Consider the following 72,089-nt stretch of genomic DNA (forward strand, 5'->3'; position numbering starts at 1 on the left):
ATATCCAGTGGAATAAAGACAGTCTCTTCAGCAAGTGGTGCTGGAAAACTGGACAGCGACATGCAGAAGAATGAACCTGGACCACTTTCTTACACCATACACAAAAATAAACTCAAAATGGATGAAAGACCTCAATGTAAGACAGGAAGCCATCAAAATCCTTGAGGAGAAAGCGGGCAAAAACCTCTTTGACCTTGGCCGCAGTAACTTCTTCCTCAACACGTCTCCGGAGGCAAGGGAAACAAAAGCAAAAATGAACTACTGGGACCTCATCAAAATAAAAACCTTCTGCACAGCCAAGGAAACAATCAGCAAAACTAAAAGGCAACTGACAGAATGGGAGAAGATATTTGCAAATGACATATCAGATAAAGGGTTAGTATCCAAAATCTATAAAGAACTCAACCCAAAATCTATAAACAACCTCAACACCGAAAAAACAAATAATCCAGTGAAGAAATGGGCAAAAGACATGAATAGCACTTCTCCAAAGAAGACATCCAGATGGCCAACTGACACATGAAAAAATGCTCAACATCACTCATCAGTGAAATACAAATCAAAATCACGATGAGATACCACCTCATACCTGTCAGAATGGCTAACATTAACATCTCAGGCAACAACAGATGTTGGTGAGGATGCTGAGAAAGAGGATCTCTTTTGCACTGCTGGTGGGAATGCAAAGTGGCATAGCCACTCTGGAAAACAGTATGGAGGTTTCTCAAAAAATTATAGAACTATCCTATGACCCAGCAATTGCACTACTATTTATCCAAGGGATACAGGGGTGCTGTTTCAAAGGGGCATATGCACCCCAAAGTTCACAGCAGCACTATCAACAATAGCCAAAGTATGCAAAGAGCCCAAATGTCCATCGATGGATGAATGGATAAAGAAGAGTTGGTATCTATCTATCTATCTATCTATCTATCTATCTATATACACACACACACACACACACACACATACACACATATATACATATATACACACATATATACACATATATACACATATATACATATATATACACACATATATACATATATATATACACATACAATGGAGTATTATTTGGCTCAAAATGAATGAAATCTTGCCATTTGCAACTGCATGGATGGAACTGGAGGGTATTATGCTAAGTGAAATTAGAGAAAGACAAAAATCATATGACTTCACTCATATGAGGACTTTAAGAAACTAAACAGATGAACATAAGGGAGGGGAAAAAATAATATAAAAACAGGAGGGGGAAAAAACAGAAAAGACTCTAAATATGGAGAACAAACAGGGTTACTGGAGGGGTTGCGGGAGGGGGGATGGGCTAAATGGGTAAGGGGCACTAAGGAATCTACTCTGAAATCACTGCTGCACTATATGCTAATTTGGATGTAAATTTTATTTTTTTTTCAACGTTTATTTATTTTTGGGACAGAGAGAGACAGAGCATGAATGGGGGAGGGGCAGAGAGAGAGGGAGACACAGAATCGGAAACAGGCTCCAGCCTCTGAGCCATCAGCCCAGAGCCTGACGCGGGGCTCGAACTCACGGACTGCGAGATCGTGACCTGGCTGAAGTCAGACGCTTAACCGACTGCGCCACCCAGGCGCCCCTTGGATGTAAATTTTAAAAAATAAAATTAGGGGCGCCTGGGTGGCGCAGTCGGTTAAGCGTCCGACTTCGGCTCAGGTCACGATCTCGCGGTCCGTGAGTTGGAGCCCCGCGTCGGGCTCTGTGCCGACAGCTCAGAGCCTGGAGCCTGTTTCGGATTCTGTGTCTCCCTCTATCTCTCTGACCCTCCCCTGTTCATGCTCTGTCTCTCTCTGTCTCAAAAATAAATAAACGTTAAAAAAAAAAAATTTTTTTTTAAATAAAATTAAAAAATATAAAAATACGGTTTTTTGTTGCAAAGTAACTACTATAATTGAGAAATAGTGTGTGAAAAGATTTCCCCCCACTCTAGTAGACATAATTTCAAGGCCCCCTCTATATTGCCTCATTCATGGTATAATACCCAACATTTTTTTCTCAGGCCTTTTTGCTTATATGGAAATGACAGGTACTTTGAAACATACTGGATGTTAGAGTTTGCTTACAGATTGTTGAGAAACTACATGAATATGAACTATCTCAATAAAAATGCAGATTATGTATAGAACACCGTATCTTAGGTGTTTTCTGTTTCAAGTAGAAGTACTTTCTCTTAGATTTTTCTTTTTACTTCGTAACATTTGTCATTGTCTTTCAGGTGGAAATGAGGTATAGTCAGCATTGTTGCAAATGCACCTACATTCCTGTATATATTATGCATTTGTGCATAATTAACCTCATTATAAACTAAAAGCCACATAAATAATGCAAACTGTCCCTGTGATAACTGTGCATATCATAATGTATCTAAGTGCTGGATGTAAATGTGGATAAAAGCATCAGTGAAACTGAAAATATTTTAATGTTTTCTGCTCTGCAACAACAATTTTCAAAGCTTTAATCACTTAGAAATTAAATACCAGAAAGGTAGGTATTTAATAATACCAGGTTTCCTCGGAGCCTTCTCTGGTAAGATAAGCTAGTATTTTATAGACCAATTTGGATGCCTTTAACATAACATAATTTCTAAAAGATCCAGTTTTATAAATCTAGAATAATGGTTAAATACAAGGCTTTACCAACAGTTTTGTTCAAATAAAAATAAAAGTGCAAACAGTCAAAATCTAAATTAACTGTAATTATTTTCTCCTAAGTGTTGTAACCCTTGTGGGAAACAGCATTTCTGGCAGTGTTCCCACAGGACTTGATATAAAGCAAACCTAAAGCACAAGCAAAATTGCTTTTATTTACATTGTCCTTGAGTTAAGCACCTATTCTTTATTAATAATTTGTGTTAAGGGAATTAAATTAAGTGTAATTTTATTCCACTGTATTTTAGCTTGATAAGTAATTTTTATAAGTTGACTACAGTGGCTTAAAAACATGGAATTTAAGTAAAATCTACACTGAAAATAATACCTGTAAACCACACCAAAAATAACAGAAAATGGGTTAGGTAGTATATTTGGTATACAAGGTAAAGTTTTAACAATATATTCATCATACAGTGTATAATGTTATTACCAAAAATCATTTTAACAATAAAATAATTTTATGTCACTTATAATTGCATTCAGAAATTAAAAATGTTTTTAATTGTGTAATTTTAAACATGTGTTTTGACTATATTAAAATGTAATAAATACAGTTTTATTCTAAAAAAATTGATCTTTGCAATTCTTAGACCATATAATCAGATACATAAACCTATGTCCAATCATACATGATCAAAGAATCCTCTTATTCACTTTAATTTTGCAGTTTCACATAAAGCAATATATATACATAGAGTTAGGAAAAGAGGCAAACATAAAGATACATTGAACAGAGTCACAAAAATCCCATTATACATTGCAAAAACTACAATACTATCCATGTGGTTGTTTCTTCAAGATCAATCCTAACAGCTTTCAAATGTCTAAGTTGTCCAAAAAAATTTAAACACAAAAACTCCACGCGGTTACACAGAATGACAGGATTGATGTAACTTTTTTCATCTTTATAATCTCTGTGTTAATACTGTTTATTTCAAATATACAGCTTACAGTCAGAATTTTGTAAGCAACATAGAGGTCAAAGACAAAAATCAAGTGATTATGAAGTTAATCTTGAAAATAACACAGGGAAGATGGGTCCATCTACATCAGGAACTGTGTAGGAGTTTTGATTTCCATATAGAATGCAGTATCTATTAAAGGATAAGTAATACAAATAAGTAATACAAATATTAAGATTTCTTATATTTTTAAAAGTATCTTTAGAACTTTTAAGTACATTTTTAAAAATATATGTTCTTAAAATCCAATAATATTCACAAAAATTACCAGATAATAATAAAAGTCACTCCAGGGACCTCTACTGGTGAAGCTTGACATTTATCCAGTTAGCAAAGAAGAAATGTTTACAGGGTCCAGATTCAAGATCACAAAGCTGAATCTGAAGCTGAGACACAATAAACTGAAAACTGGCACGGCAGATATTTCAAATTTCTCATTTTTTAGCATCCCAAAGATTCTGTACCTTTGGGTACTGCACCATGATACAACTCAGATGAATAATTTTAAAGTGAAGTCTGTGAAATGGGGGTTATATGAAGCCCTGACAAAGATAAGCATGAAGGAGGCCCACCGAATCTTCAACCCCATTGATCTCCAGAAGTATAATCCAAGTAGACATACGAGCAGGCTAGATTCTTTGTATCAGTAGTAGTAGCCCAGTCATAGTTAGAGGGAGTCATTCTGGTAGGCCATGTGTAAACCTTCATCTCTGCACCCATCACCAATCTGTCGAAAGAGCCATCAGACCAGCTCTAGAGTCATCAGTTATTTGGTGCCTCTCCTATGGTGGATATTTATTTTACCAATGCAAAACATATGGAAATGCAGTTTATTGGGTTTAATTGGCCATCTTTTTGTATGTTTTTTTTCTCTTCAGGTTTGTTGTTGTTTGCATGTACTGCACACATTGTCTACTGTGGTGTTTTTTTCTACTGACTCTTCTTTGGTGAAGACAAGCTGCAAAGGGTAAACTTATTATCTAAAAAATATAGAATTCTGGGGTCATGGATGACAGGGCCCAGAGTGGCAAAAAAACAAAGATTGATTATAACGATCAAAAATAAGATCATATAAACTAGCAACAATTAATTAGAAATACTAAGTCAGAGATGAACTTCGGAGCTATGACTGATCAATCATGAGGACATGCAGGTTTTGAGAGTCAGAATGGAATGAAATAAAAACTGGGGCAAGGGGACACCTGGGTCGCTCAGTTAATTTACTGTCTGACTCTGTTTTGGCTCAGGTCACAATCCCAGGGTTGTGTGATCAAGCACCACATCAGGGAGCTCCACGCACTGAGTGTGGAGCCTGCTTAAGATTCTCTCTCTCTCTCTCTCTCTCTCTCTCTCTCTCTCTCCCCCACTTGTACACTCAATCTCTCTCTCGCTTTCTTAAAAAAAAAAAAAAAAAATGAGGGCGGCTCGGTCTACTGAGTGTCCGACTTTGGCTCAGGTCATGATCTCATGGCTGAGTTCGAGCCCCACATCAGGCTCGCTGCTGTCAGTGCAGAGCCCACTTCAGATCCTCTGTCTGTCTTGCTCTGCCCTTCCCCCACTTGTGCTCTCTGTCTCTCAACAATAAATAAAACATTAAAAAAATTATTTAAAAAAATTTTTTAATTGAGGCAAAGACATTGAAATCAATCCCAGATGCTGCAATAAAATATAGGATAGGTGATCAATGCCAGGAGAACAATTAGAAACAAAAAAGCCTTCGAAGTACAACAGGTAACCATCAGAGCTCTAATGTAGGCAGTCAGCATGTAACACCTCTATTTTAATCAGTTTACTGTAAATTCCTAGAGCCTTTAGGTCTAGGGGGCTCTATCAGTCAAGGTTCAGTCAGGAAAACAGAAAATTCACTAATTCCATCTACAGCTGATCTTGTTCGCTCTTCTATTCATCCATTCAGTTCAGTTTCACTTCATATAATATTAAATTTCATATAATAAATGAATTTCTGATTTCTAGAATTTTGGAATGGTTATTTTATGTATCTTTCTCAACTCATTCCATTCTTATATTAACTTACCCTTTCATGTCTAAACACTTTTTTTCCTCTGTCTACAATCTTTAGGTGCAAATCATCCTATTTTGTATAGTTGTTATCTCATGTGGTTTTCATGAATTAATCTTCAATAGGTACTGATCTCTGCAAACACTGCACATGTCCTGGATTGTGAAAGCATCCATTCAGAATGTTTTTTTCTGACCTCCTTTGCTGCAGCTTAACGTGATCACCAATTTCATTATAATTTAACTTTTTTGGCCTGAAGTCACTGCACTCTACAGATAGTGTAAATTTTGATGCCTATTGTTAAGGCACTTACCTTTTAAAAAAATTTTTTTTAATTTTTTTTTTAATGTTTATTTATTTTTGAGACAGAGAGAGACACAGCATGAGCAGGGAAGGGGCAGAGAGAGAGACACAGAATGTGAACCAGGCTCCAGGCTCTGAGCTGTTAGCACAGAGCCTGACACGGGGCTCGAACTCACGAACTGTGAGATCTTGACCTGAGCCGAAGTCAGACGCTTAACCGACTGAGCCACCCAGGTGCCCCAAAGTTTTTTTTATTCTCCCCCAAAACCACTTTTTTATACTTCCTACAAGCATCTATTCATGGAATTTCCTTTTATTAAACCTAACAATCGGTGGATATCCTTTCGTGGTTTCAGACTTGGCTGTGTATGTTGTTCTATGTTGTCTTTTCTTCAGGATGTATATGCATGCAACTGAAGCAGAAGTGGAAAAGCGTGGAGTCCATTAAAATCAACTCAGTCCACTACACTGAATAGAACTCTTAATGTACATGTTTGGGGGAAGGGTATTCCTTTTAATCAATGATTTTTTAAAATTTTCTTGCACTATAGTCAAGAGTTGTTTTACATAGATACGTTAGAATTTGTTGAGGTTTTATCTGTGACCATGTCTAAGTTCAATTGTACAAAATTTTTCATCTGCAATTGAAAAGAATGTACATACTTCCTTTGAGCTACCGAATTCAACTGATGAATCTTGTTACTTGTTTTGCCAAAATACTCAACTTCCCGAGCGCCTGGGTGGTTCAGTAGGTTGAACATCTGACTCTATGTATCAGCTCAGGTCTTGATCTAGCAGTCAAAAGATCATGCTCCACGTTGGGCTCTGCACTAACAACATGGAGCCTGCTTGGGATTCTTTCTCTCCCTCACTCCCTGCCCCTGCCCCACCCCCCTCTCTCTCAAAATAAAAAAATGAACTTTTTTAAAAAAAATCAACTTTCAACTTTTGTTACAAAAACAATTTTCATACTAATTTATTGTTTGCTTGATTTACTGGTTTCCGAGGTATACTGAAATCTTACAATTTTTCTTATTTGTTAATTCTTAGTGAATTACTTCTATCCACAGAAATGTTTTTCTTTATTACATTTCATACTGTGCATCTTTTATTCTACTTTGATATTAACAGCATTACATTAATTTTCACTTAGTACTGGCTAAATACAGACACATATATAAAACAATTCAAGGTCATTCTGTATTAGTTATTTTCATTTTAAACAAAAATAAAAGGTGGATTAAACAATCTTTCTTAATAGATGAATTTACTTGATTCATACTTAAATTAATGTAAAAGTAATACATTAAATGAAAATGAAAGCAACTACATTAAAATACTAGTTTGCACTTATCTGTAACAATTTAACATTTAATTACCATGTTTTTTCTCACTGCATTCTCTTTTTCCTGCCTTTTTATTAGAATGATCAAAATGTTTCTATTCTCTTGAACTGCCAATAAAAGTTATACTGTACACATATTTTTCTCAACTCTAAGAAGGGCCTAGAAACAGTAACATCCCAACAACAATGAGCACACCTACAACCCAGATCTTAATTTCTGTATATTACTCCTCAAAAAGAGGAACCACGGCTTCCTGGACAAATGACTGATTTTAGTTCAAGGCAAGAAAAACTACAAGATGAGCATGAATCATCTTGAAGTACATTAAATGATGGGAACACATCAAAAGGGTAGTGAGCAACTGGAGAGGGCTCCAATGAATCAAATCTGGAATAATTTGAGCGTAAAAAATTAATAATGATAGTTTTGGATTAAACTCCATAGGATAAATCAAATATCCATAAACCTATACTGACAGACACAGAAATAAATAAATAAAGGAAAGGGGAAGCTCTTCCTTATGTTCTAATTCCAATTAATAATTAATGGATACTAAAAATAGAGGGCAAAAGTATGATGACAAACAGGGTATTTACACAGTTTCAAGGTATCTCCTCACAAAATACTTAACTTCAAAAGGAAAAATTGTAACTTTATAGTGCAGAAACCTGCAAACATCATCTTAATCAAGTGATCAGAGTTAATTTTACCATTAATGAGATACATTAACATCATATGAGTCATGAAAATCATAATGAAAAGAGCATATCACTTCTGTCATATTCTTGCCAAAAATGCACAACTGGAATTTAATCATAAAGAAACATCCAACAAACCTAAGCTGGAAGTCATTCTATACAATAACTGGCCAATAATTCATCAATAGTGTTAAAATTAAGAAAGATAAAAACAAAACAAAACAACAACAACAAACACCCCAAAGGATTATCTCAGATTAAAAGAGACTAAGGAGGTATGATAACTAAATGCAACATATGATCCAGGACTAGATACTGGTACAGGAAAAAATGTATATACATATCAGCTTCTAGACACTTACACTTGTGGTCCATACACTTCTACCCTCCTTAATCCCCCCCCTCCCCGCACTGACCACAAAAAATTTAAGAGTCCTTTTCTAAAGGAAATGAAATAAAGATGAAATAAAGTAACCAGAATCAATGTACCACATCCAAGTAAAGCCTTTTTCATTTTGACATTTATAGTACTTAGTAATGTCTAGTAATATACACATACTTAGCATAAAAGTCAACATCAGTCAAAAATAAAAATCTCAAATTAAAAAAAAAAAAAAACTAGCCAGTTAACAAGTCCTTCACTGGTGCAGAGATCCCTGTGAGTCAAAATGCATGCGCGCGCACGCGCGCGCGCACACACACACACACACACACACTCCCTCAGGACACAGTGAAAAAGGATAACTTTAAAAAGTGAAAGGTTAACTGTTTTAGCAAATATAGATATCCAAAATATTCATCCATATAAGTAATATACTGTAAAACAGAACAGAAAAAAGGGAGGACTCATATATTTCACACCTCTTATGCCCCACCTCGTATCTCTTCAGCCCATTTTTCTCCTCCAGTTTTTGCTGTAGCAAGGAGCTTCTGCACAGTTGTAACCTAACAGCATAGATCTCTCAGCTTCTGCACTATGACTTCTTTGGCACCACTGCATACTGCTGAAGAACCTCACCTAGCACTCACATGTATATAATTGCAGTATGTTCAGTAGGAGTGCTCGCCTATACTTCAGGTAGTCAGGTCCCGGCTGGATTAAGTCCCAATTGTTCACAGTGATGATCAGCTTGGTAATGTACTTTCCTCCTTTCTCTGGACTTTCCTGGTTTACCTTTTCCTGTTCCCTACTCCTGTAACCCTTGGGTTTCTTAAAATAAACTACTACATTCTGATCCTCATTTCAGGCTCTGTTTTCGAGGAGAACACAGACTGAGACAGTCTGTAACAGAACTGGAAATAAGAGCAGAGCCACAAAATAAGACTTGGGAATTGGACAATTAACTTGTAACTGGCAATAACAATCTCATTGCTGAGGACATGAGCAATAACTATAACATGAGTGATAACTTCTAGAATTCAATGAAATCAACAACTTATGATTCACACAGGGGAGTAAAGAATTGGGAGATGGTAAAGTACTGATTTATGGACAGTATGGACACAATGGTAATTAAATAATATATAGAGTGAAATGGCTTTTGTTTACAGTTTTCTATGCCTTGTAAAAAAAATGACAGCGTCAGTTTAAATAAACATCAAATCAAAACATGCTGTCAAAGTCAGAAGTTCTCATTGGCAGTGTTTAGACTCTTTTCTTCTGAAGCAGCAGAAAAGCAGGTTTAGAACTGCAAAGGTAGCAGAGCTACAAAAGAGACTCAACTCACAACTTCAACAGGCCTCCTGTGCGAGAGTCAGGGCCTAGATAGAAAAAGAATGAAACCCTGGGAGTCTTGGGGTGAGGGGAAAAAGCCTGAAAATCCTGAATCTCCCAGATTCTTCTGGGTTCTGCTTCTGGGGGTAGGTTGGTAGAGAAATTTCTATCAGGGGACACAGTAAGGTTTCCACTCACCTAAAGCTATGACTTGCTCATTTTGGACTCCTCGTATCAGTGGGACAATGGGCAAAGAAAATAGTTATTATTAGTGGGAACAACTAACTTTGACAATTACCCTGATCAGGATCACAGTTACATGGTAGGAAAAACAGATTTTTCCAAGACCCAGGAGATGTAGAGGAGTGCCTAAAATTCAGAGTGGTAGAAATCATTGCCTAATGATAACTCTTACAAGTTTACCTGCAGCAACCATGATCGAAGAATGCTAAGGTAACTTGGGGATGAAGGCTCATGTCATCCCATCAGACTAATAGTTCAGAACAGCCAAACTGCAGGCCCAGAGAGAAGGAAACAAGAAATTTGTAAAAGGGGAGGAGGATGATAGATACTTTATTATTCCTTCAGGGCCAGCTGCAGTAGCTAGGACCAAAGCCTGTTCTCACTAATTCCCTTTGGTAAAGGGGAATGAACTTGGCCACCATATTGAAAACACTGTAACTAACTGTACTCAATAGAGGGCACCAAGGGATATGAGCATTGCAAAATGTGGACTATAGTTATCACTCATTTTGCCCTACCTCACCTCTCCACTGCTTTCTACTCCCCAACCATCCTTCAGCCACTGCCATAGTCAAACCAACTTCCTTAAAGAGATAACCAGACACTAGCCAGCGGTCCTGAACAATCTTGCTTTCTGCCCCGGAGTTTCTCTGATGCGACTGTGGGACGTCTATGAGCAGCTATGTTGACCACATGCATCCAAATACGGCAGAGAGTTACTGGCACCTTACACCAACCTTGACAAATGGGGGACAAGAGCCAATAATACATTCTCTCCTTCCTCTACTATTTTTTAGGTGGCCTAATTAATCTAAGAAGCATTCTACATACCACCTGAAATGGTCCCAGGAGGATAGAAACCAACCCTCCACAGTACTGACCAGGCTGGTAACATACCCTGGTACTGGTTTTCCCTCCTTCTTTATGTCACTTTCCTTGTCCTACACTCCTATTTCATGGAATCAGTTCTAGAAACAAAACCCTAACATGCAAGTCCTTTTCTTAACTGCAGCTTTCTGGGGTAACTAAGCTAAGAGACACATTCTTATAAGAGAAAAAAACACAGTGGCTGAAATTGAAATAGGTGAAAACAAAAGGTATGTTGGAACATAATATAAGGAAATCTCTTAGAATATATAAACAAAAAACAAAGATGACAGAAAATGTGAGAAATGAGATAAAGTGAGTTATTAATAAAGTAGAGGTCCAACTAAGATCAAATGAAGAAAAAAAGAACTGAGAAAATAAAAAGCAGCAAATTATTAGCAAACCAATGCAATGAAGTTTCCCAGAACACAGACATGCATGTAATCTTCAAAAAGAAACAGCCAATGGAGAGCCAAGCTGGATGCATAAAATATTCATTACTACGACATTTTAAACGAGGATAAATGGAAGATCCTAAAAGATTTGAGAGGAGGAAAATTTTGATGACCAGCAAAGGAATAGGAATTACACTGCCATCAGCATATCATCAGCAACAAGAAATGCAAGAGGACAACATAACAATGTCTTTATATTCCAGAAGGAAATGGATTTTTAATATAGAATTTTACATCTCTCCAAATTAACTATCAAGTATTCAGAAAATAATATAATTTGAAATATCTTAGGAGTTACACTCATATCTTTCCGATGTCCGTCAGGATATACTAGGTTATGCTGCAATAATCACTCAAAACTCTTCCAGGCTTAAAACAATAAAGGTGTATTTCTCTCTCATGTTATATGTCCACTGCAGTTACATTGAGAGTTCTGTGTCAAATAACCCTCATTCTAGAAACCAGACTGACAGAACTGCCACTATCTGGAACACTTCTAGTGACTCTCAGACAGGAAAAGAGGCTTTTCACTGAAAAGTTAAACTTGAAAGCAAGTTAACTTTTAGGCAGCAGAACTATACAAACCTACAGTGTGCCTAGAAGTTGGGTGGTATGTGCAGGGGAGAAAAATACATGCTATACAGCACTAATGACTATTATACTTTCTCAGGCAGTTATGTGAATTTACTTCAATAAAACAAAACTCTAAACCAAGGAACAAAAAAGAAACTGGAGGGGCGCCTGGGTGGCGCAGTCGGTTAAGCGTCCGACTTCAGCCAGGTCACGATCTCACGGTCCGTGAGTTCGAGCCCTGCGTCAGGCTCTGGGCTGATGGCTCAGAGCCTGGAGCCTGTTTCCGATTCTGTGTCTCCCTCTCTCTCTGCCCCTCCCCCATTCATGCTCTGTCTCTCTCTGTCCCAAAAATGAATAAACGTTGAAAAAAAAAAAAAAATTAAAAAAAAAAAAAAAAAAAAAAGAAACAGTGGACTCACAGGGGAACTGCTGTGCCAAGTGTAGGCACCATCAAGTTGGAAAAGGATGACACATGGCTCGCAGAAGACTTAGTTAAAAATGAGTGAGTGAAAAAGACGACTGAGAAACTGGAAAAAAGTGAGGACATGATGATGAAAATTATGGGGTGGGGGTGCTGAGGAGGAGGAGGAAGAAAAGAGGTGAAGAAAGAGGAAAAAGGAAGAAGGGAGAAAGATGGGGGTGGGGAAAGAAAATAAATCCAATTAAAATTTACCCTAGGAATATTAACCATTCAGTAGCATGGGTGTCACAACATGGAACATGTAAAGAAGTTAAACGGTATTATTTGGCTTTGGAGTAATAGTTGCAATAAAGAAAGCAAAGAAAACTGTATTTATTGACTGTTAAGAATCAAACTATAAAGACAGAAACTTTATGCTTACAAAGCAATACAAATGTCACTAACCTTGAAAATGTAAAAGCAGCAGTGTATTTCAGAGTAGTTAGGTAAAGGCAGGAGGTTAATGGAGGTAGAGAGGTAGGTGGAAGGATAGAAGAACCAATGTCCTGATCTTAAAAATGAAGAGACAAGTGACGCTGTCTCTTAAAAAAAAAAACAAAAAACAAAACAAAACAGTGGTTGCAGTTTCTCAGTGGAAAAATGAGACTAAAAAACTGGAAGGATTTGAAAGGAAGTAAAAAGTTTTACAAGGATTAGGTAAATTTATTCAACACACATACATTATCTAAACTTTGGAAGTCTTCTTGTTTTTCTTTTTAAGTTTGTTTATTTTGAAAGAGTGCCCCAGTGAGCAAGCAAGGGAGGGGCAGAGAGAGCGAATCCCAAGCAGGCTCCGCACTGTCAGCGCATCCAGAGCTGGACTTAGGGCCTGAACCCATGAACCGAGAGGTCATGACTTGAGCTGAAACCAAGAGCCAGACATTTAACCGACTTAGCCACCCAGGCACCCCTAAACTTTATAAATCTTCAAAGAGCTACATACCATTATCTAGAGATGTGATAACCATCAGTAGAAACCAAAACTGAAATGGTTAAATAAGGCAGATTGTCAGAAGATACTTCTTTTTCTTTTTTTTAATGTTTTTTTTTTTTTTTTTTTTTTTTTATGTTTTTGAGAAAGAGAGTGAGCGGGAGAAGGGCGAGGAGAGAGGGAGACACAAAATCCGAAGCAGGTTCCAGGCTCTAAGCTGTCAGCACAGAGCCCCATGCGGGGTTCAAACCCACGAACCATGAGATCACAACCTGAGCTGAAGTCAGGCTTAGCCAACTGAGCCACCCAGATGCCCCACTTCTTTTTCAATAAGCCCATATATACCATTTGATCTATCTAATCACAATTATAAATTCCCAGGATTTTGCTAAGTTGTGTTTATTTTTTTCCTTTCCCCAGTGAAATATTATCCTTGAAGTACTGGACAAGAATGTTTAGTTGTTAATCTGAACTATTCACTATGGTACTGGAAGTCCTAGCCAATAAGAAAATAATGTAAAAAAATAAATAAAATTTGGAACACAGGAGGAGAATTTGTCATCATTTGTGAGCAATGTGGTATTGAAGAAAATCAAACACAACAAATAAAAAATTATCACAGATTATTTTAAATTCTCTAGGATAACCAAATATAAGATCAGTATTAAAAATCTAAATATTTCCTGAGAAAAAAAATCAATCATAAGGTATTGTAGAATTTGCCACAATAAACAGAAACACAAAATAAAGGATGATTTCTCAATGATAAATCATGTTGGAACAATTATGCAGTGAGATCTCAATACCATATTCTCACAAAAACAAATTTCAAATTGAATATTACATCTTTAAATGCAAAAAACAAAAAAAAACAAAACTTTAAAATTTAAAAATATGTAAAAAAAACTTGAGATGAAAGCAGTAGAAAATCAAGAACTCATAAATAAACTACTTACATATTTAACTATATGAAAGATTTTAAACATTTATATGAAGGAAGATACCATAAACAAACAGAAAGCCTATCATTGGTAGAGAATACATACCACAAACCATTAATATTCATGTGTATTATTCATATGCATAAAGCAAAATAAAAAAGTAAACTCATAAATATATGAGCAGAGACTGCAAAAAGACAATTGCCACAAAAAGAAATATAAACGGTTAAATGAATTATGAAAAGATGCTCAAACTTATAAATAATTACAGAAATACAAATTAATACAAAAATGAAAATAGCGTTTTTCTCTTATTAGAATGGCAGGAATTTAATGGCTCTATATTTTCCAGTACTGATAAGAAAATATAGTAAATGGGCAAGTCTCAGAGACTGTGTAAACTGTACAACTATTTGGAGAATGACTTGACAATACCTACGAAAATGTAAAATGACCAAATTGTATCATTCAGTATTTTATGAAAAATAGTATAAGTGTTAAAATATATGTGCAAGAATATCCATTACAGCACAGATGCAATAGCAACATTTAGAAGTTCTCTGCCCAAGGATAAGTAAATAGATAAAGACATTTTGGTTCATCTATACACTAGAAAATATGAAGCTACTAAAAAGAAAAAGGGATGGCTGGGTGGCTCAGTCAGTTGAGCGTCTGACTTCTGATTTCAGCTCGGTCATGATCCCAGGGTAGTAGGATCAAGTCCTGAGTCGGACGCCATGCTGAGCATGGCCCCTGCTTAGGATTCTGTCTCTCTCTTTTCCCCTCTCCCCCACTCACTCCTCTCTCATTTTCTAAAATAAAATTTAAAAAAAAAATTTTTTTTTAAAGAAAAAAGGCAGTCAATATGCACTAACTCAGAAGTATGTTCATGATATACTGTTGAGTGCAAAGAAGCTATCTACAGAAGTATTTATTATTCTCTGACACAATAATCTTAAAACATAAGTATACAGATGATTACAGAAATATAGGGGAAAAAAGCCTGGAATAATAAATAACAAACTGATAACACACTACCCATGGAAATGAGATTCGACTGGAAAGTGAGACTCCCATTTTATGTATTTTAATTTAGTATTTGTTCAAGGGTCATGCACTACTCTTGTAATTTCAAGAGATAATTACAGTACTTTTTCTACAGTTATTACTTTACATAAAAAAACCATTCCCAGCAAATAATTCCTGGCAATCTAGCTCTAACATAGCTTTTGAATACACTTTCAACTATAGTCCTCTCTCATGTTCCAACACTCCACCTTACATGTAGCATTTCTAAATCTCACCCATTTTCCCCAAACAATCCTGCTTCATCATTTGAATTTGTACTCATATTCTTCTTGCTTATATACTTTATCTCCATATAAGATTTAATCTCGGGGCGCCTGGGTGGCTCAGTCAGTTGAATGTCCGACTTTGGCTCAGGTCATGATATCACCATTGGTAAGTTCGAGCCCCCGGTCAGACTCTGTGCTGACAGCCCAGAACCTGGAGGCTGCTTTGGATTCTGTGTCTCCCTCTCTCTCTGCTCCTCCCCCGCTCATGCTGTCTCTCTCTCTCAAAAATGAATAAACATTAAAAAAAAAATTAAAAAAAAAAAAAGATTTAATCTCCTTGAGGGCAGAGATTGTCCTTTTATCTCCCAAAGTGTCCCACTGAAAATGTTTAATATGTTGTTAAATTGAATTAATGTAAATTTACAGATATGCTATACTGAACATACTTTGAAAATCTGCACTAGTTCATATTTGTTCACCATTTTTTAAGGGAAGCTCTAAGAAAACTAGATAGAAGTGTTTTTATAGGAGATAGTTCAAGACAGTTACACAGAAAAGATCCTGAATTTGCCTCCTCCCACAGACAAACCAAGTCTACGGCTACGTATGTAATAATTTCCTCCGAGAAAGACCTGAAAACTACCTGAGTAACTCCTTCACATTGGGCAAATGAGAAAGAAGCGACATTAAGGCAGAGTGCAGAGCCTAAGACCCAAGCTCGCCATAAGCCCCACCCCCAGTGCAGTGAACCACAACTGGGAGGGAATGCACAACCCTGAAGCTTCTTCCTGAGAAGCAAAGGGTTAGTCCCCCAAATTAGACACACCAACTTTTAAGACCCCCAAAACATATGCCTTGAAAGCTAATGGGACTCCCATCCACAAGCCTCAAAGGACTGTAACGAACTAGAAACGGCTCTTAAAGGACTTATGTGCAGACTCACTCACCACAGGGCCTAGCGCAGAAACAGCCACAAAGCACAGAAGCAGCCATCTGAGAAAAGGTACCAGACCTTATGTGGAAGAAATTCATTTGCTGACCTTAAAAGCACTGGCCAGAAGGGCAGGGGCTTTTGGGGATCTCTCAGGGGATGGAGTCTGCTGGGATCCACTTTTGACATTTTCCTCCCTCTCTTCTTGTCATCTTCACACTCTCCCTCTACCACTCCCCAGAGTGCCAGTATCTCCCAGAGGGAAGTTTTTACATTCATCTGGTGCCCCGGTTTTTACATCTGTTTTTACATCTGATTTTACAGCTGCAATTCAGGTGAAACCCCTGGCTCACTTGGCCCTGGGAGGCCTGTGGGGCTTGCATTCCTGGGTACCATGGGACTAAAATAACTGGGAAGGTGGTTGTTAGCAGATTCCAGTCCCCATAGTACTGCACAGATAGCAGACAGAAAGACATCTGTGGAGTTTCTGAGAAAGAAGCCTATGTACATAGGAGCTTTTGCCTGAGGACTAGGCTTCTGGTCTGGCACACTTCTAGAGGCCTATGGAGATGTTCTCAGGGTACTGTTAAAACTAATAAATTCAGTGAAGAGTATACAAAATCAATATAAAAAAAATCTGTTGCATTTATATACACTAATAATGAACTACCAGAAAGAGAAATTAAGAAAACAATCGCATTTATAATGCATCAAACAGAATAAAATACCTAGCAATAAATTTAACCAAGGAAATGAAAGAGCAGTGTACTGAACACTATAGACACTGCTGAAAGAAACTGAAGATCCAAATAAATGGGAAAGATATTCTGTACTCACAGATGGGAACTGTTAAAATGTCCACACTACCCAAAGCAATGCATAGACTCAATGCAATTCTTATCAAAATTACAATGACATTTATCACAGAAATAGAAAAATAATCATAAAATTTATATGGAAACACAAAAGACCCTGAACAGTCAAAGCAATCTTGAGAAACAATAACAAACCTGGAGGCATCAACTCCCTGATTTCAAACTACATTACAAAGCTATAATAATTAAAATTGTAAGGTACTGGCATTAAAAAAAACAAAAACAAACAAACACAGAATAATGGAACACAATCCAGAATTCAGAAATAAACCCATGCATATACGGTCAATATATTTACAACAGAGAAGCCAAGAATACACAATGAGGAAAGAACAGTCTCTTCAATAAATGATGCTGGGGAAACTGGACAGCCACATATAAAAGAATGAAACTAAAATCACTATTTTACATCATAACACAAGTTAAGTCAAAATGGATTAAAGACCTGAACTTAAGACCTGAAACGATAGAACTCCTAAAAGAAAACACAGGTGGCAAGCTCCTTGACATTGGTCTTGGTGATTTTTTGATAGGACTCTAAAAGGAAAGGCAACAAAAGCAAAAATAAACAAGTGGGACTATACCAAAGTAAAAAGCCTCTGCACAGAAAGGAAACCACCAACAAAATGCAAAGTCAACATACAGAATAGTAGAAAGTATCTCTACGTACAGAAAGTAGAAAGAACTCATGTATCTGATAAAGGGCTAATATCCAAATAAAGAATTCATACAGAGCTCCTGGATGGCCAGTTGGTTGAGGGTCTGACTCTTGACATTGACTTAGGTTATCATCTCAGTGTCCCAGGGTTGAGCCCTACATTGGGCGCCATGCTGAGCCATGGAACCAGACCGCTTGGGATTCTCTCTCCCGCTGCCCCTCTCCCCTGATCACACTTTCTCTCTCCAAAAAACCAAACAAAACAACAAAAACAAAAACAATCTAATTTAAAAATGGGCAAAAGATCTGAACAGACATTTTCCCAAAAAAGGCATACAGGTAGGCAACAGGTACATGAAAAAGTACTAACATCACTAATGATCAGAACCACAAGGTATTAGTCACGCCTGTTAGAATGACTATTATCAAAAAAGACAAGCAATAGTAAGTGTTGGTTAGGATATGGAGAAAAAGGAACCCTTGTGACTGTTGGTGGGAATGTAAATTGGTTATAGCCATTGCGGAAAACAGTGTAGAGGTTCCTCAAAAAATTATATAGCTACCATGTGACCCAGCAATTCCACTACTGGGTATCTATCCTAATAAAACGAAAATACCAGTTCAAAGATATATATATGCATCCCCATTTTCGCTGAAGCATTATTCACAATAGTCAAGATATGGAAACAACCCAAGTATCAATCAAAGATAAACAGATGAAGATATGATATATACACACAAAAAGGACTACTACTCAGCCATAAAAGGAATATTTATCTTGTCATTTGCAACAACATGGAGAAACCTTGAATGTATTATGCTAAGTGAAACAAGTCTAACAGAAAAGAACAAATACCATAGGATTTCATTTATATGTGGAATCTAAAAAAACAATCAAACAAAACCTAGACTCACAGATGCAGGAAACAGACTGGTGGCTGCCAGAGGTGAAGGGGGTGAAGGTGGGAGATGACAGGGGTGAAGGCGATTAAGAAGTACAAAAAACAATGTCCAACTCTTGACTCCGGCTCAGGTCATGATCTCATGGTTCATGGGTTCAAGCCCTAAAACTGGCTCCTTGAAGAGCCGGCTTGAGATTTGGTGCAGACCCTGCTTGAGATTCTCTCTCTCTCTCGTGCCTCTGCCCCTCTCTCTCAAAATAAATAAAAAATAAACTTAAAAACAAAAGAAGTACAAAGGTCCAGTTATAAAAGTAGTCATGGAGATACAGTGTATAGCATGGGGAATATAGTTACTAACAATGTATTAACTTTGTAAAGTGCCAGTGACTAGACTTTGGTGGTAACCATTTCGCAATACACACAAATGACAAATCACTATGTTGTACACTTGAAACTAATATATGTCAATTTACCTCAATAAATTTTTAAAAATATGATTGTGGGCTACTGAGTTAAAACAATGAGGCTCAAAGCCTGACTTTACTGCATGCTGGCAATAAAGTCTGAGGCACCTACCAGAGATGATGTGAGAATTAAATGTGACATCATAAAAGCTCTCTTTTGCTTTTCCTCCTTTACCTTATTTTTTACTATGCAACTCCAATGTGCTCTGAGCACCTTTCTGCCCCCATCCACGCTTGAGTCTCATGAATCCAGTCGTAAAACCTATCCCTGTGTGATTTCTAGACGAGCAGAAATGTACTTTAACAAAATCTATTTGTCCCTATTAATCCTGCACCCTCACCCTCTACTTTATTCAGATGATCTCTTCCCAAATAGTTTTTGTTTCTGTAAGTCTCTGATCATGTTTAAAGGATCTTTAGGGGGCGCCTGGGTGGCTCAGTCGGTTGAGCATCCGACTTCGGCTCAGGTCATGATCTTGAGGTCCGCGAGTTCAAGCCCCGCATCAGTATCTGTGCTGACAGCTCAGAGCCTGGAGCTTGCTTCTGATTCTGTGTCTCCCTCTCCCTGCCCCTCCCCCGCTCATGCTCTGTCTCTGTCAAAAATAAACTTTAAAAATAAAAAATTAAAAAATAAAAAATAAAGGATCTTTAGGTCAAGGTCCAGTGGAAAAAAAAAAAAAATTCCTCAAAGATTAAAGAAAGTTCTATTCTATGGGGGGCCTGGGTGGCACAGTCGGTAAACTGTCCGACTTCAGCTCAGGTCATGATCTCACGGTTCCTAAGTTCGACCTCCACATCAGGATCTCTGTCAGCGCACAGCCTGCTTCAGATCTTCTGTCTTCCTCTCTCTCTCACTGCCCCCCTCCCGCTCGCAAACACTCTCTCTCAAAAATAAACAAACATTAAAAAAAAAAAGTTCTATTCTATAACGCAAGATATTTCTGGCTTTGTCTTCTTGTTTGTTGGATTTATCTTAAACCAGTTTCCTGAAGCTGACAAAATAGTTCTAACAACTTCAGGCTTGTCACATAATTTAGTCCCCTAAGGTGAAAAAGTATCTATTCTACTGTCTCTTTCCTAAGAGCAAGTAAATCTCTTTTCCAGAAATCCTCAGAAAAACTCTCATAGCATTCATTGGCATATGTATGGTAAACTGCTCAGTTCTAAACCAAGTCTTGGGGAAAAGGAATGCCATGCCCAGACTGATTTAGGAGTTCCTGTGGGAAAAAACGAATACAAGGCAGAGCCAGTTATTTCTGAACCACATGGGTTATGGGGGGGGGGGGGGGGGGGAGGGATACTTCAGTGATAGTTCAAGAACTGTTAGGATAACAGAGCCATACAGGAAACAGTAACGTTCACCATAACCATTATTTAAAATTTATTAATAAAAGGAGTCAGTGGAATCCGTTCTCAAACTCTTCAACTGTGTGTCCTCATGGCAGTGGTAACAGACACCTGCTATACTAAAGGTAATGAATGTTTCTAAAGATGTCTGCTTGCAAAGTATGAGAATAGCCTACTTTTGCATGAGGTTTTCTACACAGGACATGGGTGTGATTTTGAAATAAGATATGACAAAAATGGGATTTAATCATACCCAAAATCCCCCAAAGAAAGTCTGTATAAAGTACATATTTTATATGCATTTAAAGTTTGAAAACACACACACAAAAAAAAAACCACATTAAGTATTGTGAGCTGAAAATTAATCCCAGTAACATTCTATCTCCACAGATCTCAGTTAAAAACTCTCTCAAGTTAAACAGACAAAAAATACTTCATCTAGAGAATGTTCCCATAAAAACCACTTAAGTCTTAATTTGTACCACGATTCTCATACACTTCTGAAATACCACCACAAATGAACTGGGAGGTAGGCATGTTTGCATTCTATAAGCCAGTTATGTGCCAAGTGATCCAATATTTCCAGCCAAAAACTAAGCTTACATTTCAAATCAGAGTCCCCTGGAAACTTTGAGAGGCTAACTGTAGCCTCCTGTGTTCTGGCCATATAATTTAAAAATAAAGTTCCTTTCAGTGGCATCAGTGGAAGTCAAATCTAGAACAATAATTTACTGACCTGTTACACCCTGAGTACCGTTAGTAGGATTGAACAGTCTTTCAGATGCCACACAAGAGACAGAAAAAACTGAAAGGGAAACACAAAATGTAAGATTTAGGGTCACGGAAAGAGGCAAAAATATTAGATGACCTGTATTACTATAAATTAAACTCGTAAGATTCCTATCCCCACTACAATGAACTTGAGGTCTGAAAGTTTGCCCCTCCCCTCAAAAAAATAAAATTTTCCCCCCATAGTATCATATGCCTCATTTTTAATTTGTGTATCAAATTGCGTTAGGCATTTTCTATCCAAACCAACAATTCTAAAATTCAGGACAAAATGACTTACGTGTCACCCTTACCTTGAGGTCGGGGAACTCTAGCAAAGTCAGTGAAATGCTGGCAACAATTCTCATTTCCTTCTTTGTATTCCATACATCCGACATCCCTTGGGATCATTTACAATAGTATGGCAAAGCAGAATCTATGTCCTTCAGAAGAGTGACCAATGCATTCTACAGCAGGAAAAGAGATATCCAGGAAAAGGAAGCTATGCCTATGACAAAATACTCTCAGTGAGTGAAAAGTGAAGACATTCAGATGTTAGTTCTGTATGAGATCACACATTAAGTTTTATCAGATATGTTACTCTGTCCACCATTTGGAAGCCATCCTTCCTGACAGAATTCCTCTGGAGCTGACCATTATCATCTCCTGCCTCTTTTGCCTCCCACACTGGTTGGTCAAAGAACCCCACTTCCCTGGACAAACATTAGGTCAGAGCTGGCCCCATGAAACTAGCATGGCTATTCAGAGTCCTTTTGAGGAAATGCTATAGAAACATAGTGGAAAACTGCTCTCTTTCTGACATTGAGAAGTATATGGATAATGGAAGCCTGGAGATGGTGATGGACATTTATAGAACACTTAAGACTATGACTGGGGCACTTAGGTGGCTCAGTCAGTTAAGCACCCAACTCTTGATTTCTGCTCAGGTCATGATCTCACAGTTCATGAATTCAAGCCCTGTGTCAGGATGTGTGCTGACAGGGCAGAGCCTGCATAGGATTCTCTCTCTCCCTCTCTCTCTCTGTCCCTCCTCCACTTGTACTGTCTTCCAAAATAAACTAAAAAAACTTTTTAAAAAAAAGACTAAGAATAAAGCATAGAGGGAAAGCAAAACCAAGAGAAGTGATACACCTGAATTCACACTCTTGAACTTTTGCTCTAGCCAATAAAATCCCAGACTGATTTTTAAACTTTGAATAACTGAAATTTCTTTTACTTGAACCTATGTTATATGTTACTGATTAGAGATTTTTAGAATTAACATCGTACACAGAAGAAACCATGCCTCTCCCAGTAAGAAAAATGATCATGTCTTCAACTATTTACTATTATGACTCCTTTGCAGAGGGGAAAAATTATAACGCAATCTTTCACACTATGTTCCTGTCAGTTTTTTCATCCAAACAAAAAAAAATTAGAAATCAATTCTTGTGAAGATTAAATGAGTTAACGTAAGTATACAGAATGCCTAATAATTAGTAAGAACTCAATAAATGTTAATTTTTTAGAATAAATTAACTGGATAGCAAGCTTATAAAGCATAGGTTAACATCTAAGTGACTACACACTCCAGAAATAACTTCTCCATAGTAAGAAAGCTTTAAGAAAATGTTTAATATCCTTAGGAGAACCTAGCACCCTGGTTTTAAACATGTATTAATTTATGTTCTCTTTCTTTCCAAAACAGATGAGGTGACTTCTTTGGAAAGACCAAATTAGATACAATATGGATGGACACTTGCTCCATCAACTGCTACCTTTGTACTCTTGGGCAAGTTTAATCTCTCTGGGCCTGTCTCCCCATCTATAAAAACAGTAAGTGAGATGTTACAGAAGGATGAAATAAGTAACGGAAGCACAAAGTGCCTTTTTACACTAAGCACTCGATGATTTACAATTTATTACTATTATTTCAGGAAAATTACTTTAGTATTACCTAATTTTGCATAACTGGTTATTTCTTAAAATAACATTTTTGGTGATTCCTCTAAATCTTAGAAATTTTCAGTTTAATTTTTTTTTTTTTTTTCAACATTTATCTTTGGGACAGAGAGAGACAGAGCATGAACGGGGGAGGGGCAGAGAGAGAGGGAGACACAGAATCGGAAACAGGCTCCAGGCTCTGAGCCATCAGCCCAGAGCCTGACGCAGGGCTCGAACTCACGGACCGCGAGATCGTGAACTGGCTGAAGTCAGACGCTTAACCGACTGCGCCACCCAGGCGCCCCAGAAATTTTCAGTTTAAAACTTGAAGAAAACCATTAGCTATTAACTTCTGTACCTTATTGATGAATACCAACAAATGTCAGTTATATTATCAACTGTTTTAAGTCCAATTAAAGGCAATGCTGCAACCAGAACCCAGGTTTCCTAACCTCCCCCCCCAAACCCCAGGTAAATGTTCTTTCTTCTCTACTACACTGCACATAATTAAAATAAATCCTTAGGCTTTATTTCTGAAACAGGTAAATAAAACTACTAATTATGAATGCATGGAAAAAACATTCCAAATGCCAGGGAGAACATAATACAGTGAACACAAAAGCAGTATCCTGGTAGCTTTAAACATCTTTCAAGAGTGAAATTCCTGCATTCCCCTTTTTAGGCCAATACAGATTAAGTTTCTGTAAAACTGTGATCATGATTTGGTACACAGTGCAACAGTAAATGCAACACTATGTAAAAAAAGAAAAAAAAAGTGGCCAAATATTTAAATATCCCAATGCCTGAAAAATTCAACTTAATACAAGTCAAAATTTCAAGTATAACTCAAGAAGCTGAAATACAAAAAAGGCTTTTATACACTGTTTTGTGTGGCCCTCTGTTTTATATAGCTTGTTACCACTAGGAGGGATTGATGGTTAATTTAAAGTATGTAACTGTAAGAAGTTAAATTACAAGTGTATTTTAAAAGTAAAACAGAAAAACATCTGTAAAATAATTTATTCATCAAAGATGAAAACAGAAAAACCTGAAATAAGAAAACAATCCTACGACCAGACTAGATCCAAAAATGTTATCAGATGAATACTTAATCAAATACTAACTCAATCACACACCATCAGTTCTTATATTAGAAACAGAAGTAGGCTTTTAAAATTAATTGGCCCAGATCAATCATTTCTGCTAAAATATGCAAAAAATGGGAAGGTGGCAATCAGGGTTCTTATAGTACCCAAACATAAAGCATCATTTTATGTCCAGTAATTCATAAGAACACAAACTGGCATCCAGACAAAAATGAAGTACAACAGGTAAGTGTCAATCTTTACCAATTTATTTTATACAAAACAGTAGCAATGTAGAATATGGAATATCTTCCGCTGCCACACACATAAGTTGTGAACATTCCAAGCCAATGTATACAGTTGGAGGGGAAGGCTAACGATAGCATCAACCATGCTACTGAACATAGGAATTTTTTTATTTAAAAAGATTAAAAATTAGATAGCAATGTCTTCTTAATATTGCTCTCATCATTGAAGACCGAAGAAAAATAAAAAGTGACTTTTTAAGATTAAAAAAAGAGGGAAAGGGAGAAACAAAGAGGCTGCTACAACACTGCCATACTGTCAAACCATCATACTTCAATATTTGCATACTTGATAGCAGCATTATTTTTACTGAACCGTGTGCAACTACATTTAGAAACACATCAAAGCAAAATATCATGGCAGTCATCAATCAAGATCCAAAAGAAAACAAACAAAAAATAACTCTAGGATGAACACACTATAAGTAGATGAACATTTATGGAGAATGAATCAATATCTACATTCTTGGACTGTTCCATCTGCTCCTTTAATAAAAGTGTCAACTCAAATTGTCAACTGTGCATTTTTGGAGGATTTGAGTTTTTCCAGTTCGTATTATACTGCATGCTTGGAACAAAAAGGGATATAATAAACCCTTCTACACAATGAACTTTTAAGTAGACCGCTGAAAATAAATTTACTACTTGTAAACACACACAAAAAAAAAAAATACAAGATTTTCTTTATCTTTAAACAATCAGTGCTTCCAAAAGCGCATTATCTTCTATATCGACCTCTCTCCCCTCGGTCTCTGTCCCGGTCACACAATCGCTCTCTTTCTCTCTCTCTATCACGTCCTCTATCTCGTTCTCTGTCTCTTCTGTTATCTCTAGGGCGGTCTCGCTCCCGCTCCCGATCTCTTTCACGGGGTCTACTTCTCCGACCACTGACAACAGCTTGTGTGCGACGAAGGAAATCATCCACTCTCATGTCATAATCATGCTAGAAAATAAGAAATGGATTAGGTATGTCAAAAATCAAACGGAACTTATGAGTCCCCATACTGTAATTACTGTATAGTATGGAGAAACAATCTACAGAAATGTACTAATGCATTAATTCACAGAATGTAATTTTGACACTGCTTAGAAAAAGATTGTGACACCTAACTAGTCACCCACAATAGTGATTATTCAAACCTTGTTGCAACAACTCACTTCAGGAAGTTTCTTATACAACTCTAATGACTTTTCTAGCCAATTCTTTTTACTAAGATTTAAGCCAAAATAATCACCTAGTGATGACGATCAACTATCATGGATGCAAGCCTGATGCCAACTATGCTAAATATCATCCATGTTTTTCTCCAACAGGTGAACCCTACTTTTTTTCCTCCTTTGACTCTACAACCTGAACCAAGTCTGCCCTCTTAAGGTAAAACTAGGAGTTGTTACATTCCAGATTTTCTTTCAAACTAAACCATTGTTAATGACAAGCAAGTTTCGAAATTTGATAGACTTTTAAGAGAAGAGGGACATCTGGGTGGCTCAGTTGGTTAAGCATCTGACTCCTGATTTCAGCTCAGGTCATGATCTCACTGTTGTGGGATCGAGTGCCACATCGGGCTCCATGCTGGGTATGGAGTCCTCTGCCCCTCTCTGGCTCGCTCTCTCTCAAAAAATACAAAAAAATTTTTATTTAAAAAAATTAGAATTTTAAGAAAATATGTACTTTAGTAAGATTGTGAGGTCTACTCCACATAGATCTAAATATACATGAAAGGCTGGGGAGAACAAGAGAGGGTAAGATGAGCAACTGTCTAAGTGAGGTGCAAGGTGTCATTGTGACTACTTCTAAGCTTAATCCCTGCTCTAGCTTTCTACTCTTAGTTCTCAACTCACCTTTACTTACTGAACTTGGTCTTTTTCCAAAAGTCAGCTTAAATATTCAGATTATTGTGTTCAAAAACACAATTCCACCCTCACATACCTTGAATACATGAATATTATACTAGCATAAAATATATACACTAACCAAAAAATTACATACAGATGCATAAACTTAAAAGGACACTAATACCTTTTCATAAAAGAATCTTAGAAAGAACTCCTATTTTGAAAATTATGTAATCATTTATAAAAAGTACCACAACCCATCTAGCCAACTAAGTTTTCATCATACATAAGCCGTATATTTCTTCCTGTATTACTGAAAAAAAAAAACTATTAACATCTATTAGTCAGTTAGGATTCTCAGATTGTTTCACTGAATATTAAAGATCCTAATAGGATTTGATTTTGAAAAGTTACTGTCTTTATGAGAATAAGAAAATAAATAACAGACAAAAAGTTATCTCAAAAACGGGCTAGGCCACTACTGCTCTGACTGGCCCTCTCAAATATGCATGCTCTTCATCTAAGTGGGAAGATAATGTTTATTTGGCTCAGCCAAAAGACTCATCACCTCAAATTGGTTGGGGGCGGGGGGATGACAGAGGGTTGAAGAAGGTGTCCAAACTGTACATCCTACTTTAACAACCTAACTACGTAAGACTACCAAACTTATATACAAAGGAATCATGCTAACAAGTGCCAGGAGACAATTTCAGTTTAAAAAATGAAAGTATTATTAGAGAAAGGAAAAAAAAAAGGAGTATCAACCATTTAATAAACAAACTCAACCCAACTAGTATAATGGAAAAAAAATTCCATAAATCTCAAACTAGAACTTTCATTCACTGTTTTGAAGAGATCAAAAAATGCTTTTCATATCAACCATATCAAATTATTAGAACCAGTAATTACTAAAGGAAAATTATCCATCTGCCTTTCCTAACATCTGTTTGTTATTTGTTAGCATTCTCTTAAGAGTCAGATAGAGGAGGTGAATTGACAAAATTTATCAGAGAAACAAGTAACTAAATAAGACCAGAGACGATCGGTTAACTAACTTAATACATACCATCCAATCTATGAAAATTGAGTCAGAATATACAGAAAGCTTAAAAATACCTATTTACAATAAAAATTACACAATTATTTATAACTGAAGACCCCAGTACAGAAAGAAAATCTAATTCACCATATCCCTAGGACACTATTACCTAAGAGTTATATGTAGAAGTTGCCTCCACTTGAGCAGTTTGTTTGATCAGTGAAAGAAATAAGTCTATTTAAATAATCCAAAGGAATTACCCATTCTTAATAAAAACAAGTTGTGAATTACTCCAAAACAGTATGGAGTAAGAATATCCCCACATTTAAATTATCTACAGAATTCAAGGTAGTTCCTTCACACTTTTGCCTTCTCGTTCACTTACTACTCGTTTATCTCTGTATCTTGCTTCATGTGGTACTGGGTGATGTCCTGAGTAAGGGGGATGAGCTTGAGGAGGTGGAGCATGGTGCTGATAGTAAGGATGGTGTGGAGGTTGTTCCATTCCAGGATAAGGAGCCTAAGAAAAGAAACCACTTCCATAAGCATCTACCAAATATCCGTGTAAATAAACCATTTTTAGAATTCCACTATCCAAACAAATAATTTAATAATCTGTACTACCCATTTACTTCCACAGAATTAGGGTTTGTCAGAATACCCTCTAGTTGTGCTTGTTGGAAATATGTGCATAACAAACTAATTACACATCCTTGAAGATTTAACATGTTTGGGGCTCCTGGATGGCTCAGTCGGTTAATCATCTGACTCTTCATTTCCACTCAGGTCATGATCTCCCGGTTTGTCAGTGCGAGCCCTGCCTGAGGGTTCCATGCTCACAGTGTGGAGCATGCTTGTGATTCTCTCTCCCCCTCCCCTGCTGGTGCACACACCACGCACCCACCGTGCACTCTTCTCTCCCTCTCTCTCAAAATAAATACACCATCTTAAAAAAAGAAGATTTAATATGTTTACACTTTCATGTCGTGTCATTTAAATACTAATAGAACATAGTAAACCCTTAATCAGTGCTTACAATGAGCCAGGCACTGTCCTAAGCAGAGGGAGGCACCAACAACTGGTTAAGTAACTTAGGATCACACTGATAGTAAAAAGGTGGAGCTGGACACCATAATCAGGCATCCTGGATCTAGAATCAATCATCTTAATCTTAACATCTACCCTTAAAAAAAAAAAAACAAAAACAAAATCTCCAGAACCTAAGGAACTTTTAAATGCCATTATAAAATGTGTAAGAGCAAATCAAAGGTTACTTTCCTAGTTAGTGCCAAGAGAGTATTTTGACATTTAAAAATTTTCACAGAATCTAAGGAAAGCAATCTTATTAATCCATCTATCTTGTACACAGTACCTTAAGTGCAACAAGTCAGATGAAGAAGCCACATTACAGGCAGCATTAAAAAAAAAAAAAAAGGTAAGAACTATTTAAACTTCTAAGTTTTTTATTTCTTGGGAATTAATTCTTCAGCTATCCTCAATACCTTAAAAGATACTCTTAAGAAGAATATTCAGCTTTCTTACAGGAAAAAGAATTTAATAGTTATGAACAGCATTTAATTAACCTTATTTTACAGAAAAAAAATTAATGAGTGTTGGGATCAAGCACTTTACTAAACTTCACATGTATTTTATAAATTATTTTGACAATCCCATAGAGTAAACACTGATATTCATTAAATTTCAAGCCACAAAAGGACAGGCACAATGTCGATTTCATTCACCAACAAAGCCTAACGCAGAGTGCCTTGCACAGAATGAGTACATTAATTTGATGAGCCAAAGAATGGACAAATACCCTCTGAGTTTTACCGATAAAGAAAACTAAGAAAGAAACCTATTATGAAACTTACCCAAGATCACAGAGTTAAGAAGGGAAGGTATCTGAACCCAGGCAGTTTGCAGTACTAGCTACTACAAAAATAAACTATAACACTTACTAATTAAACTTGTACTACTAACACAAATCAAATTACTCACTAGTTTTTAGTTGTAAAAATAGATTCCAACAATTTATTTAATGGGTAACTGTAACAGTCATCTTCCAAATAAGCATTCAAAATATATGAAACTGCAAATGAAGTGAAATAATTTGCAAGAAAAAAAAAAAAATACAAACCATTCCTTGCCAAGGTGGTGGTGGTCCCATGTTATGAAATTCCCTCACATAATCATTGTAGGACTAAAATGAAAAATAACAATGTCAATAATAATAAAAATCAAACCCAGAACTATAAAATAAATCAGATCCTGGTTTTATGAACATTAAATGTATAAAATGAAATGCTTACCCCATTTAAAAACACATCTCGGCGAACTCCTGAAAATCGTCTGTTGGGAATAAGATTTGTGAAACTAAATTCAGGTAATTCATAAACTAGTTCTAAGAATGTAATTTGAAACTAAGCAAGAGTGAACCCAACTTACCTGTCTACTTCCTGGTATCGTGGATCCTTTAAATACCCTGTTCAAACATCAAGCATTTTAGTAAATCAAATTTATATTTTTTATTATGGCATTATAATTAAACCTTCCTTACCACTCATTTCAATTCTTTCCATGAAATATAGTGATGCTATTAAGTGATGCTATTATTGTATTATTCCATTTTCAGATTTTCTTCTTAGATTACAAGATAATCTAGAAAGTAACTAATAACTTACTGATACCACAGAATTATAAACTGCTAGAGAGGTTTTCATATGAATCTTCTAAATCCACACCCCAATTCTCGCTAGATAGAAAATTTCTTCATTCTGCTCCATAAGAAAAGTAAGGGCAGAGGAATTATCTTGAGGACACTGTAATAGGACTTCCTTAAAAACAAACGTTTACTTTCCACCTTAGGTATTCACAAGCTCTGCTAAGTCAACCACAGACAGTTTTTAAAAATGCAAACTTAAGGGGGAGAAAAACAAGTCCCAAAAATGAAGATGTATACATTTTAAGTGAAAGAACCATGACAAAAAAAGAAATATTCTTTCTCCCCATCTTAAAAGATGGAAGGACTCAGCAAATTAAAATGTAAAAACATTTGAGTGCTCATGTTTCTGAGGAAAAACTAATTTCACTCTCAGGAATATCCATTTTGGAGAAGAATGAGGTTTATCAAGCCAAAAAATGCTGTAATGTTCACTAATACCAACTTCCAAATTGCCTAATTTTTGTAAGTGTATTATAAGTACCGTCTCTTAAACTCTGCCTTTTTAAATTCTGATAAGACTAGCTGAAAGCTGCTTTCTAGATTATAAACCAAATATTTCTCATTCCTCTCTAAAAACATGTGAAAGATTTTTATTTAAAAAAAACATAGCATAACTTCAGTTTCCAAATAAAGCTATATACCACATGAAATACTAAGTATTATAGAAAATGAAAAACATAATAAAGTGTAAGATGGCTGCTTTCCCTAATCATCTTTAATCTTAAAACACACGTGCAGTTTCCATTTGTGAAATAATTGTAAATTAGCAACATCAGGTAATTAACAGATGATGATGAGTCACACTAAAATAGATAACCTTCACGAAGTAGAATTTAAGTGACAACTATTGATAATTTCCTATGATTTAAGCAGTCATGTCCTAAAGTTTTCTCACTTTTAGAACTACAGGATTACAATAAATGTTTTTGTGTCGTTGTTGTTGTTTTTGTTGTTGTTTCATAATTTTAAGTCAAATATCTGCAGGATTATAAAATATTAACCTGGTCTCTGGTGAAACTCAGGGGCATAGTCAATCCTTGGTTTCTTTCTGCTGTTATGAATATCATAATCTTCTGGTCGACGCCTACACAAATTAGACACATTAGAAATTAAACCAAAAACTGCTGGGAGAACAAACAGCAATGCAAGAGTTTCTGACAGAAATAAGTACAAAGAATAGCCCATTATTTCCTTTAAAATAACATCCTAATTTCTGGTGAGCAAATCTTAAAATTTCTAAATTTTAATTTCTCTAATTACTATATAAATCAATCCTTGAATGTATTGCTGGAAGTAGATATGCTCTATAATCTCATGCTATCATGAAAAACTTGGAAAGAGCGGTCTGCTCAAAATATGTAAATCACATTTTAGTATTCTAAACAAAAGTAAATGAGCTGCTCTCAAACTAATGTAAACATCCAATTTAACACTTTCCCAAATAAAGTCTCCATTCACGTGAAAAAACAAAGAAAAAAAAAAAACTATCACCATTACACAATAGGTAACTTCTAAAATCTATATATTCAAACTTATTAATACCATCTTAGAAGACATCTACACAGAATTAATTATTTCTTGCTTCTTTTGCTTTGCACAAAATTATGCTTTTCACATGATCATACAGAAAATTTGATACTTATTCCAAGTGACTTTACAGGAAAGTTTTGATAATCTTAATACTTGGAAAAACTAATTTCTATAGTTAATAACATTTAAAAACTAAGGGAATTTTTTCCAGAGACAATGCCTTAAAATAAAACTGGAAAGTAATGGAGCAATTTAACAGAGTTCATAAAACGAGTTCAAAGTATATATTCTTTAGAAAGTGAAATTTTACTGTCTGCTGAGAGCTGCTCTTTATGGTCTCCCATAAATCTCAATGGCTAATGTAATACATCATTAAGTACACTTCACTTTATTTAGCATTTAATAAAGAGCTACACAAAATAAAAACAAGAATTCCAAGTTTTTTTGGCAATAAATGTATCTTTTTACCCTTACTGTCAAATAAAAAGTCTATATAATAACCTGGCATCACTAGTTTTCCAGCTATTTCTTTGAGTTATCAACTGCTTTCATTAACTTTTCCAAGACAAGTTCACTCAAACTGCAAAGTGCAATTACCCCAAGCCCCCGCCCTCCCCAACAAAATAAAAACAGTTGCATCTACAATAAATAAGACTAAGAAAATTAAAAGCTGGTTTAAAAAATAAACATACCGCTTTCTTGTAGTTTGGGGAGTGCATTTACGACCGGTATAAAACATGATAGAAACAGTTCATATAGTAGTCCAACTACTGACTTTAAGCTGTAAGCCATACATATATGGAGGCCCTGGCAGGCTTGAGAGAAGGTGTAGTGGTGTAATAAGTATAGTTTGCAGTCCATTGCAAAACTGAGGTAAAAACTTCACTTGTATATATTGTATTGCACTGGAAACCTCTTAGCTTAAACTTCAAAAGACATCTTGGTGTTCAGTCCTTTAAGGCCAAAAGTAAGGGGGCTCTGCCAGGTGTCCTCCTACCTACTTGACAGTGTCCTTTTTAAGCTCAAAGAAATGGGGACTCTTGTTGGATTATCTGTACCTACCACAGGATGTTTCCACCAAAAGGAAACTTAACCAAAGGTTTCATCCCATCAACCATACATCCAACAGTCTTTAGCAGAATATTTTAGATTTAGCTGTATGCAAATCTACACAGGGGAAGGTGTTGGGTAGAAGGGCTTAAATCAGTCCTTTGCAAAGACTTCTCCAATTCTGTAACAAGTTAAACCCCCTTTTCCTGGAAAATGCTGCTTAGTTCATAAAGTAGTGATCAATAACCATGACGATCCTCTAAAAAACATTTTAAGTCCACAGGTACTGCCAGCATCTGGAAAAGTTGTAAACAGACACAGCAACAGCCCTTCTTTTCGGTTTGTTGCCGGGTCTCCCAGGGCCACTTGATCCCCTTTGGAAAGAACCTATTGTTTTCAGAAGCTCAGCAAGATGTGTGAATTCACTGGGTACATGTTAGAGAATATTTGGCAATGGGGTTAACACATCACGGTGATAAAATTTGAAACAGTCCCAATAATGCTCCTCTTGAATATCAAAATAACTTAAAATATTTTATCCTCTAAATGAGGCGTCATCTTCTGAAAAAACATTAGTGATCCTTTATAAAAGTCCCATATCTGATAAGGCTTATCCAGAGACACACCTGAAAGAAAAGGCTTTTTACAAAATATTAACAATTTTTGCAAATAAAGACTTCCTTCTCTCTTCCTCCTTTCTAGCCTGTTCTGAGCAACAAAGGCCTACCTCATTGCAATTGCATACATTGTATTATCAGAAAACTATCTAATTTAAACTGGTTATCACTCTTTAGCAAATAATTTTTTTCTGCATAAGGAAAGATCCCCATTTTCCTCTTGAAAAATGACTGAGACCAAGGTGACCATGTGAAATCCTCAATGAAGCCACAAACTAGTCCATGCAGCTTGATTTGAGGATTTTCTCTTTCTTCTTTACCGCAGGACAAACTTTTGACGAATCACATTCCTCCATCATGTTATTCTGATACATGTGCCTATTATCAGTCCAAAGAACGTTTCTAACCTTCCCACATCCCGGACTGGTTCTCGACGGGATGGACGTCCTCTTGATCGGGGCTGAGAATGCATTCTTCTCTTGTGACGCATTTTATGAATGACCTGATACAAGTCAATACTTTCATCGGGGGGAAATAGAAGACAAAGCTGGGTTCCACATTCAAGTTCAATTTCCTAGAACAGGAAAGTAGTAATTTACAAGACGAAAACAGGAGAAATTTTCAATAGACTTCTTGTATTTTCCTGAAGTACAAGAACAAAAACCGACTTGAAGACTTCCTTCTCAAAGCTGATGATCATACAGGATTCCAATAAACTTCCTTGAAAGGTTTTAAAAAACCTTTCAAAAGTGTTTTATGTATTTATATATGGGTAAAAACTAAAAGTATATAATCTGCAAAGTTAAATACACAAATGCAGTTGCTTAAAACTCTATGACAATCATCCTCTGCAAACAAAGGAATGTTTCTTTGTGCAAAATACAAAAATATCAGGACAAAGTTATCTACCTTAACTCAGCGGAGGAAAAACATGTTAGTGTGCCAAAATACATTACAAAACTACATTACAAAAACTACATTACAAAAACTACAAAGGGAGACTAATGTATGGCTTTTTAAAATGAAGATTTATTTTCAACCACCAGCAATTTCATTTATGAGTAATGAAAGCACACCGCTTCTGGTTCAAAGTTACATGTAGAAGATTCGGGTTTAAATCACTACACTTATAATTTCATTTGCAGACTTGAAAACCTGGGTACATATACTTTTCATATAGCTTCCTTCTGATTAGAAAACTTCAGCAAAGATGTTAAATGGCATTTCTAAAATTATACAAAGTGCAGTAAATAACATAATGAAAAACAATTTAAAATCAGGACCAGAATTTCTCATCAAAAACTTTTCTTTCAATTGTATTAAGTACCATATAAAGCTACCTATCTTTCAACATTTATGGAGGTCTTACTAATTGGTCAAAACCACAGTGATTGTGAATTCCAAATAAGAATATTTTCCCTTAATCTTTCACACGAATTCTTTCAAAAATGGCTTAAAAATGTCCTTCAATAAAATTCTCTAAAAGCAATGATTAAATGTATGTGTTTTAAATAATCAAGTAAGACAACAAACCTGTCCATCACGTCCAATCTTTACTGGCTTATGTTCATTCCAAGGATTGGTGAGATGAGCTGACTTAGTGAAGGGTAATTCACGCCTAAATACAAAGTAATACCAATTATAATCTTTTGCAGAATCCTTTAGGGACCTTATATTACTTCAGCAGTTAATCCTGATTTAAACGTGACTAAAATTTAAAGAATTACTTAGGCTAGAAGCATTCATTCCCCAGAGAGGGAGCACCTTTAAGAGAAGGGTTCTTTCCACATTCTCCAGTGTTCTCAAAAATAAGCTAAATAATACAGTGTGTAAGAACATGAGCTTGGAAACCAAGACAGTTTGGGTTTAAACCCCAGCGCGTGCTCGCTCGGTCTCACGCGCTCTCTCTCTCCCTCCTCTGAGCCTGAGCTGAATTCTTCAGCTTATAAACAATGGTATCACCACCTACACTTCATACCTGTTTTTAATAGTGTGCAAATGGAACGACATATAACATGTTTAGTCAGCTCGTTTCTGTGTAAACAAACCGCATTTTCTACTAACTAATCAACAAAGAGCTGAACCTTCATCAGATAGTTAATACCAAATGAAAGTAAGTGTCCCCTATCCTTCGTTCAGAACTGCTCTTCCGGATTCCAATGTCCTCTCCTTTTCAGGAAGACAATAGTTCCCTATCACCCATGGAATGGCTCTTGACAATACAAATGTTTATACGTACAAATTCGTATGTCTGCACATATGAATTATGCCCTCCACTTAGGTGAGTACTTACATAACTTAAAGAAACTCAGGCTCTAAACTCTGAGCCACAGGGCAAAATGGTCTCACCAACTTAAAAGAGACAGCCTGTATTTTTATATTCTTTATCAACCTAGCATAATGCTAAATGCAATTAATTCTTATTAATTATCAAGGAATAATCAAGTTAACAGCACTTAACAAGGCTTTATCTATGTGTGTGCAAAGTAATGCCAAATTAAATAAATGCGTTAAAGAATTATTTATTGTATCTACAATACACATGAAACTGCTCAGCCCAAAGACATACAAAGATGAGTAAGATAAAGAGCTGCTTGCATTTGTAAATTTCTTCCACAGCTATCAAAGAAGAATAAACGAGCACATGAAAGTTTTGCTGGTCACATCTATTTTGGAAAGAAAGAAAATAATCAAAAAATGCTTCCTGGAAGAAGTAGCATATGGAATATGCCTGAAAGAAAAGTGACCCAGGAAAAGCCAAATGTAAAGAGCTAAGGAAGGGTTACATTTGAAGCAATGAGAGAGCTTGAGCAAAGGTATAATGGAGAAGAAAAAACACAAACAACCTGGTCTAGTGGATAAGCTATATAGCCATTTGTTCTACTCTTACACCAATTTTCTTAAAGATGAACATAGGATGCTGAAATTTTATAACTTCTTTAAACTTTGGGGAAGAGTAAAGTGTATCTAAAGTTAACACAGTGGCATGCTCTGTGGTGGTGATCATGTGAATATATGGGGGAAGTGGGCTATGAATGATGGAAATACCCACTAGGTATACTAAAAAGCTTGAATTCTTAGTGTAATAATATACATCTTACTTCACACACCAAAAGTGTCTCAAGAATGTATACCTATATGTATACAAAATATATACACACACTTTTTTTTTTTTTTAACTTTTCAGCTCTCAGAAGTTAAAAGAAACAAGTCTATACCAAAGCCTAGGGTATCCAGAGGGAAATCTCTAGTAACAATTCTTTGTACTTTAATACTTTCTTAGATTTTCCCTCTAAATTGCCAGTTAAAAAACAGTTACAGGAGAGGAATAAATAACCTACAAGCCACCAAAATACAGGAAGTTACAAATTGTTCCTGCAGAAAGTTATCACTGTTATTTAAATATTAGCAATGAAATACTGAAGGACCAACATAAAACCACACACTGAGTTGGGTTGAGTCACTTGGGATTAAGCTTCTCGATGGCATTGGTTCTAACTAGATTCTACAGATATTTTTGTGTGTGTGTTGACAAATACATACCTACCAGAGTATCACCAAGAACTATGAGGCCCTAAGCAAAATAGGACTCAGAATGTATTTAAAGAAACTACAGGACCACAGTCATCGTAGTTATAGAATAAACATCCTAAAAGTTACCTTTTAAACTGACATGTGTAATGAAGACAACTACAGATGACCAGCTTTATTGTGAGTAATCCAAAGAACATGGAAGTAACTCACTGATTTAAGGGGTTTGGTTAAGTGGGACAAATTTAACAAAAGAACATACAACTGTACAAAGGCTCTTATGTATTATATAGAGGTTTGGCTACTAAAGTTAAAAGAAATAATGGAGAAATTCTAAAAGAAAAGAGAAAATGGGCTAATTGGAATGAACATGGAAGGGGTGAGTATAAAATAGCATCAGTAGATGCTAATTTAATTCTGGACAAATGACATTTTATAGAGTATAGCCTTATTTAGAGGTAATTCCCAGTGATAACTTAAGTCACTTTTTATGGCTCCTCTCCTATCTGCTAACACGCACCATGTGATCTTAAACTTCAGTGTGCCTACAAAATACATGAGCCATCAGAAATTCAAGAGGTTTGAGGTGTGTCTTAAGATTCTGCATTTTAACGATCAGATACTACTGACACAAGTGGTCGAAAGACCACACCTAAATAAACTTAAGTCTAGTTATTATTAAATCCAAAGGGTGCTTAAATAAGTCTATCAAAACTATCATATCTGAAAAGAAAAAATATTGATAACAATTACTATTACTGATAGAAAGCCTTCAGCATTTATATTTAAAGTTTGATCCTCTTAACTGAACCAAATGTAATTCTCATTTTATACACAAAACTTAAGAATACAATAGACTTACCCAAGGAAATACCAACGTAATATTACATGCCCTCAGAATTCTTCATTATAAAACTACTCTTGAACTAAGTGATGAGTATTTTAAAAATTAAAGTTGTAGTTTTTCTTTAAGAATATTCTTGAGGATACAGGAGTACTGATGCATAGGGGCACTTGTACCCCAATGTTTATAGCAGCACTCTCAACAATAGCCAAATTATGGAAAGAGCCTAAATGTCCATCAACTGATGAATGGATAAAGAAATTGTGGTTTATATACACAATTGAGTACTACGTGGCACTGAGAAAGAATGAAATATGGCCTTTTGTAGCAATGTGGTTGGAACTGGAGAGGGTTATGCTAAGTGAAGTAAGTCATATAGAGAAAGACAGATACCATATGTTTTCACTTTTATGTGGATCCTGAGAAACTTAACAAGAACCGATGGGGGAGGGGAAGGGAAAAAAAAAAAGAGAGAGGTTAGAGTGGGAGAGAGCCAAAGCATAAGAGACTCTCAAAAAATGAGAACAAACTGAGGGCTGATGGGGGGTGGATGATGGGTACTGAAGAGGGCATCTTTTGGGATAAGCACTGGGTGTTGTATGGAAACCAATTTGACAATAAATTTCATATATTTAAATAAATAAATAAGCAAATAAATAAATAAATAAATCCTCAATAAAGAGAAAAAAAAAGAATATTCTCGAGGTACATTCTTGAGGTACGTGGGTGGTTTAGTCAGTTAAGTGTCTGACTCTTGAATCCAGCTCAGGTCATGCATGATCTCATGGTTTGTGGGAACGAGCCCTGCATCAGCATCTGCGTTGGCATGGAGCCTGCTTAAGAGTCTCTCTCTCCCTTTCCCTTTGCCCCTCCTCCCACTGGTGCACACTCGCTCGCTTTCCCCCTCTCTCTCAATAAATAAACATGAAAAAAAAAAAAGAAAAGAATATTCTTGGGGCACCTGGGTGGCTCAGGCGGTTAAGTATGCAACTCTTGATTTTGGCTCAGGTCATAATCTCACTGTCATGAGATCAAGCCCCGCATGGGGCTCTGTGCTGGGCATGGTGTCTGCTTAAGATTCTCTCTCTCACTCTCCCTCTGCCCCTCCTGCACACATGCTCTCAAAAAGAAAAAGAGAAAGAAAGAGAAAAAGAAAAGGAAAAAGAAAAAAGAAAAAGAAAATTCTTTCCAGGTCAACATAAACTTAAGTACAATAAAGAAACTTTACTACCCAAAATTCTGTACAAAACGTTAGTATTTTGGGTTTGTACCTCTTGTTAGTGAACACATATCAAACAAGTTGGTAAAATAGCCAATAAGTCAGTGAGGAAGACCATACGTGAATAAATTAAGCTCACCTTCTGAAATTAAAAAACAAATTTCCTTATCAAGAATCGGGAAATGAAGGTTAATAGAACAAGTAACATTCAAAACAAAATTAGCTGCAACCAATTTAAAATGGGTAATTATTTTGTCTACTAATCCTAAGACAACATTATCACCAAATACTTTCCAGTAACACCAATAATGTTTCTAGTCATAAAACCACAGACTAACAAACTTCTTTGGTTTTTATACAGTTATAGACATCCAAATAAATAAGTCTATCTCTGCTAAGAAATAGCAAGCACCTTGTTTTCCCAAAAAACTGCCACCAGATCTTTAAATTTTATAATCTTAATTTGATTATAATAGAAGTATAACTTAATTATAACCTTAATTTCTAAAGAGCCATAAATTTTTATTTAAAAATCCTGGGTATAATGGAGTAGGGGAATTATCACCGACACCCTCACCAACCCAACACTGCATTCCAACATTATAATTATGCAATTTTTCATTTGTTTTTTCCATGTTGTCACATGGATAATTACTTCTGTGTATTACATTTAAGCGACAAACCATAATTCACTTAACCAGTTTCCTATATGGAAGAATTTAGATTGCTTCCAATGTTTCCCTATAGAAAGTAATGATAGGATGAGAAGTAATGATGATATATTTTTATGCAGTCTTGCTACTCTATCAACAATCAACCTAATATACTATTTTCACTGTATTATTGCTTATGTATGTTCACAGTTCTTCACTTTCCCATACAGAAAAGTTTAACTCCTTTGGCTGGCCCACATTACTGTTCATCTCTATCTTTTATCATCTGTTTCATTAAAAAAAAAAAAAAAAAAGGGACTCCCTACCCCACTCACATACCTTCCCCTCCCCCCCCCCCCACCGCTTTACCATCTCCTAAGCCCCATGGCTTCTGCTTGTGTTTCCATGCTCTTCCTAGTCTGCCTTCCAGACCAGATATGAATAGCATTTTTCACTCTTATCCAATTCTTCCATCCTCATCAAAATCCGACACCTAAGCTAATTTCAACTTATAAAAAATACATATGGTCTGTTTCAAGTAATATTTTTTTACTGACATTAATTTTATAGGCAATAGATGTGTACATGCCATATAAAGTTCACTCAAATACTTAGTTTTTTATGTTAAAATAACTTTCTAGGCCCAAGATGTAGCCGCTCCTGCTGGATGTGTCATGTCAACAAACAGAAGCTTAGGTCTAACTTTTGTGTCCCTGTATGTGCTCAGCTTGACCAGAAATGCAGTATATCCAATCAGCCAATCCCCAAACACCAAGCCACCCTGAGTCTGGGCTTTCTCACCCCAAATGAGGTTGACAACGTAGCCCTAGCTAGTAAGACATTTTCTATTTGTCTCTCTCTTGTTCTTTATCCTATAAAAGCTTTCTGGGATGCCTGGGTGGCTCAGTTAAGTGTCCCACTTTGGCTCAAGTCATGCATGATCTCAAGATTCTTCAGTTTGAGCTCTGCATGGGGCTCTCTGCTGACAGCTCAGAGCCTGGAGCCTGCTTCAGATTCTATATTTCTCCCTCTCTCTGCCCCTCCTCTGCTTGCACTCTGCCTCTCTCTCAAAAATAAACATTAAAAAAAATTAAAAGCTTTCTGCCTTCTGCCCCATTTTGCAGCTCTCCACAGGAGAGTGTCCATTTCATGAAGTGTTAAAGTTTGTATCACCTAAATTTACTTCTTTTATCACTTTCTAACAATGCATATTCAATAAGGACATAACAATAGTTGTAATAACTCAGTTATTTCTAATAAACATATTTAAATCTTAATTACCATTTTCAAAATATAATACCAACTAAACATGTTTTGCTATTTCCTTAAGAAAAAGTACTTGTTCACAACTAAATTAGTTACCTCCAAAATATGAGCCAAGTTAAACTCCTGACTACATAAACCTTTGCCTTTACATCCTATAGGAGATATAAAGACAGTGAACAAGATAAACAAAACATATTGATGTTTAACTTTACTTTAACACTGTTAATTTTTTTGGATCCAAATCAGCCTAGGAATGAGTCCGAAAAGAGTGTAATCATCAGAGAGAATAAATTAAAGCTAAAAAACTGTGGAGTTTTAACATTAGTCCCAATTGGCAGCCATTTAGTGCAGATTTAATTATCTACACTAGAATGTATAATTTACCTGCAAATCCAGTCAATTTTAAAAACTCCTCCCAACATTTTAGCATTCATTCCTGCTGGAAGCACCCAATGTATAGGAGATCCTCCATGATGTGACTCTGAAGAAAGTCTTGCAAATCCTAAGGGGATCAAATCACAATAAATAGGTGCCTAATATAAATGATGTTTTTATATATCCAAATTATTTTTATCCTTACCTTGAAATTTTCCACTCTCTCTGACAGAAAATATTAAGATAACACTCCTTGCAGATCTGAATGCAGCATTTAATTTCTTCTCATTTACTGGCAGCGTGGACCAAACACCCTACACAAATAACATAAAGATCACAGACTGAAATTAATGCAAATCTTTCACCACTGCAATTGTATCTGCAAAAGACCAAGGCTACTGATACTGTTGTATTTTAAATTTAAGTAAGCTATAATTAAGAAAGGTCTTACTTATCAGCTGTCAAAATGTGCTAATTTATTAAAAACTCAAGAAAAATATGGAGAAAATTCCCAACCTTAACAAAATCATTAAAGATTTTGGGGGAAGGAGGTCAAATCTTATGAGATAGAATTCTACATAATAGAAACAATCACCTAGAATTATTTTAATTATCACAACGATTTACTGTGGGTAAAAACATGTTTGAAGGTGAATCACAGCATGTACATTTTTCTCCTTAAACTGCTTAATCAAAATAATTAAAAATACTATATTGGTAAATTATAAGTGGAAAATTTCTGTCTGGTTTCTAGCATTTCTCGTTTTTCCTATTTAAGTTCAAATTTTTAGACATTAATAGTTTGACTAAAAAAAGCCTCCGTTGTACACAGAGCAAGAACAAAGCTACTAATTTCTAAAGCATTGTAATCTATTACTTGTTCGTGAAAAGATCAAAAGAAATAGCATGGTAAGGTAAGGCAGAAGCTCTAATTCAGTCAGTCTAGTCTTACAACTAGATCTCATTCACACTAAGTGCTTAATTACTTCTGCCTAAATTCACTCTAGCAGAGAAACAGAATAAACTTCCACGGGATAGCTATTTGGTATATTATTCCATCTAGTTTGATGGATAATGACAAATATTAGACAGTAATACTGACAAAATATGGTTTGAAAAATTATTAACTTTCTAAAAATCAGTAGAGGCTATAATGATTCATTTTAAATCAAGAAAAGGAAAATTTTGTAACAGTGTAACAAATATAGGTATTTTAAAAGAAAATTCGTATCTTACAACATCCTAACAGCAACTGGACATATCCTTTTTGTAAAGCCTTGCTTGGGTGGGCCTTTTAGCTAACTCTTTCTCTTTTCTTCTAAATCCAAGTGATATAAAATAAATAAATAAAATAAGTCCAAGTGATGTCACTTCTAAAAATAAAAGAAACTCCCCATAAAAGAATGATTTCTTTTCAACAACATCAAGGTGTAAAACCAGCATCAATATAAAACAAAAAATGGTTGTAGAAACTTTTAAAACGTTACTTCAGTAAGTTAGCATTTGAAAACAGAAACACAAAAATCCAAAAAAAATACTCTTTTACAGTACGAAGTATAGAACATACATAATTCTTCAACATCAAATATTCTGACTTCTAAAATCACCTTCAAGACTGAAAAGAAAACTCAAATTACTATTAGGTCGCTTACATGGCCACAAAGCAGACCTTAAGTGGCAAGTGGGCTGTGGATCTTTAAAGCTCTAATGAAAATCACAGTATACCACTCAAGATACTCAAGTCTACCTTCACACTTAAAACTTTCAAGACTGGGATAGTTTCAACAGAACTGATGCTAATACCTTAGCTTTGGCAAGAGACACATTCTCATGGTTGTTACTCTTTATGAGAAAAAATCTTGCATCCTGTAGGACATATTTGAGTTTACTGGTTTGATCTGAAAAAAAGAAACCCAAACTGATTAATTAACCAGAAGCCATTATCACAGACGTGTAAGCTGTACTAACTGAAATTAGCCCTCTACAACCCAGCTAAACTTTTAAAATTCATAATCACCCATTCAACCTGGAAAGCTAAGCCACAACACATAATAGAGCAAAGCTAAGAAAAGACACCAGCATTCTGCAAGAAGTTAAACCTAATCTAGTGATGTTCCGATATATCAGATTCATATTTAAGTATGAAAAAGGCTACAAATTTTATAGATTTCTTTTCCAAAATCATTTAAATAGACGATTATGCTATTAAAAACATATATACTATCCACGGTGTCCAAAACCATAAAATATCCTGAGATTTTTGTTACTGTTCTAAAAGGTATGCAGTAAGAAGTAAATGTGGAGCTGTCTCTATGTAAAACTACATCATTAATTTTTTCTTTAATGCAATATATCAGAACATTACTACATTAAACCAACTATTAATGGAGAACTAATAAGGCAAAATAATGACTTTATGCAGCATGCAATGAAAACAATTTCAAATTTAAATGATACCTTTTCGGACAGCACGAACGGAAGATGATAATTTCTCATGCTTCTTTTCTGAACCTGTATTTAGCCAAAGTACATTTGTTCAGATTGAGCTTTAATAGAGATAAGACAAAATTTCTACAGTCTTGTCACATAAAGTTCTCATTCAAGACAAATTATTCTTCCTGGCGCACCCACACACACAAAAAAATACTTCTCAATGTGTACGAGTGTTTTGTTTTTTGGGTTGTTTGGATTTTTTAAAAATAATGTATATTTGAACAGTTTCCCACTCAGAAAACTAGTCACTGAATCATCATCTTCCAAGAAAAAAAAAAAAGTGAAATTCCACTTAAGCAGTAACAGAACAGGATTAAAATAATAAGAAAAAGCTTAGTTTTCTCTAGAATTATTACACTGAACATGCCAAAAATCAATACTAATGAACATCAACAAGTTCACACTAAACTACAGCCTCCACACTTTCTACCGCAAATTACATCAGAATCAGTCAGATATGACCACAAATGAAAGTAAAATGAGGATACCTGCATAGGACTCTGATGCAGAGCTTCCACTTCTATCAAAAACAATTGGAGAGATGCCTCTAGCTCTCTTCCTTTCCTTCTTTTTCTCATCTAAAAAGAATTCAAATGAGATTTTTAACAACATTACAAGACAGGTACTCAAACAAGAACGTATCACGTGGCTGGTTTCTGCACAATCTCTAATAGTCATTGCTAATCTCTCCCCTGATCCCTCAATTTCTTCAGAAGGTGTTCCATTTCAAAGGTATCGTTCAAACACAGAAACATGTTTCTCCCACCAACTTAAATTAAAACACATGGCCATAACTGAGAATGACTTATCCTATATATAAAGGTAGTCCTTTGAATAAAGTTTTCCAAGAGGGGGGGAAATCTGCAAATACAACTTTTGTTTCAGTAAAAAATACTGTTTCTTTCTACATATCAGGTACCACTGTTCCAAGTCTCTCTCTAAAAAGTATACTATCATTCTTCATTACAATTCCAACTCTGATTCTTAGGTGTCTGATGAGCCCTAGAACCCAAAGCTTTTCAATGTAAAAAAAATTAATAATAATACACTAGAGTAAGTCAGTGATTGCTTTTCTGGTTGCCACTGCTTGCTCATGTGTCTTCGAGTTCATTCTTCTTGTCCACTTCCTTCTTGGATTACTGGTCTTTTCTTCAAATTCAATTTAAAGTTTATTCCTAAAATCTTACTGATAGCCTATGTATTTCTACTAAAAAGCTAGGAATCTTCAGTGGATCCAAAAAGTTTACATTACCGGTCAGTTAAGAACCATTTTAATTTGGAACTTCATTAAGCTTAAAAACAAAGACCTAAAATGGATTAGGCTCTCCTGTCTCTGTTTATTGGTATTTTAATTATACCATTATAAGCTCTTTTACTTTTCAGCTAGGAAATAAGAAGGAATAAATATGGAGAGAAAATGCACGAATTTATTTGTATAAAAACAGCAGAAAAATGATCAATGATCCCACATAAAATTTTATATTATAGAATGACTATAAAGAGTTACCTACTTAAAAAGATTTAGCTAAATTATCTCCTTAATCCTCATAACAAACTCATGCAACACTTAAAGCCATTATTCGCATTTATTGAAAAGGAAGCAGAAAAGAGGAGTGGTTAAGCAACATGGCCAGGGTCCCAGTTTCTGGGTGCAGAACCTAGTTCAAATGCAAGTCCTCTTTAAGCCCTGAGCTCTCTTCTTAGGAGCAAACAGAAAAAGTATTTTACTACTGAATGGGGCTTCCAGATCTAACTAGTCTGGAGATGGAAAATCCCAAAGACATTCTAAATTCCTTTTCTTTTAGTTTAAGCATCTTTCCCTTTTTTTATGTTCTGCGGCCTCTCCAAATAGACGTAACAATAAGCTTGTGAGTGAGGCTGGTTTTCCTACTGGAGGGCTGAAAGAGAAGAGCAAAGCAGCACATATAAGCACAATTACAAAGCCAAGCCCATTTAAAGCTAGCATCCCTCGGGGGCATAATGGTATCTCAAATAACCAGCTATAGATAAAAGCATTTGTTTCCAGGCTTGCCTGCTTTAAATGATACCCAACTTTCAAAAGTTTTAAGAATCCTTTCCCTCAGGGCAAACTAGAAGACTTCAACTGAACAGACTGAAGCTTTTTAGTATAAAATGGCTGAAAATCTCACCCAAATAGATGAGAGTCAGGAGGTTCAAATCCTAAATCTCTCTCATACATGTCTGTTTTGTTCACTGACTACACATTCCTACATAGTGCCTGGCACTCAGCAGAAACCCAATTCGGTGACTCAATGAATAGGAAATTCACAGAGATTAAAAGTAAAACCTTGTTAAATTTTTATTTAAAAAGTCTAGCATGTTTTATCATTTTTTTCTCTTTGAATATGTAGGAGTCTAATAAGCATTATGAACTGATCACTAATGATAATACACCTCTTGCTGCTGCTTAAAAACAATACTTTATGGTTCAATCTCACTAACATGATACAGGAAAAAAGAAAAAAGAGAAGCAGAGTTAAGACCCTGCCCAACTGTTACTTTTTTTTAAGAGAAAGCTTCTAAACTTTTAAAATAAATACCATTAGAAATAACTCCCAGTGCTCTTAAGAGTTTATGATCGCCTCTTCCAACTACTATTTTCAGATCAAAAGAACAATGAAAGTCATCTAACAAATAAACCTTTAATGACCACCAAATGTCACTTTTATAAAGAAGTTACCAAAGATTCTGAGAAAAAAATAAGGTAAAATAAACTAGAATCTAGAAAATTCATGACACAGAAACTAAACTGTGATCCCCCATGTTTAAAAATAGACATCTCCTAATTAGGGAATTCCAAATCCACCCCCATTTTTCTTTCACACATTATGATGAGAAACTACTCCATGATAAAGAATAACTTCCTGCCCACAATACAGTCTCTGAAACATGTCCCACATAAGGGATCTTCCAAAGACAATAGTTCCCTTTAATAAGGAAAGTAAGAATTCCAGGTATCTCTTTTATAATAATAAATCTCTTCTATAAATAGTTTTGGTATCAAGGTTCATGAAACTATTGGTTACCACTGAATTTGAAATGTCTTATCCACAAAAATATTAGATTATTAAGCTCCTTGATACAGTATCAGCAGCATCTAAGAGCTTATTAAAACTGCAGATTGTTTCAAGTCCTACCCAATTTAAATAAGTCACCTTTGTTTGACCTAAATAAGACATACAAGAAATATTGTTCATAACATGGATACCAAAGATGGCTATAATAAAATATCCTCTACCCCACAGATGTTTCTTACAGTCGTCACAATAAAGGAACAAACATTCATTCATATTGTCAATGCACTTTTTGTTTTCCATCCATTATTATAAATTACAAAAAATACATCATCTCATCAGTTTGCAAAAACTATAACGGGAGAACAGAATTAAAGATTCTACAAATTTTGGGGCCCCTGGGTGGCTCAGTGGGTTAAGTGTCTGACTTCAGCTCAGGTCATGACCTCACAGTTTGTGAGTATGAGCCCAGAGTTGGGCTCTGTGCTGACAGCTTAGAGCCTGGAGAGCCTGCTTCAGATTCTGTGCCTCCCTCTCTCTGTTCCTCCCCCACTCACACTCTAAGTCTCCAAAAAATAAATAAACCTTAAAAAAAAAAAAAAAAAAGATTCTGCAAATTTTTATATCAAACTTAACTTCCCATCAATTCAGTTTAACTCTTTAAATCTCTTAAAATCCTGTCTAAACTCTGAAACCTAGAACTCCAGTAAGCAAAAGGTTGAAAGCACTTCAGTTGCCAATCACTAGAAAATAGCTGGCCATTTGCTCTATCACCTATACAATTTTAAGAATGTGACTTACTAACAATGTACTATCAAAATGATAAAACTCTATTAATAATGAAATTGTAACTATTCTGTAATAACAAAAGAATAGAATTGTTCTTATATTCCAAAGTTTAGTTCATTTAGTATATATAGCAGATCTGGCTGCATTTTGACATAAGACAGTCATGACAGTATGTGTAACCATCATATAATGGCAAGGGTTCTTTTAAGTACCCTGACCTCTCCTTGTTGTACTCTGAATTTTCCCCCAAAAGATGGTCCCCTCTTAGCCTCATGACTGCAACTACCTACCATTCCTATATTTACATCTCATTGATCAGACAGGGATAAAGTGGTAGGACATGTAGTATTGAAGGAATAACCCAAGACAACTCTTAACCAATCTCCCCACAAGAATCTTACACTCTTATTTTCCACCTCTTGTACTTTTACACCAGCCTTTGGGAGACCCTGCAAGTCTGTCAATCCACAGGTACAGAATTGGAAAAACAGTGTGTGTTCCCAAGAGAAAAAGAAAGTTGTTTTGATTTCTACTGCCAAATGACAGAAATCTACAGGTATCAGATATAGAAATACTGTAATGCCAACCAGACAGGTTCCATGTCAGTATCAAGTAGATCAGGTATCAGTGTTTAAACAAACTGCTGACAGGTATGAAAACCTAAGAATTTATAACCTTAAAACCTGAAATACATTTCCATAGAGAAACAATCAGACTTGCATTCATTTAGAATACAATATGAAGTTGGGAAACACATTTACTAAGATATGTAAACCTTACTCAAATGTATTTCTAATACTCAAAGGCATATAATTGTAAAAAAATCATGAGACAGTCTTATTAACATCCCACATCTCTAAATATTTTATAATTCAATTTAAGTATGTTCAAAAATAAAATCAGGTCAATTTTTTTTCTTAAGAGAAACTTATACATACAAAGAGTAGTACCTGATCCATCTGTGCCTGAACCAGATCTGACAGATCCATCTGTGAAGGAAACGGATTCAGAATCAGAGTCGCTAGCTTCACTTCGAGTGTCATAATCATTTCCCTCTTCCTTCTGGTCTCTCTCATCCTGTTCATATTCTTCTTCTTCCTCCTCCTCCTCCTCTTCTTCCTCCTCCTCTTCCTCCTCCTCCTCCTCCTCCTCTTCTCCATCTTCGTCCACTTCTTCATCTTCCTCCGCATCTTCTTCTACCTCTTCATCTTCTTCCACATCTTCCACCCCTTCCTCCTCATTCTCAGTGTTGTTGCCTTGCTCATCAGAAGAACCACTGCTGCCAGTCTCATGGTCAGAGCCATATTCTTCAGAGTTAACTTCTTCCTTAGAAGATTGGCTGGATCTGCTTGCACGTCTATCCACTTCAAGCCCAATTCTCTGATGTTTAAAGAAAAAGGGAATCAGCAGTCATATAACAGATAAAGTCAGACTGAATAAATAGTTCTAATGCCTCAAAAAGAATTGCTTTCTGTTTTATATCTGCAATAACATTTACTACCTCAGAACCATCTGGTGTAGGGGATTTGGTCCTCCTTTCGGGATCCCTTTTCCGGAGACAAGTTTTTTCAGGCTGACTCTTGTAAGGTTCTCTAGAAGCACTGCTTGACAAACGAATCTTCCGATCAGCTTCTAGACGCTTGCTTCTTTCAGATCTTTGATATTCCTCATTTTTATACTCTGCAACTGACTTTCCCTTGGTACTAACTATTCTTTTGTTATTGCTGACAGATGAGCTCAGTGGCTTAGAAATCAACTGTCTTGAATGAAGAGAAGGCTTTTGGCGCTTGATGTCAGTAGATTCCATTCGGTCACTTTTTCTTTTTGATCCTTAAAAATACAATTTAAAGAACACATGTAAGTGTTTTATGTCTTCTATTTATTTCACCAAAGATTAACAGAGAGTATGTATCAGAGAGAAAAAAGAGCTCTTATCTTTAAAATGTCTTCTGAAATATTTTTACTGCAAAGTTAATCATAAAGAAACCATAGTTTGCAAATCTGGAATAAATTCATGTATTTGAGAAATTTCACACGTTTGAAAAGAAATAGATTACTTTTATTCATATTGAACTGGGTACCACAGTTTGTAATGATTGCACACTTTTGGTGTTAACTGACCCCAGGAACAAGGGCAAAAGCAAAGTCACTTTCTTAATAAATTAAATCTCTATTTAAACTTTTTAGGGACACCGGGGCAGCTCAGTTGGGTAAGCATCTGACTCTTGATTTCGGCTCAGGGCACGATCTCACAGTTCATGAGTCTGAGACCATGTCAGGCTCTGAGCAGACAACACTGAACCTGCTTGGATCCTTCTCTCTTCCTCTCTCTCTCTCTCTGCCCCTCCCTGGCTCACTCCCTCCCTCTCTCTCAAAATAAATAAAACATTTTTTAAAAATTTTAATAAAAAAAAAACCTTATTTTAACAAAAAAATTTAAAATATTGCATACCCTTTTTCTCGTTTTTATCTTGTTCACTCTCTGGATTATACAGTTCATCATCCTGTTCTGGTACTTCAGTCAAAATGTCATCTAGAACATTAAGTTCTCCATCTGAAAGCAGGAAATTAAAAATAGGGAAAAATCATTACCATTAAGCATTTATCTTTGATTATGTTGGGTCTATGTAAATATGGAAACATAACCGTCAAAGATCTTTTATTTCAGGATCAAGACACGACAGTAATTCTATAAAACCATACAAGATAAAGGACATGATACAGAACTCTGGACTACAAAGCCAGGAGTAGTGTACACCCACTCCATAGGGTATGAAAGGACATAGTGGAGTACAAGAGAAAACGTTAAAAACTTCTATATCTGTACTTCAACCTCTAATTTCTCATTTTTGTAACTGCTTTAAAATGTACATAAAAAATTAGAACAGAAATACTTGTGTGTAACATAAACACACACCTACCAAGGATGGTGAGTACTCCTCACAACCTATTTATTGATTACCAAGAAAAAAATAATTTTACAGTGGAGAAACCTGGCAGATTCTAACTTAACCAAGTAATCAAAATTAACATCACCAGCAGTATGTCAAATCAGTATTACAGACTTGGCATGATGCACTAAGAATAAAACAATTCTGTGATATTCCCAGCCAAAATGCAAACTCTGGGGGTGCCTGGGTGGCTCAGTCGGTTAAGCATCCGACTTCGACTCAGGTCACAATCTTGAGGTCCATGGGTTTTGAGCCGCGCATCGGGCTCTGTGCAGACAGCTCAGAGCCTAGATCCTGCATCTCCCTCTCTTTCTGCTCCTCCCCCTCTCATGCTCTTTCTCTCTCTCAAAAAAAAAAAAATAAATAAATTAAAAAAATGCAAAAAAAATGCAAACTCTGAACCTATACTTAAGGAAACATCAAACTGAAACAAAGGGTCATGAAATAATACCAATCCGCTAATACCAATCCACCAAGAAACTACTCCAGATTAAAAGACTTAAGAGACACAATAACTGAACAAGGCACACGACTGGGAAACTAGTGAAATTTAAATAAGGTCTGTAGAGTATGGTACCACTCTGTTAATTTCCTGATTTTGATACTACTATAGTTAAATTAAAGAAAATCCTATTTCTTAGGAAATACACACTCAAGTATTAGGGACGAAGAAGCACCGTGTCTAAAACTGGCAAACAGTTCAGGAAAAAAGTGTGTCTGCATATGCATATATCCACATATATACACAGAAAGAGAGAAGAGAGAATGAATTCAAGAAAAACGATGTGGTAAAAAGTTAACATTTGTGGAATATAATTCAAAGATAAAAAAATTTTTGTACTATTCATTTATCTATTCTGTCCAAAATATGTCAAAATAACATTAAAAGTAAAAAAAAGTATTGATGTGCTACACAATCAAAAACGTTTGAAACTGCTGGTATCAACTCTGAAAAGTGTAACTTGTTCAGTCAAGAGAACTACTGACTACAATTAACATGCTGAATGATCATGAAAACCTACAACTCAGTTTTGTCACTGCATTCCCACGTATACAACAGGACAAAGTAAGTTCTAAGAAATACATGCAAATATTTACCACCTTAAATTGATTTTTTTTTAAATAATACACTAAAATTAATGGTAAATGCTTTGAACACTTAAGTATTCTGGCGTCAAAAATATCTTTCCAAATTCAAGGTATGGTAAAGAGAAATGTGAACTCATAAACGTTGATGGGTTAGGACAATTACATTTATGGTTCAAGCCAAAAAGCAAAGCCCGTTCAAAAGTATAGCAAGCATGGAGCCACCTGGATGGCTCAATTGGTTAAGCGTCCAACTTCCTCTCAGGTCATAATCTCACAGCTCGAGCCCCACATCGGGCTCTCTGTCAGCACAGATCTCCCCCTTTGGATCCTCTGTCCCCTTCTCTCTCTGCCCCTCCCCCGCACACATGTGTGTGCACACACACTCTAAAATAAACATTTTTTTTTAATTAAAAAAAAAAGTATAGCTAGGGTTACTTTTTTATATATATAGCAAGGGTTATTAACCTGACCTGAGGTCTATAAACAATTAAATCAGACTAAAATATCTCCAAAGGGAGACAGAAATCAGTGACTGAAGAGAACTAAAACACAATGTAGGCATGATAGGAAAGTAAGCAAGGTTACTTACGTAGGATACAGGAAAAAGTAACATCTCAGTATTTGGAGTCAAACACAGTTTCTGTGTAAGAACATCAAAAGTGACACTGCCTGGAATGGCATAGCAATTCCTTTCTTTGGGTGGTTAAGAGTATACTTTACTGTTTTTCTAAAATATATACATCATATGAATTTTTATTTACTTCTAGCTCTCTGATCAGTAAAACACTGGATCCAACAGATGTTCACAGAATTAACTATATTTCTGAACAACAATTATCACAACGAAATAAGCAATTAAGTAAACATAGTGCTACACACATCTTTTCATGAAATCACTAATTCCATTAGTAGAAAGAACAACCCAAAAGCCTGAACATTCACCTTAAATTATATACTTTACATGTGCTAAACCTAACACAGAATGAACTGTACAGGTTAATTTAAATCAATATAAATTTCAGGCATGAAATTAGATCATGGTTTCCCTATTAAAAAAAAGGTCATTATTGTTTTAAAAAGCCTTAACAAATAAGTGTATTAATCAAATGTAGAGACTGGTTGCAGTTTTAAAAAGCAGCTACAGGGGCACCTGTGTGGCTCAGTCAGTTGAGCATCCCGCCTCGGCTCAGATCACGAACTCACAGACTGTGACTTCGAGCCCTGCATTGGGCTCTGTGCTGACAGCTCAGAGCCTGGCGGCTGCTTCGGATTCTGTGTCTCCCTCTCTCTCTGCCCCTCCCCTGCTCATGCTGTCTCTCTCTGTCTCAAAAAATAAATAAAAACATTAAAAAAAATTTTTTTTAAGTAGCTACAAATTTTTAACACAACAAATATTAACCAGTGCTTCCTTTTTTTCCCTTTTAACATTTTACCACTTTTACATATATCCTATATACATAAATGAATCACCTAAGGTATGTTTTATCATCCATTACTTCTGATAAAGAAAAGGAAGCTCAAAAGTGCCAGGTGACCAAATTCACTTGTCTAGAAACAGTTGGGGGTACAAGCCTCCAGTTCAGGTTTTCTAAAATCTATAGTTAAATTAGAAGGGAAGTAGTAGTAAAATCTTTAAACAAAATATAAGGGCACAAAAAAAAATGCAAAATATTATTAAAAAGTAATGTGCACTAGATTAATTTCAATTAATGCACCAGAAAGCCCTGTATGAGTGACACTGTAACATCTTGAAATTTACTTTAGGATCAAACACTACATTCTCACTTGATGGTCTACAAATTTTTATGTATTATACTCCGTGACATCAATAATCTAACTGTGGTTTTATCACAGTATTGGCAAACTAAGGCCTGCAGAACAAATTCAGCCTATGGCTTGCTTTTTTTAACCAGTAAGGTAAAAATAAGAATGGTTTCTTCATCTTAAAGGTTGTGTTTTAAAAGGGGGGGGGGGGGACAGACACACACAAAAGAATATGACAAACCCTTCTGTGGCCCACAAAGCCTAAAATGTCATTTATTATATAACCCTTTACAAAATGTTTGCCAACCCCTAATATAAATGACATTTTTTTAACGTTTTTTTGAGAGAGAGAGAGAGAGAAAGAGAGCACGCGTGAGCGCACACGCACGTGAGGAAGGGCAGAGGAAAAGGGAGAGAGAGAATCCGAAGCAGGTCCCATGCTGTCAGCACAGAGCCCAACACAGGGCTTGAGCTCTCAAACCATGAGTTCATGACCTAAGCCAAAACCAAGAGTCGGACACTTAACTGACTGAGCCACACAGGCGTCCCTAAAATGAACTAATTATAAAGAAAATGAAGATTATTTAAATATTCTCAGAAACTACCACTGCTGAATACTAATCATCACTGGCATATCCTTTTGGGAAAAAAAAATAGTTCTAACATAAAATAACACCCACTAGTTCTCTAGCATGACCTTTAAACTACCTTAACAAATTTAATTTTTATTTTAATTTTTTAAATAAACCTTTAATAAAGAGTTTTAAATCACTCTTTGACCTAAAATTATACACTAATATACTGTATAAATATTCATATACATTCAATTCCTTCATAGTAGCTTGACAGCACCCAACCCAAGAATATTAACACTAAAATGAACAAAGGTTAGTAAATGTCATTAAGAGTTCCATGAACATACAATTCATATACTACAAAAATAACTCATAGAAGTATATACTTCTATGAGATAAAGCACTTCACAATGTTTTTTGAAAAATCTACATAAATACGGTATTTTTTTAAAGCTATTTTAAAAACTCAAAAACTGTTCAAGGTTTCACAACAGAATGAATTTTGTCACAATGAATTAGCTCAAACAAAACAAAATTACTCATTAAACAGTATTTCTATTTACAGCTAAAACTCAAATCCATCCAAAGTTATACCCTAACAACTTGTATGAATCTAGCTCTTGGACACTGTTTTGAAAACTTTAAGGATTTAATATAAAAATCCAGACCTTGCATTTTTTGAACAGACTATTTGGTCATTAGGGATCCAGATTCTCACCTGAAAGCAACCAGCTGGAGCAGTCCTGATAGTCTTCTGTTAAGACACAGAGAGGTAGTAACATGTCAAGGCTTTGCAAGAGACAATCTGGGTTTATGCCGGATGAATACGTGCATTTACAAATACTGCTTGCACACAGACCGTGCTTGCTCTTTTCCTTTTGTTTAACCTAATACCTACCATTAACTATTAAAGAAGTACTTTATCTGCTGGACCCTAGTATGCATAAAAGCCTGCAACTCATGAATAACAATGTTAAATAACTGCAAATAAACTTAATATGCATGATACTTTGTGAAAGAGTAGAAACGGTAAGGAGGACAATCGTACTCAACTCTAGTTGATTAACTGCCTTGACAAAATTCAAGAACCATGTTGTCAGATCTTCCAAATTTTCAAGGATTCCCAAACTCAGATTTTCATGTGGACTTAAATGATGGACTTAAACATTGTCTCAAAAACAACACAAAGCGGCTTGCTGCTAGCTTGACTCCTCTGTAGAAGTGCAATCATCTGTGAATGTTTTGCATTCACAATATATGATGTATATGAACCTCATTATCATCACTGGTGCAAACTAGCACAATCTTAGTTACTGCCACAATTACCAAACTGAGTTTTCCAGGGATATAGGAGGCAAAAGAAAATAAAAACAATCATTGTTTTAAAGCTTGTTCAAAAATTTTCAAGATGTTAGGACTAACAAAACTTCTTTTTTATTGTTTTATTGGGGGATTTTTTTTTAAGTTTATTTATTTTGAGAGTGCGTGAGTGAGGATGCGCATGAGTGAGTACACGCAGGCGTGCATGGGTTAGGGATAGAGAGAGGGAGACCGAGAATCCCAAGCAAGCTCCACACTGTCACACAGAGCCCACTGAAAGAGATCGTGACCCAAGCCGAAATCAAGAACCAGAAACCCAACCGACTCGGCCACCCAGGTACCCCAGTTTGTTTTACATAATCATGGGAAAATGGAAATCTAACTGGCTTTCAAAGTACTTTAACCACCAGAAGGTTAGGTATATAACAAGAATTCCAGAATGCAGCCCACAGAACTGAAGTGACATAACAAAAATCTCACAACTATGCATACAAATGTAGTGCTCTTTCCATTATACCAGAATTACACTTTAATTTTGCAATTCCCGGCCCAGGAAGGCCACAAGCCTTAACTCCAGGGATATCAGTGTAGAAAATTAACCTTTATCTGAGAAAGCAGCCCATTGTTTTGGACCTGGAAACTTCTGGGTCAGGAGATACAAAGTGCTATTTATTTGAGGGTCGGGAACAAAGACCTAGAGTATTTAAAGAAAACTGGCCAGTTAAGTATACTACACATTTTGTTTTACGTCACAGAACACCGAAGTAGATTCTATCTTTTAATTCATTTAATATAGTCTTAGTCGGCTTTGACAATGAAGCAAAATTTCCTGGAACCTACCCTTCTGTTACATTTTACATTAGACCAGTCTCAGTTACTTTGTCATTCAAAACTGTCATTCCTCTAAATGAAGTGTAGAGACTTGCATTTCCCATCACATCCAAATTTTCTGCTCTAAGCATAGTAAGCGTACAATCTGAAGTTTAAGGAGAGTATTTTAAATTTTTTTATCCTATTTCTATTTGGGTAAAACAAACACATTGGGTAATCAAATACATACTCTATGCTTTCTAAAGCCCTAACTAAAGTGAACCAAGAAAGTCAATCTTTTTCTAAGGACTCACTATAAACAGGGCTGAAGTATGTTCATAAAATATGCGTATGTATATATAACTGTGTGTACATATTTATGTGCTCTTGCCTGTGTGACTGTGTGTATACATACACAATTTAAACTGACAAAATCCTTGGCTTTGGATAGCAGAGGCAAATGTCTCATGGTCAGTTATGAACCAAGTCCAACCTTGCAAGTCATTTCTTCAAGGCACTGAGTCATGATTACTGTACGTCAGGAACCTGGTGAGTAAGACAGACCTACTCTTAGCCCTCATGGAGCTTTCCGTTCAGTAATGTAGAAAAACATGTTACTTATGAAAGTGGTAAATCACTTTCCACATTTTGGATAAACTTTTACACTGTTTTTCGGAGAGAACTTCATAAGACCTTAAGAAATAAAACGCATACAAGGTATTTAAAATAGAAAAGATTTGTATTCCTCATAAAGTATTAGTATCATTCAAATCTATTTTTTGGACAAATAATCACCACAGGAATCAGAGGGAGTTGGCAATTTGTCCAGTTATATAGGCTTCAGGTTCTAAATATGGGTATTATAGAAGTATAATAGAAGTTAATGTCTATTTATTACATAGCCAATGTAGAAAGCCCAATAATCCAACGACTCTATAACCAAGTCTTTTAACTGTTCTGTGACCAACAGCAAACGTCTGCAATTTAAATTCATTTCTCATCAAGATTTTACATCATTCATGAAATCATTTAAGGCCTGTGAGAAGTCTAAGATTCTTAGAGGGCTTAAGTTTATAATTTCATAATGTTTTGCATAAGGTAACTACTGACAAATACTTCATTTCCCACTTTTTCTTGCAGAAGTATAAGGAAGAGTGAATTAGGTATTCTAATTCTGGCTATTTTTCTGGCTGTGTAACAATGATAAATAAAGTTAGGTGAGACACCCTGGAACTCAGTTTCTTTATTTGCAAAATGAATTATTCTGGAAATCTTCCCATTACAAAATTAAATAAGCAATTCCAATAGGTTTTATATTTGCTAGCTTTCCCACTAGAGACCATCTTTGAGCTAATCTATAAAGACAAGCACTAATATCAAAGATTTAAGACATATAAACTCCACTATGGGAATTAACTTTTTTTAAAAACTACAAAAATGTGAGTTCTTTCAAAAGTTGGATGACTACCCTAAGTATTGCTAATAGGTGGCATTACATGTTCTTAAGAACTTTCATCATTAAATCCATCTCTAAAACAATTTTTAAAACATCACCTACTTTCAGGGCGCCTGGGTGGCTCAGTTGGTTAAGTGTCCAACTCTTGATTTTGGATCGGGTCATGATCTCACGGTTCGTGAGATACATGGGCACTTTGGGCTCTGCGTTGAATGACAACGCAAAGCCTGTTTGGGATTCTCTCTCTCTCTCTCTCTCTCTCTCTCTCTCTGTCTCTCAAAATAAATAAACTTAAAAATGACTCTTCTTCCAAAATGCACTTCACTGTATCTACTCTATTACTAATTTAACAACTGTGTTCATTTTAACAATGAATTCTTGAGAAGTACGGACTTTTAACTCATTTTGTATTTGGTTTACCTTACCGATCACAACCAGCACTCACTCCAACACAGAGCTCATAGATTACATTCTGATGCAATCAAATGTCGACTGAATGAATTCTTATTGATTGAAATGATCTATTGTAATAACTAAATTTACTACTAATTAAAAGCAGTCCCTTTTTTGTCACTAACACCTTGCAACCCGACCTTCACATTCTTTTCGTGCTTCTCAAAGGGGTGCATTTTTTAAGACTTAGGTCAAACCACGACAACCTAATCACTGAATTGGTTTAAGATAGCCCCAATTTCTTAAAGATACTTCCACACACTCCAGGCTCCAAGCTTGTCCCTATCCTACATCAGTTTAATGAAGCATGAAGACTCATCTTTCTCTTAAGGAGAAAAACTAAAGAGATCGTGGGCCTAGTGCAACTTGACTCTAGAATCCATTCGACAAATCCCCACCCCAAGTTGGTTAGCCACACTGAAGAGGAGATCTGTGAGGTATATACAGGGCAGCAGCAGCACCATATTTTTGTTAACTAGAACCTTCCCAAAACAATCATGATAATCTTAAGGTTAGAAAAGACCCTAAAAGCAGCATCTAAACTAGACCACTCTCCAGACAGGTATTGATCCAGGATATACATAAACATCTGTAGCACTTGGGAGGTCGGTTTTTCAAAAGACATGACATCCCTTTCTACCAACATCAGTTTTTCCTATATTTACTGTAACTGTACTACTCCTTCAGCTCTCTATAAATTACACCCATTTGTTCCTGGTTGTACCTTCTGGGAGCTAACACAACGTGTTTCTATCAAAATAGTGGCTAGGATTTTTTTTTTTTTTGCCATGTCTAAGTCATATAATTATTGCTTCAAACATCATGTTTTCCAAAATAAGTGTTCGAGGAACCAGAGGGGCAATTCTTGCCACTTTGCCTATTTAACAGGAAGAGCCACAAATTACTTGTAGATATTTCTCGAGATTACTAATCCACCTGTACCACTTCTTAAAAATGCTCACTTACTAGACTACCAGCTTTGGCCGTGGCATTAAGGATTTTCGAAATTTTGCCTAAAAGAAAGGATCGTTCTGAAAATACGCATTACACCCGCATAATCCTACCAGGAAATAAACCCAAGGGCCTGCCACTAAGAACAGGCCCTCTCAGCCGCGCCCAGGACTGCAGAACGGAAAAAGAGAATTAGGATCAAAACACAAAACAAAACAAAACAAAAAAACCCAGGAGAGATGAAGTGCTAGGTGGTTCGGAGATCGAGGACGCAAGAGCAGGCCTAGTCTCTTCCAGCGGGTGCAAGTGTCGAGCTCGGTTGGGACGGATCGGCTCCGCGCGGGGCAGGCTAACCTCCCCAACCCCCACCCCGCAACGACAACCACGGCTCCATCGACCGATTCCCGAGTGTCGCCTCCGCCCGTCACCTTTCTCCGCACTAACCTTTCTCCTCCCGGCTGTCGGCCGCCATTGCTCCCCTCCTGTTTCCGCTGCTGCTGCTGCTGCCGCCGCCGCCGCCGCCGCCGCCGCCGCTTCGACGCGACCCGCGCGGGCGCCGCAGCCGCGGCAGCCGTAGCACGGGCACGTCCGTCAGTCCGTCCGCTGGGCTGCGCGCTTCCCACCTTGGCCTCTACCGCTCACCTTACTCAACTCACCCTTTTTCTCCTCGCTTCTTCCCTTTCTCCCTTTTCTCCTTTCACTCCAGCCTCTGGCGCCCTAGGCCCGGCCTTCCCGTTGGGGCTTGGGTACGGGAGGGGGTAGGGGGAGGGAAGGGAAACAGATGGCGACGGCGGGCGGCGCTAAAATGGAGCCTGCTTCCTGCTTGAAACAATCCCGCTCCCGAAATGCCCTGCGCTGTTTACGCTTCGTTCCTCCCTGGGACCGTCACAGTGCGGAGAGGGGCGGGAGAAACGCGGGGTGGGCAAGGGAAACGTGATAACGTCAGCACGTCGCTTCGTCTCCCACAGCCCGGATGTCCACGGATTGAGTCTTCTTTTCAGCGATTAGATCGCCGAAATTACGGTTTATTGAGCACCCCGCAGCGATGCGTACACCCTGGTGGCGCTGTTTTCTCACCTGAAAAGCCTACTGACAGACCTTCCCGAGGACAAAAGATGCTTCTGGTTGTTGCGCGGATCTCCTAATTCTGGAAATCGGAGACTTAGGATAAATCTGGGCGGGTCCCTTTGCCGCCGCCACTTTGTACTCTTAGTGCCAAATAGACTTTCATAGTTGGTGCCCTAGGGTTAGCCAAAGGCAGCGCAGGATGCAACCCGCTCACTTGTCACAAAAGCCTACTAGTTTTGCTGTTAATTGGGGAAATTAATTCTATTGTACTTTAGTATAGCTTTGTAATTCATGTAATAACATTTGATTTAGGTATTTTTTGAGGCGCTGGGGTACACAGTTGATTTAAACAGAGTATTGAGAAATTGAAACTACTGAAGTGACCAAAAATTACTCAACTACATAATGTGGTAAAATCTGCAAGGAAACTTGCATAAAGTTTATGAACCAAAGGACTGAAAATGTCATTTTGCTTTACTGCTCGGTAACTGAGTTTACGCGGGAAGGAAATTTGGAGGGAAAAGAAAGTAACATTGTTATATAAAAACAAATAGCATGTTCAAAGACAAATAATCTAGAGTCTTGGCTCTTGATGGCCATTGTAACAAATTGAGAAAAGTCAATGGGAAGAATTTAAAGAGGGCTTGTAGAAAAAAAAAAACGAAAGAAAAACAATAAATATAAAGCTCAGCTATGTATCATCAGATGCATAGGAATCAAGGGTAAACAGGACAGTATTTCTGACTTTAAGGAATTTTCAGTATAATATATGGAAGAAATAAGTTAGCAAGAAATTACACTCTAACGATAATTGCTGAAAATTGTGTGTTCCTACTGTGCGCCAGGTATTGTTCTGAGAATTTGACCTACACAATCTGATTTCATCTTCCAAAACCCCAATTAGATTATATTACCTTATTTTACATACAGAGAAAGTGAAGTAAGAAATTGAAGTGTCCAAGGTCACCAGTAGCAGTAATTAATACGGCTCAAGTTCAGGAGATTTACCTCCAGCCCTCCAATTGATAATACTCCCTCAAGTAAACTCAGAATGTTACTATAACCTTCAGGGGCATGTTACTCAGACTGGTGGGGATGCAGAATAGAGTCAAGGAAAGCTTCCTGGAGAAGGAATTAAGCCTACTTGAAAACTAAAAGACTATTAATAGTCTAGGTGAGGAGAGAAAGGGCAAAGGTGATAAAAGGATGTTTTTCTGGAAAAAAGGTCCTACGTAACAGAGCTACCAATGGTTTGGTTCAGGTTGATATTAAATAGGTAAGAAAAGGCTGAATCAAGAAAAGTGTTATAGGGGTGCCTGTGTGATTCCGTCAGTTAAGCATCCAACTCTTGATTTCAGCTCAGGTCATGATCTTGTGGTTTGTGAATTCAAGCCCTGCATCAGGCTCTGCACTGACAGTGCGGAGCCTGCTTGGGATTCTCTCTTCTCTCCAATCTCTCTGTCTCTCTCTCTCTCTCTCTCTCTCTCTCTCTCTGTCCCTCCTCCATTCTCATGTGCTCTCTCTTTATAAATAAATAAATAAGTTATATAATGCCCTACTCAATTATTAATTCAGTCAACTAGTATTCATTAAAATGCTACTCAGTCCCAAATATTGTTACAGACGCTGGTATTAAGAAATATATTTAGTATAAAATCTTGTTTCTCTCTTCAAGAAGTTGGACTCTACATTCTAGTTAGGGAGACAAAGCATAAGTAAACAAATTAAAAAACGTGATGAATTCTATGCAAGAAACAAGTAAGAGGCTATTATGGTGAGGCCAGCTTGGGGAGGAGAGCTTTCTATGAGAAAAACTAGAAAGGCCTTGGTGAGGAGTTGAAGTTGAAACTGATACCTAGTAAGAGGTGGAGATAAGAGGTCTTCCAGGCAGAGAACAGCACATACAAAGGCTCTGAGGGAGAAAGAAGCCATGTTATAGTCAAGGATCCAAAGAAAACACCAATGAGCTGGAGTCCAGATAATGGATAATGAGAAGACAAGTGACTGAGATATTGTTTGAGGGACAGCCCACATCTTAGGAGTAAAAGCCTAATCGGGACCTAGCCTAAAACAAAAGCAGTACAAGATTTGAGAAGAGAGAATTTCGAGGTTGAGCCCACGAGAGGGTAGAATGAAAACACCTCGGGCTGTCTAAAAATTCACACCTGCAAAATGTAAAACCAAGCATACATAATTTCAAAGTGATCAACACTTTCAGAGGAAGACAATAAAATCTAGGGTCTCTGAGATATTTTTCACAATATTCAACATTAAATCAGGCCAAGTCTAGGTCCTATAACGCAGGTTACAAATTGGTGCTTGCTGATCTAAGACTTTCCTTGAACCAACACAGTGTATGGTTTTGTTGAAGTGTAATGCTTTCAATCAGACACTTTTCAATTAGACATGACCTCCACCACCACTCTCAGTTGCCTTACCCCTGTCCAATATTACTGATTGAAGTGTCTATGTATTAAGTGTGTGGACTCAGGGGCGGGGTGGAGGGGGATGGAGGCAGTTGGATTCTTTTGCTCTGGGAAGGTTATATAGAGTGAGGAGTAAGGGAGACTCAGTCCCAAGTCTTAAAGAATACGGATCTAGAGACGGCAAATGTACAATATGAACCTGCGACATCTTGCTATACCGGAAAGCAGTAATCAAAGAATTCTAGGATTCTGTCAAAATGACTCAGAAGAGTTGCTAACTAAAGTGGCTCCCCCTGGCCAATAGGCCAATGGCCAAGTATGAGCCATTTTGAGCATAGGTGAAGGTAAAACTGCATTGAAATATGTTTCAATCCATAAATTCCCTAATAGTTCCAAAAAACCCCTCAGTCCTCTTCAGATAATGCTAGGGAACAAGTTCATTGTTTTGAAAACTGGTAAACAAAGAGAAATCTTCATAGATCTTGTTTCCAATTAGAACTGTATCTTGGGGTTACCAATCAAATAATTGATGAAGGAAAGTTTCTCTGTGGAAGAATTATAGCTAATACATGGCCAGAGTGAAAAATCACAGAACTAGGACATTAGAATTTTACAACCATTAATGAAGTACAGATCAAGGCAATGATTATTAAAGGCTACTAATTGACATAACAAAGAATCAGATCTTATGTGCCTCTTGATGGAAACACATTATCTATGAAATAATCTTGCCAAAAAACGAAACCCAGGAGAATGTCTGTCAGCATTTTTCAACCAGGGATGATTCTGCCCCCATGGGATATTTGGCAATTTTTGAAAAAAAATTATGGTTGTCACAACAGAGGTGTGACACGCTATTAGCGTGTAATGGGTAGAGGCCGAGGAGGATGCTGTTAAACATCCTATAGGGCACACAAACCTATAAAACTCCCCCACACACCCCTACCCACTAACAAAGAACTATCTTACCCAAATGCCAATAGTGCTCATGCTGAAAAATCATGCTCCAGAGAATAGGCAAAGCACTGGTGAATATTTTAAGCCATCCCATGCAAATACCATTAGCAGTAAGAAACTCTACAGGAGTGGGGCGCCTGGGTGGCTCAGTCGGTTGAGCGAACGACTTCGGCTCAGGTCATGATCTCGCGGTCCGTGAGTTCAAGCCCCGCGTTGGGCTCTGTGCTGACAGCTCAGAGCCTGGAGCCTGTTTCGGATTCTGTGTCTCCCTCTCTCTGACCCTCCCCCATTCATTCTCTGTCTCAAAAATAAATAAACGTTAAAAAAAAAATTAAAAAAAAAAGAAACTCTACAGGAGTATTATAAGAAATGTTAAAAATATAAAACAATTATAATTCATGAATGTTATAGGTTGAATTGTGTCCCCCAAAATAATATTTTGAAGATCTAACCTGAAGTACCTCAGAATGCAAACTTATTTTGATATAGGGTTGTTTCATATGTAATTCATTAAAATAAGGTGATAGTAAAGTGGAATATGCCCTTAACCCAATATGACTGGTGTTCATATAAAAGGAAAAGAGACACTGTAATAGAGACACACAAGGAAACATGTGACAACAGAGACAGAGATTGGGTGATGCGGCCAAGGAACTTCAAGGGTAACAGGCAAAAACCAGAAGCTATGAGCCAGAGAATGATTCTCCCCTACAGGCTTCAGAAGGAGCATAAATAACCCTGTCCACTCCTGGATTCAGACTTCTAGCCTTCAGATCTGTGAGAATAAATTTCTATTATCTTAAGCCACCCAGTTTCTCATACTTTACTACAGCAGCTCTATGAAACTAATACCTTGGACCTTATTTAGGGACTAATTTGAATACATGAGTACACACACATACATATACTCATACTCGCATGTACCTATCAACAAGCTTTGAAAACTTTGAATTATAATTTTAAAAACTTGCTGTTAATTTTTTTAGCTATAATAAGTTATGTTGAAAAAATACTTCTTTCAATTTCATGACACATACTAAAATATTTGCAGATGAAATGATATGGTATCTAGAATTTGCTACAAAATACACTATATAAGAGCAGGGGTTATAGATGGGGGTCATATATAAAACAAGTCTGCTCATGGGCTGAAGATGGGTGATGGACAGACATACTCTCCTCTCTACTTTTTAAAAAATATATTTGAGATTTTCTGTAATAATTTTAAAGAAAGAGCAAGAGAAACAGCCAAAAAAATTGAGGTTATATCAAAATGCCATTTTCCCTAATCCATAATTATCCTATCAGAGCTAAATAGTAATTGAAAATAATCTTCACTTATGCCTTGTAAGTTTGTCTTTTTATAAAATAACACAATCAAGAAGTTTAGCATAACAGAACACAATATTAACAGGAGAGCTAAAAACATTCAGTAACAAGATGAATAAGTTCAGGGAATCTAATATACAGGATGGTGATTATAGTTAATAGCACTTTATTGTAGGGGCACCTGGAGGGCTCAGTCGGTTAAGCAACTCTCTTGATTTTAGCTTAGGCCATGATCTCGTGGTTTGTGAGTTTGAGCCCCGAGTCAGGCTCTGTGCCTGCTTGGGATTCTCTCTCTCCCTCTCATAAGCATGCACTCTCCCCCACTCATAAGCATGCACTCTCTTACTCTCTTTCAAAATCAACAAATATTTTAAAAAACAGTACTTTATTGTATACTTGAAATTTGCTAAGAGACTTGATCTTAAGTTTTCTTACCACACCCAAACAAACACAGCATAACTGTGTGAGGTGATGGATGTGTATATATTAACTTGATTATGATAACCATTTATAATATATATGTATATCCCATTGTACACATTAAGTATATACAAGTTTTATTTGTCAATTATACTTCAACAAAGCTGGGGAAAAACAAAGTTTAAAAAAAAAAAAAAGAAAAAGGCCTTTCAAGGGAAAATGGGTCTCTCTGGCCTGACCAGAAAAAGGAAAGGCCAAAGGACTTGAAAATCCTCAGGAGGAGAGCAGAAAGCTAGAAAAGAGAATCAGAAGCAAAGCTTTAGAGAGGGAATGTCCTGAACCCATCCAAAGTAGTATTATAAAAATTCAAAGATAGCTTGATGGGAATCATTAAATATATTTAAATATGTGTTCTGCACCCCCTTCTAGAATTTGACTGAATTCATATCTGGTTCCTAGTAAGACTAGGTCTTTTCTGGTAAAGAATTGCTTGAAGGCTCTTCTGGAACTGCCAAAGAATGAAAAAGGATCACCTTAACTATACCACAGTAAATGCTGCTGAGCTATTGAATGTATGCAGCAGAGTTCTTGGTGTAGCACTAAGTTCTCGCCAGCACAATCCAGCATATTATAGAGTCTTAAAATAATGCTTGACTAGCATTTACTTAGAACTCACCTTTCACATGTATTATGTCATTTAAACTTCACAACCAGCTTGTGAATCAGATTCAATAAACATTTTTAATAAGAGCAAAATTATATTTTTAAATAGAAAAAACTAGATAAAAATAAGAATACTATTTAAATACTGAGGGCATTTTACATTTTGAAATGTATTAATCTTCTGATTTGAAACCAGGTACCTGAACACTTTTTCCTGCATCCATATGTCAACATCAAGTTTCTTTTAGTTTTTATGCATCCCACAGAAGGCAGCCTTGCCTCCTTTAACAGAAATTATATTGATTTAATTCTCACAATAGGAAACAGATTTTCAAAATATAAGTATTAAAAAAAACCACAAAGTTTTGCACAGCTTTAAAAAAAATAATTATCTACTCCTTGGATGTTTAAAGAAATCTGGGCTTCCAAAACTGTTCTGCTTACTTCTCAATAATATTGGTAGCTCACATTATTGAGTACTGACTCTGTGCTGGTCAGTTCTGAATGCTGGCTATATTTTACCTCAATTCATCTAACCCCAGAGGCATTACTGTTTTCTTTACTTTACTGAGAAGGTAAGTTTCTTTTAAGTAATGTTTTGTCTTTAGGGTTTTTGCTTTTTTCCCTTTTTTCTTCTCTTTTCTTCATAGCATCTTGGTACAGGGATGTGCTGTATATCTCTGGCTGTCCTAACCCATTTTTCACACTCTCCACCCTACTTTGTACCTTCGAAAGCTGATCCATATGGACTGCCCAGTTGGTTCCCTTCCTTGGTTTTGGTTGATTTTAAACAATGGAAGGCACAAGCATGAGATCTGAAAATAGGAGGAAAGTAAGAAATGAACTGTTGATTTTCATGACTCCCTTCATGTAGGGTTACCAGAGGTCAGCTCTGTCCCTGTATCCATGGCCCCAATTCCTAGCTGTCAATACTATCCTGAGTTCTGGTAACCCCATCCTCAATTTGCTCATTCTAGTGTAGGGTTGTGCTATGGACTGAATTGTGTTCCCCAAAACTCCTATGTTGAAGCTCAAATGCTCCAACGTGTGTACTTGGACATAGGGCCCGTAGAACCCAGGGACAGCCCCTGAATACCAGTGTCTCTGATTCAGTGTCATTCATTCTCAGTATTTTGCTTGTTTTGGGGGGCTATAATAGGAATCCAGGCTGACAGAGCTGGAGCGAGTTGGGGAGCTGGAACTCGGGAGTTCTACAAAACCAGTAGCAAGTGCTGTGAAAGGCACAAGACTAAAAGTAAAAGGGACTTAAGGTACTAAGACCCTCTCATGACACACTTGGACTAGCCCAGAGAAAAAGAAAAACCTAGAAAGCCATGGTTCCACAGAATTAAATCTGTGAAGCAGAAAAGACCCAGGGTTTGAGCCCAGCTCAGTTCTCCAGCTCTGAGGTTGCCCAGGTCTGGGAAATTCAAGGACTGTACCTGATGGTGTTCTACTTTTCAGTTCTTTTTTTAAAAATGCTGCTTCCCCCCCCCCCCTCCTTCCCTTTGAATGGGTACAAATTTAGGTCTCTTTAGCTGAAATACATTCCTCCTACACTTTCCCCCTCTTAGCCAGAGACAGCACCCACAGGTGGTGCTTGGTCACTCAGGTACTGGGGACAGCTGGATCACTGCTTGGACTCTGTTTCAAGGAGGGATGGTAAATATGTAGCCTCCCCTGCTCCATCCTATTCCCTTGCCAGCTTCTTTCGTCGTTACAGAGTTTCATTGAGCCCAGCTGCAGCTGCCTGGCCGTGTGGACATTGTCCTCTGGATAGCCATAAGATACACCTGGGGCTGGAGCCTGTTTTTTCTCCTCTGCCAACAGGATGTCATCATGGGAAATAGGGAAGAGGATGTGGGGAGCCAATCCTTATGTCCCTCTCCACCTACCACTCTCCGACATTCCCCATCTGTGTCTCTTTTGCTCAAAAGGAGAGGAAGAAGCAATAAGGAAGGAGACTTTGTATTACTTATCCATTTCTAAATAAACATTTGTTACTTTTAAAAAACAGATAAACAAAAAAGCAGGGAATGGGTAGTCTCTTTAACATATGCTGCTAGGAAAACTAGATGTCCACTTGCCAAAGAATGAAATTGGGCACCTATCTTACACCATACACAAACATCAACTCAGAATGGGTTAAAGGCTTGAATGTAAGACCTGAACCATAAAACTCCTAGAAGAAAACATAGGGGTAAGCTCCTTGACATTGGTCTTGGCAATAACTTTTTGGATTTAGCAACAAAAACAAAAATAAGTGAGTGGGACTACACCAAACTAAAAAAGCTTCTGTACAGTAAAGGAAATTATCAACAAAATGAAAAGGTAACCTATGAAATGGGAAAATCATATATCTCATAAGGAGTTAACATTAAAAATATATTTTTAAAAATGCATACAATTCAATAGAAGGAGAAGCAGAAGCAGAAAAAGAAGCAGAAGCAGAAGCAGAAGCAGAAGCAGAAGAAGAAGAAGAAGAAGAAGAAGAAAGGAAGAAAAAAGAAAAAAAAAAAGTCCAACTGAAAATGGGCAGTGGAACTGAAAAAAACATTTCTCCAAAAGAAATAGCCAACAGGTACATGGAAAAGTACTCAACATCACTGATCATTAGGGAAATGCAAATCAAAATCACAATGAGGTTTCACCTCACACCTCATAATAGAATAGTTATTATCAAAAAGACAAGAAATAACAAATGTTGGGTAGATATAGAGAAAAGGGAACATTTATGCATTGTTGGTGGGAATGTAAATTGGTGCAGCTATCATGGAAAACAGTATGGAGTTTCCTCAAAAAATTAAAAATAATACTACCATACAATCCAGCAATTCTGCCTCTAGGTATTTAACTGAAGGAAATGAAAACATTATCTTGAAAAGATATCTGCACCTCCGTGTTCACTGCAACATTATTTACTAAAGCCAAGATGGAGAAGCAATCAAAGGGTCCATGGATTAATGAACGGATAAATAAAATATGGGGTATAAGTGTGTGTGTGTACACAATAGAATATTATTCAGCTATATAAAAAAAAGAAGAAAATCCTACTATTTACAACAACATGGATGGACCTTTGAGACACTATGCTATTAAAATAAATAAAATACGGGCCACTGGGTGGCTCAGTTAAGTGTCCAACTTCGGCTCAGGTTATGATCTCACAGTTCGTGAGTTTGAGCACCATGTCAGGCTCTGTGCTGACAGCTCAGAGCCTGGAACCTACTTCAGATTCTGTGTCTCCCTCTTTCTCTGCCCCTCCCCAACTCGTACTCTGTCTCTGTCTCTCAATAATAAATACACATTGAAAAAAATAAAAAATAAATAAAATAAAATAAGTCAGGCAAAGAAAGACAAATACTGTATGATATCATTTATATGTGGAATCTAAAAAAAAAGCTGAACTTATAAATACAGAGCACAGATTAATGGTTACCAGATGCAAGGAATGAGAGGGTAGGAAAAATAAGGACAGGTGGTCAAAACGTACAAACTTCCAGTCCAGTTGGAAGACAAAAAAGTCTTAAGGATGTAATGTACATCATGGTGACTATATGTAATAATACTGTATTGCATATTTAAAAATTGCCAAGAGAGTAAAGCTTAAAAGTTCTCATCACAATAAAAAAAAGTGTGTAACTATGTGTGGTGATAGACATTAACTAAATTTATTGTGGTTGTAATTTCACAGTATATACATATATCAAATCATTAGATTGTACACCTAAAATGAATATAGTGTTATTTATCAATTATCTCTCAAAAAAAAAAACCAACAACAACAAACAGTAAAGTATGCAGAAGCACAGAAAAAGTGATAGATAAGCCAAAGACCATGAATAAAAAAAATCTCCAGGGTCAAGAATGGAAGACAAAGTGCTGTTAGTGGCATAAAGAGTAGTCAAAGTTAAAAAAAAAAAATGAAACAACACTAACTCACCATAATGATGGATTGATTCTAGGAGAAGGAAATGAGAAACTTCCACCTCTCAGAGATATTTGCTAGAGATTAAGTCAGTAACTGATTTGCTACTGATTAAGTCAGTGACGCTTATGAAGCAATCAGAGCTATTTCTTATATCCAAATTATGTTCCAGTTGTTTATTTTTTGTGTTTGTGGCATTTGCCTAAAAGGCTGTGTGTTGGGCACCTCATTGCTCCTTGTAAGGATTCCAACATGCCTCCTAACCATGACATCTTCTTTCTACCTTTCTTTAATTGACTTCAATTTTACTCAGTGTTCTATAAGTATGTATATTTGTAGAAAGGAAAACTATTTATGTATTTTTTTTTGAGATATCACCCAGTTTGTCTCATGTGACCACTGCCTGTTCTGTTGTCCCATGACACTTGGGTTTTCCTTGTGTCCAAACTCATAGCCATCTCTTGGTAAACAGTAACTCACCTTTAAAACCGCCATCCTATTTTTTGAACCCAATTGGAATACATACAATTTGAGTGACAAAATGGTACGATCCTTTATAAAGTGTTTATGAAAACAAATGATAAACAATTTTTAAAATCTTTTGAAAAATTAGAAATGTCTGGTCCCTATACTATCTATAGCTTTATCCTCCCATTGTATTAAACAAGGAGCTATTCAACCAATATTTGTTGAATATAAACATGAAAACGAAATCAAAAATACTTATTTTTTTCAGTATATATTTGAGATTCTAACTTGAAAATCTAAATTGAGGACAGGCCCATTATCTCAAGGCTATAGGCTGTACATGGGTGAGAGTTTTATACATATATATGCGTGTTGGGACAGTTAGGGAAACTACAGATGAAGGCAACTGATACTTGGACAATAATGTCCCAATATAGCTATTCAATATTTACTGAGTAATGATAAAAGCACTATAAAAAATGCTTTATGTGCATTTGCATTTAACCCTCATTTGACAGATTACTAGATACAAGTTCATAGCTAATAAATTACAGAACTAGAGTCTGAACCTGCCTCTTTTGATTCTAGGATCTGTGCACTTCACCTCTATCCTTATTGCCACTGATAATAAGATTAGAAAAATGGTGGAAGTCAATCATTTGAAGAATGAATTCTACCATAAGTAATATATTTGTATGTGGGTGTCTTTGAAGCTTCATAAACAATAAAATTCTAATCATGCTATGAATATCACAATTCATAGAAGAAACTATTGTATTGGAATCAATTCTGTCATACCAGTTTGAAGGAATTTATCTTCTAGTACAGTAGAAGTAGTAGACAATAAGGTAAGGGGGGATCTTGACTCCTTTAACCAGGGGTGAGCTGGCAAATATTTAATAACTGGCTCTCCAGACCAGAAACCTTCTTTCTAGTGTTTGCCAACTTCTGTGGCATAAATACTTCCACTATCACCTATTTCAAGCTACCAATGAGACATCACATCATTGAATACATAGTTGAGAAGTATGCAGTAATACCATTATATATTATTTCCACTCTGCAGAAGCAATGGTTGTAAACATAAATAACCTCAAGAACATAGGTAATACTAAATTTTAATTGAAAAATTAGGAAATAGTGAGTTTTGGAATTTGTTACTTTTGTTTTTAATATAATATACTTAACTATCCCTTTATATAATCTAACTTTTAAAAATCCCTGTGCTAAACAACCAGCATGCAGAATTTCTGAGAATTCTAAAAATCTAACAATTACAAGACAGCTCCAGCACCCTACTGCCCTTAACTGCCCCTCAGATAAACAGCTCTTGGTACCCATTTTTGTATGTTATAGTTACCTCTTGGCCACAGCTAAGGAAAATGAAGTAGGAATAGGAACAAGTCCAAAGTCACTTCTCTCAGGATTTGGAATTCAGGAATAAGAGTGGGAATCATTTTCTCTGCATGACTAATAACATAACATAGCTATAACATGAATGTTTAAAGCTAAACATTTCTTGACCATAATGTGGACTGAATAGCAGATAAGACCAAAACAATATGTCCCAAAACCTTTGTGATACAGCAAAAGCAATCATAAGAGGGAAGTATATAGCAATATAGGTCGACCTCAAGAAGGAAGAAAAATCTCAAACATGCAAACCTAACATTACACCTAAACGTGCT

At 36.4% G+C, this 72,089-nt stretch overlaps 1 protein-coding gene and 1 long non-coding RNA gene across 8 annotated transcripts; both read right to left on the reverse strand.

Annotated features, from left to right (window-relative positions):
• Positions 1-3,600: 3,600 nt before the first annotated feature.
• On the reverse strand, positions 3,601-22,415 carry LOC125164242 (uncharacterized). The gene is made up of 3 exons (XR_007151693.1): positions 21,755-22,415; positions 21,409-21,477; positions 3,601-3,781 (listed from the first exon to the last, which is right to left on the reverse strand). It is a non-coding gene; the product is annotated as an uncharacterized LOC125164242 (long non-coding RNA).
• Positions 22,416-24,716: 2,301 nt separating this feature from the next.
• YTHDC1 (YTH N6-methyladenosine RNA binding protein C1) lies at positions 24,717-59,993 on the reverse strand. 7 transcript variants are annotated; one of them, XM_047856008.1, is made up of 18 exons: positions 59,587-59,993; positions 54,871-54,906; positions 50,226-50,327; positions 49,275-49,603; positions 48,724-49,153; positions 44,438-44,527; positions 43,914-43,967; positions 43,260-43,354; positions 41,662-41,770; positions 41,466-41,583; positions 35,102-35,186; positions 33,976-34,142; positions 31,373-31,455; positions 30,095-30,131; positions 29,959-30,022; positions 29,787-29,849; positions 28,035-28,169; positions 24,717-25,717 (listed from the first exon to the last, which is right to left on the reverse strand). In XM_047856008.1, the coding sequence occupies exons 1-18, from the start codon at positions 59,612-59,614 to the stop codon at positions 25,493-25,495; spliced, it is 2,250 nt and encodes a 749-aa protein (XP_047711964.1). In that variant the 5' UTR covers positions 59,615-59,993; the 3' UTR covers positions 24,717-25,492. The 7 variants fall into 7 exon arrangements, with proteins under 7 accessions (XP_047711964.1, XP_047711965.1, XP_047711967.1 ...); XM_047856009.1 differs by having other exon boundaries at positions 29,959-29,998; positions 59,587-59,992; XM_047856011.1 differs by lacking the exon at positions 43,914-43,967.
• Positions 59,994-72,089: the final 12,096 nt, after the last annotated feature.

The sequence above is a fragment of the Prionailurus viverrinus genome, chromosome B1, assembly GCF_022837055.1.
Source record: "Prionailurus viverrinus isolate Anna chromosome B1, UM_Priviv_1.0, whole genome shotgun sequence".
Taxonomy (NCBI): Eukaryota; Metazoa; Chordata; class Mammalia; order Carnivora; family Felidae; genus Prionailurus; species Prionailurus viverrinus.

What these genes read in the sequence shown, in the direction of transcription:
- YTHDC1 (XM_047856008.1), bottom strand. Translation starts at nt 59,614, where the DNA reads ATGGCGGCCGACAGCCGGGAGGAGAAAG. An exon ending in CGATACCAGGAAGTAGACAG is followed by an intron (nt 30,023 to 30,094) that starts GTAAGTTGGGTT and finishes ACCTGAATTTAG; the next exon opens with TTTCACAAATCTTATTCCCA. An exon ending in GATACAGAGATAAACGAGTA is followed by an intron (nt 25,718 to 28,034) that starts GTAAGTGAACGA and finishes CTTATTTTCTAG; the next exon opens with CATGATTATGACATGAGAGT.